The sequence below is a fragment of the Triticum aestivum genome, chromosome 7B (assembly GCF_018294505.1).
Source record: "Triticum aestivum cultivar Chinese Spring chromosome 7B, IWGSC CS RefSeq v2.1, whole genome shotgun sequence".
Lineage (NCBI taxonomy): Eukaryota > Viridiplantae > Streptophyta > Magnoliopsida > Poales > Poaceae > Triticum > Triticum aestivum.
The window spans coordinates 717,652,965-717,725,053 of NC_057813.1; the positions used below are offsets into that span (position 1 = coordinate 717,652,965).

Consider the following 72,089-nt stretch of genomic DNA (forward strand, 5'->3'; position numbering starts at 1 on the left):
AAATCGCTAGCCTTTGCACAAAGGAACAACAGCCAAGAAGTAAAATTACAATCAAGACCGAAGAAACCTTTGAACTTGACACCAACGCCCGTCACCTGCCTTTGGAACCACCATAGCAGCCACCAAAGGAAAAAAATGACGAATCACCTTCACACCCGAGCTCGAAGCGGCTCCATCGCTGATATGCAGTTTTGCGGACCTCCAAGGTGGCTCACCAAAAGCGAAACCATTACCGTTGAACGAATCAGACCGGGGCAACACCCCGGACACGCCATCGAACTCTAGATCTGGCACCCCCACACGACTAAGACGCCGGAGGAGAAAACCACACCTGCCATCCACGAACCACGAACCCATCACACGATCCACCATCTTCCAGATGCCGCCGATGCAGACCACAAATCTGCAGCCGCTCCTGGACTACCTCCCAAGCTCCGCGCCGGCGCTGGAGCAAACGCCGTCGCAACGGTGGAGCCCGAGGGCACAAGTCCACCACGAGGATGTCGCCGCCGCCACGCCATCCTTGCTTGAACAGACTGATTTCCAAATCCATCCCCAATCATACGACTGATTGCCTCGTCGGAGTAGGATCTGAAGAAACTTTATTCAGCACCGCCATCGCCACCGCCGAAGCAAAGACGATGAACAACCTAAAAATCTAAACTACTAGAGTAAAAACCGATCCACACGCGTGGATCCGGCGACCTCCCTCACCACCGACGACCAAGGCCGCCGGCGGAGGGGATCCGCCGGAGGGCGGCGGCGTGGGGAACTCCTGGCGACAAGGTCGCCTTTTCTTTCTTCGAGCGGAGGAAAGAAAAGCGATCTGCACAGATTATTCGCGCGCGTCTGTCTGGCTCTGGTGCTTTTTATGCTTAACTAGTAAAGTGGCCCACTCTTCGCACGGGCTAGTACTCAATACAGTTAGATTCAAATTAGTTCATATTTGCCGGTTCTTTGGCTTGGCCGTGAAGTGGTGATTTTAAGCATATAACCTTTAATGCTTCGGGGAAATATCTAAAGGCTGTGGTATTGCTGGTCTTTTTAGTGCTATGTGCTCTCAACCACTGTTTTACCTAATGCGGCTGCAGCTGATTTTTGTAGTGCTACGTGCTCTTAACCATTTGTTTAACTAATGCGGCTGCAGTGATGTATACATGGTGTGCGGCTGGCTTGACAATACCGTTGAGGTGTATTAAATTTTCTTATTTTTAGTATATAGTGTTTTTCCAAGAAGTATCATATGCAACAAATTTGCATCAATATGGGTGATTTTGTAATGATTATATATTTTTGTTCATATTCCCATCCATTATATGTTGGCATTGATTTATTTTTAGAGAAAGTCTACATCACCAAAAGTTACACAATTTACGCTAAATGTACGTATATGCACTATACTGTTTTCCTTAGATGTGTAGACTAATCATAGGTGTTTTTTTAATAATTCATAGCTGATTTCTTAGAACAATTCATAGCTGATTATTTCTGTTGTTTGTTGTAAAATATTTTTCCATACTTGAATGATTAGTTGAGCTTTTAGCCCAATAGACTCACGCGGATACACACAACGTTCAGCCATCTCTCACACCTTCACACAGACGCTGGTCTTGCCGGATCCCCATTGCCACATTTCTCCTTTCCATACTTTCTCGGTTGATTCCTGGGTTGCTGCCGTTGACTGATGTCCAGCTACTCATAGAGCAAGGACACCCTCCTTTTATCCGTTGACTCCCAGATGGATACCACCGGCTAATATCTAGCTACACAAAGAGCAACTTTGGTGATGTTGCTGATTCGTTGTGCATGGATGTCATCTCCCGTAGCCAGCTTAGATCCGGATTGAGTTCATCCTGAAGAAGCAGATCTGGAATTGATCCCTTGAGCATAGGTTTTTCTTTCTACAAAAATAGATTGGGAATTGATAGTTTTTGTTTGTAGCTAGGCGGCAGCGAAGAGAACTTGGATCTCTAAGCAATACTGGGACTCATTATGACGGCCACTTCGTGAGGTCGAGGACATTGGGGACGGCAGTTGCGTGTGTTTTTTATTTTCTGAGGGGGCGGCAACTACCATCTGTACTCTAGGATTGAGTCACACATATGGTTGGACAGCTTTAGTTTTTTTTCTTATAAAGGAAGGTTTTCACGTAATCCTTTTCTTTAAGTGCAGGTAATCTTTATTTTGGGATTGACCCACACGTACAGGCTAAGGATAGCTGCAATTATTTTTCTTTTTGAGATCGAGCCATCTAAGATCTAATCCATTAATTATGTCCTTTAAGAACTTTATTAATTTTTTTTCTTTTTTGAGAATCCTCCTTCTATTTATCAATGGACATGGCTTTGTATGTGTCTTTTATTTCAAAAAGTATGGAGCATTGAGCCACACGTACATGATGGATGTGTACGTGACTTTTGTTTCAAAAAATCAGGCAGGGTACATGACTTTTGTTCCAAAAAATTTGGCAGGATTTTGGACTACGCGTATAGGCTAAGGATAGCTCCCGGTTTTTTTCTTTTCTGTTTTTTTCTTGTTGAGATGGAGCTGTCTTAGATCTGATATATTAATTATGTCTTTTAAGTTATGGGTCCACCAAATCAACGACCAATTGCTTCTAATTATTGTGGTATTTTTTTACATGTACATGAAGCTAACTTCTTTTTATGGGTGCACGTGAAGCTAATTTGATTACCGTTGGGCCCGATGGGCCTTTGTTTTTACGTTGAGGCTGATAGCTCTTTTTTTATGGAATGGCTAGGCGGCTGATCAACTTTCTATTTGATGTGATCAATCTTTTTTTTTTGAAGGGAGTGGGGACCGATTGATCTAGGACAATTCTTAAAATCGTGAAGCATCTTTTTAAGGAGTATAAACGTTTCAAGGTTCCATGTAGAAAAAATTGAGCTACAGTTATTTCTTTTCTCTTTGAGGTGAAGCTCTCTTGGGTCTAATAATCCATTAATTATATACGTATAGGCTATGGACAGCTGCAGTTTTTTTCTCTTTTGATCTAACGCACAGGCTAAGGATAGCTAAAGGGTTTATCTGCAGGCTTTTTCGTTTTGAGATGGAGTGCTCTTTACATCTAAAGAGCCCGTGCGTTGCAACGGGAGAGAAAACATAACACACTCCTAACTCAACAACCATCACTCAAGACTACAATAGGTCCATCTTCTTTATTTTTGCGAGGATCATATTTGTGTTGCCGCTTATCCTCCTTCTCACCCTCGCCGGGGATGGCCTCAGTGTTCACACAAAACAACAAAAAGTGTGTTGAATATGGTTAATCCTAAGGCCTCTCTCTCTCTCTCTCTCTCTCTCTCTCTCTCTCTCTCTCTCTCTCTCTCTCTCTCCCTCCCTCCCTCTCCCTCTCTCTCCCTCCCTCCCTCTCCCCCTCCCTCCCTCCCTCTCTCTCGCTTTCTCTCACTCTCGCGATGAGAAATCTGTTGTTTTCCTCTGCGACATTTTTCAGAGGTATGCATGTGTAGTTATCGATGTTTTCTTTTCCCTATATTGTTATAGTGGGGTGTTTATTTGCAATCCGGGTCGCCGCCGGTACGAAAGGAAAATGGATCTTACGCTATAAATTATAAGTTTGCTCCCAAAACGATATTTTAAAAATATTTAACAGGTAAAATTAACATCATATTTAGATTCCACATATTTTTCTAATAAAATTTCATATATAACATGTTTAAATCGAAGTTACGGTTTAAAAGATACGGATAATTTAGAAAATCATTTATTTAATTTAAATATATTCTGAAATAATATTTAAAAATACTTAATAGGTGAAAATAATCTCATATTCATATTCTACATATTTTTCTAATCAAATTTCATATATAACATGTTCAAATCGGAGTTACGGTTTAAAAGATATGGATGATTTTAAAAAACATTGTTTGACTTAAATATGATCCGCGGATGAATTACCTAAAACATCAGGGGGGTTTTGAAAAATGTAAAATAACGGTTCGGGTGTGACTTAAATCCGGACTACAGGTTGATTTCAACAAAACACAAGGACTTTTGTGTAAAATATGAAAAAACGATTCGTTTTAACTTAAAACAGGACTGCGGGTTGAATTCTCTAAAATAGAAGGACATTTCTGAAAAATGCCATGATGGACGAAAGAAATCCAATTTGCTTTATTATTAGGTAAATATAAACCATCAATAATGTGTTCAAAAAACCCCATTAATTAAGTACGTACAAGCTTACGGTGGATATCGTTTTTTTTCCTTTTGAGATGGGGAGTTTAGTACGTACAAGCTTACGATAGGTGTAGTTTTTTTTCCTTTTGTGACAGGAGCTGTTAGATCTAATCCATTAATTACGGCTTTTAAGTTATGGGTCCACCAAATCAACGATCAGATGTTTCTAATTATTATGGTAATTTTTAGCTTTTTTATTTTTTTTCTGATTAACCCGTCAAGCACTTTTTATATATAATAATAATAGATGGCAATCAAATGCATGCCAGCTGCATTGCTGTTTCACTTGTACGCTAGCACTACGTACACGTAAACAGATATAGAGTGCTCCATAGGCGGTGGTTGATTTCTACACCAGCAATCTAATATCTGACAAATGTGTTGCTTTTCCACTTGTGCTTGTCGCTAAGTAGATATATGGGACTATAAATTAATACTTCCTCCGTTTCAAAATAGATGACTCAACTTTGTGCGAGTCATCTATTTTGAAACGGAGGGAGTACATCCCGAGGTGAGCCCACACCACAACGGACTACACAAACAGAAGCATAAAGATATCCATAGATTATGCTAAAGAGGGCGGCCGACTAGTAGTCCATGTTCTCTCGACAAAGATGGCCATCACTATCACCATGGTGCTAGCTATGGCGTTGTATGTTCAAGGCCCCCTTGACACTGGATACCCACTACAAGAAATATGTCAACTAGTGACCTTCTGTCAGTGACTCTGTAAGAATTGATCATAGATCTATGACCATTTGAGACCAATTGGTCAAAAGCTGTTCGGGGGCCTCCAAACCCTAAACCATTGCGACCATTTTAGTCAGAAATGTCGTAATTTCCTTACACGAAATGGTCATAAAGCAAACAGTGTTGGTCCGCTACCTTATTTCTAGTTGTTAATGACGGTCATAGCCTTGTAGATTGTGGTGGGTTGTGATGACTAGGCGCCATCTCATCAGTTTTGCCTATGTGTCATGTCCATGTGTCAATTTTTGCCCTAGGTTGTGAAGCAACCTATATTTTTGTTATTCCAAAAATTCCCAAAAAATTCTCATAAATTGTTTGGATCATATCTTCATCAAATATATCAAAAACCTTCCTTGCCTAGTTCAAAAATAATTCAACAATATTCATTTTCCTATTCTGTTCAGAGCAGCACTTTGTGAAGGAAGTACCACTTTGGCATGTCCAAATAGTATCCATTTTGTACAGTGCTTTCCTATGCCCAAATAACCATCCTACACCAAATGCCAGCTCAATCCAATCATTATTTTGAACCCAGCTTCAACATTCGTATTTATGTCCAGTGTTGTACTTTGCAAAGCAAGTACCACCTAGGCTCCTCCTTTTGAGCTGAAAATTTGCGAACAAATTCTTCTTAGTAACCGATCATCCTCAGCCAAAACTCACACCCATTATCCATGTACATTTCCCGTACCGCCAATCAAACACTTGGCTGCTAATTCATATTTGAGCATCGATCGGTCTCCTCGTGAGAATCTTTTATTGTAATTTTCTTCCTAACACCTACCTGGGGAGTGCCCAACCCACTAGACATGCCTAGGCCTCCCATAACGCATGTCAACGCCAAGGTCACGTGGTGACCACGCACCAGGCATGCGAGTTCACGCGCTCTAGAGTTGGGGCCCTCTGCCACCGCCCAAACCTCAATGTATCCCCACCAAACCATGTATTTATGATTATGTAGGTACTTATGTAACTAGAAATGATTTTTGAAAAAAACAAATAGCAAACTATGAGGCATCTGCAGTTCAAATTTGACCCGCTTCCAACTGAATCGGCGGAAATTTGTCTTTTTCACGAGAGGTGGATCAAAACTTTTTACACCCAACCATTTTGTCAATTGTGCATTAAATATGGCCTAGTATTTTAGAAAATTGATTCGGTCCAATTTTGCAATAATTATTTGGGAGGTACTTCACAAAAAAACCTCCTTTTAGGCACTCGAAAAATGGAAAATGTTTTTTCGTCCAAAGAAAATGAAAACTTCCTCAGGAAACATTGTTTGCCATTCCAATATGCACCCTTGTGCACAATATGAGATCATTTGAACAAACTATGCCATGAATGTGGCCATAAGATTGATCATTTGGCTTGAAAGCCATTGATCTCCATACGTGATAGCTCATTTCTGAGAACACTTTTTTAAAATAATTGCCGTATTAAAAGTTTGTTATTTTTCCTAGAAACTTGGTCACATATAATGACACAATGCGGAGGTTTTCCAATTTTTTCATTTTTTTGAATTTTTTTTGCCCGTTTCAAAATGCGGTCAAAACAGCGGGCTTGACCGTTCCTAGCTAGTGGTTGAATCTTGGAATTTTTTTGATGTTTCTATGATTAATTGATACTTATGCACCTAGAAATGATTTTTGGAAAAAATAAATAGGAAACTATGAGCCAGCTGCAGTTCAAATTTGACCCGCTTCCAACTGAATCGACGGAAATTTGTCTTTTTCACCAGAGGTGGATCAAAACTTTTTGCACCCAACCATTTTGTAAATTGTGCATTAAATATGTCCTAGTATTTTATAAAATTGATTTGGTCCAATTTTGCAACAATTATTTGGGAGGTCCTTCACAAAAAAACCTCCTTTTGGGCACTCAAAAAATGGAAAATGGTTTTTTCATCCAAAGAAAATGAAAACTTCCTTAGGCAACATTGTTTGCCATTCCAATATGCATCCTTGTGCACAATATGAGATAATTCAAACAAACTATGCCATGAATGTGGCCATAAGATTGATCATTTGGCTTGAAAGCCATTGATCTCCACACGTGATAGCTCGTTTCTGAGAACACTTTTTTAAAATAATTGCCGTATTACAAGTTTGTCATTTTTCCTGGTAACTTGGCCACATGTAATGACACAATGTGAAGGTTTCCCAATTTTTTGATTTTTTTGAAATTTTATGCCTGTTTCAAAATACTGTGAAAACGACGGGAATGACCGTTCCTAGCTAGTGGTTGAATATTGGAATTTTTTTGGCGTTTCTCCGATTAAATAGATACTTATTTACCTATAAATGATTTTTGGAAAAAAATAAATAGCAAACTATGAGGCAGCTACAGTTCAAATTTGACCCACTTCCAGCTGAATCGGCGGAAATTTGTCTTTTTCACCAGAGGTGGATCAAAACTTTTTACACCAAACCATTTTGTCAATTGTGCATTAAATATGTCCTAGTATTTTATAAAATTGATTTGGTCCAATTTTGCAATAATTATTTGGGAGTTCCTTCACAAAAAAACCTCCTTTGGGGCACTCGAGAAATGGAAAATTGTTTTTTCATCCAAAGAAAATGAAAACTTCCTTAGGAAAAATTGTTTGCCATTCCAATATGCACCCTTGTGCATAATATGAGATCATTTGAACAAACTATGCCATGAATGTGGCCATAAGATTGATCATTTGACTTAAAAGCCATGAATCTTCACACATCATAGCTCATTTCTGAGAACACTTTTTTAAAATAATTGCCATATTACAAGTTTATTATTTTCCCTGGTAACTTGGTCACATATAATGACACAATGTGAAGGTTTTCTATTTTTTTGATTTTTTTAAATTTTTATGCCCGTTTCAAAATGCGGTCAAAACGGCGGGAATGACCGTTCCTAGCTAGTAGTTGAATCTTCGAATTTTTTTGATGTTTCTCTGATTAAATAGATACTTATGTACCAAAAATGATTTTTGAAAAAAATAAATAACAAACTGTAAGGTAGCCACAGTTCAAATTTGACCCGTTTCCAGCTGGATCGGCGGAAATTTGTCTCTTTCATGAGAGGTGAATCAAAACTTTTGACACCCAAGTATTCGGTCAATCATGCATTAAGTATGTTCTAATATTTTATAAAATTGATTTGGTCTAATTTTGCAACAAATATATTGTAGGTCCTTCACAAAAAAAATCATTTTCGGCACTTGAAAAATGGAAAATGAATTTTTAATCAACCATGACCAATTTAAATGGTCATGACATCGTACCCATGTGCTGCATTTTGATTGGTCTGTGGGCGTTTCACGCGGATCGTGGATCGAACACCGTCCGATGCTCGCGGATCCAACGACAGTCCTCACCCCAAGCCCACCTAAGCCGAAACCCTAGTCCTCGTGGACATTTTCCATCCACCCCCCGCCTCCTTTCTTTCTCCCTCCCTCCCGCGACCCCAACCCCTCCCTCCCGCGACCTCCTCTCCCCCGATCCTCCGGTCGGCCGGCGCGACCTCCGCTCCACATCCTCTGGCCCCGCCCGCGACCTCCTACCCCAACGCCGGTGTGCGGCATATCCAACCCAGCAGCCGTCCCTTCTCCCCCGTCTCCTCCTCCCATCAGATCCATCACCGCCACCACCTCCTCATCTCATCCTCCCTTCAGATCCAACCACCCGCTGCCGCCCCTTCTCCCCCGTCTCCTCCTCCCATCACATCCATCGCCGCCGCCACCTCCTCTTCTCCTCCTCCCTTCAGATCCATCCACCCGCTGCCGCCCCTTCTCCCCCAGACCAAGCAACCTCCTCTCCTCACGGAACGGAGACAACAGCGCCGCCGCCCAGCGATGACAGCGTCGCGGCTGGCTTGCTCGCCGGCGTGCGCGTGCGTGCTTTGATGCGTGGCACTCCGTCGAGCTGGCCGGACCATGGCGCGCGCGTGGCTTGCCTAGGGTTTGCGGTGGCAGCGCTGCACGCCGTGTCTCCGGCCACCAGGACGGTGACGACGCGAATCTCGAAGACCTCTCGGCCTCTCCTGGCCTCAAACGCTCACCCGTAGCCCTCTCCCGCTGGTGAATCGCGCGATGGGTTTTCTTGCTCCCTGCTGTTTTTTGCGCGATTTGGTGGCTTCCTTCCACATTTGATGTTTTTTGCTGGTCGCCTTTTCCTTTGGGCGCTGCTCCATGCAGGTCTACTCCGAGGAGGCTCACATCATCATCCTGTGGTTCGAGAGTCCGATCATCTACGACGTCCGCGCACGACCCAACCTTGAGGAGAGCACCTCTGCGAGCTGGGATCTCCAGATGGTAATGTTCTCTGGTCTCAATCCCTCCTTACCTAGCACAGATTCTTGATTTACTGCTAGCTGTGATGGTGTACCTGGCATCTATGGAGTCAATTTTTGATGATTCATTTGGATGATACTGCCGATCTGTTGTCTGTCTACTTGTACTGGACTACTGGTAGAGAAAAATGTGCATAAAGGCCCTCTTCATGTGATTGACCAAATTTCCCACAAGTTTTAATGCTCACAGATTTTAGTTGGCTCTGTTCATTCTTTTCAAAATGTGCATACATGCCCTGCTCACATGTCCTTTTCCCTGCTACCTCGATTAGGATGATTACCTTAGTTTTTTTATGCTATTTTATATAGCATCAGAACAACCTAGTATTCTAAGGATGCCTCACTTTGAAAGGTATTCCATCATCTGGAGGACTCTGCATCATATATGATATTGATTTGTTAGATGGACTATGCATCATCCTAGAACACCACGGTCTCTGTTAGTGGTATGTATGCATTAGAAACACAATCTGTCTGTATGTAATCTAACTTGTAGTGTGTGTGTGGCATGCAGGGAGGTGGTGATCAGGTGAACAACATATGCCTGGAAGACCTCTGGCCCAGCTCAACTCCATCTCCATGCACCTCGGCGAGATCGTCGGTAATGGACGCCGCCTGCCTCGTATCATTCTTTCTGGATAACATTCTAGTGTGGCAACATTTAGTAATTTCCAGCTGCCTGTTCATGGTGCTATGCAAACTCTGAAAATTGGTACTTCAGTCAAATGTGCTTTCCTTTCTAAACAACTGTGCACCTCGCTGAGATCGTCTTACCTGGCATCATTCCATACTAGTATAGATAGCATCCAAATACGGTGTGTTGTTCACTGGTTTTATTTTCATACGATGACAAGAGTTGATGAATATTCAGGCATACTAGAACATATTTCGTGGCAATTCTAGAACTGCAGAAGTTGACCTGTTTGTTGTAGAATTCAATAGGCAGTATCCTTTATGTAGGCTCAAAAAAAGCATTGCCAGTGGTTTTATTGTAACGTCAAGTTTTCATCACAAACACTAGTTGTTTATTATGTAACATTCATTCTACTGTACACTATTCAGTTATTATCTAAAAAAAGCACAATTTAGTTAACTTATACTTTATCTTTTAGATTTGTAGCTTCAAACCTGGAAAAATGGACATGTAGCTTCTACTTTTGAACAAAGTAAAATGCAATGCACATAGATAGACATGCATCATAGGCAGTACTTGTTTCTAAGTTAGCTAAGCATAATATGTTGTTTAATCCAAATTGTGTTATCAAAAGTTGCGCAGAATGTGTTCTGGTCTTGCTTCATGGATCAGTTTTCTCATAAAACTAATGTGCCTGGACAACAGTTTGATCCACTAATGTTATATCTCTCTCATTGTATGATGGCAAGTTGTGGCAGCTGGAGCATGTCGCATAAGAGAGAGCAATGAAATCCATTGTGCTGTTCCGTTAAAAAAAGTACATTGTGCTGTTATGATAGTAGCAGATGTGCCATCATTTTGAAATATTTCACAAGGCCTGCTCTGCTTTGAGTTGGTTCGAATTTGAATGGTTTGCCGTGTGTAGGTGTGATCTGAATTTTGAATGGGTCTTTTGGCAGGTACGCAAAGGCCGCGAGCGCCAAGGCGCACCTCACGCGCGGGGCTGCCGGCAAGAAGGACGTGGGCGAGGCCTTCTTTGTCTTCATGTACGTCCCGTCCTTCCCCTCCCCTTGCTTCCTTTGTCAGATTCTATTTTTCCTTTGCTGTTTCCCCGTGGTTCCCGGGCGGCCCTTGTTCTGAACCTGCTTTTTGTTGATTGGTTGCCATCGGGGGCGAGTTCCGCAAGGAGTTCAAGCAGAAGAACCCCAAGAACAAGTCTGTCGCTGCTGTAAGTTTCTTACAAAGACTAATTCCCACTCCCGATTTGCTTTCTATACCAGCATGTACACAGTAGAAATTAATCTGCCAGGTGCTGTATATTGGGTCATGATGGTGGAGCTGATTAGTTGCTTCCGCTGTAAATTTTTTATCCAGGTAGGCAAAGCAGCCGGTGGGAGGTGGAAGAGCTTGAGCGAGTCGGTAAGTTATTGTGAGTTCGTTTGTCGTTCGTTTTCTAGATCTTGCACGCGAGGTGTTTGTTTGAATGTGCCAACGGCGTTTGATTGACTGATTCGTTGTTGGTGAACTTGCTGGTGTTGTTGGTGAACTTGCTGATAAATCTTATGTTGCACCCTGTCATTTGTTCTCAATAGGCCAAGTGGTTTTCTGCAAACAGCATATAGAAGTATTGTAAATTCACAGGAAATAACAAAAAAATTTAAAGTTTATTTGGGTTGGATCTGTATATACACTATTTTCTGAAAACAAAAACTTGTACATTCACAGCTGAATAGATGATACATTTGTATGGATCTGTACATGCAATTTTTTGCACTGGATTGGTGGTTAGTTTTATGTACCTTTCGAATTATAACAGAATAGCATTAGTAGTTCTCTGATTTAGTTCTCATCAAAATCAACAGCCCTCTCTTGTGTTCCTGTTATGAGAATGGTTCCTTCAAGGATATGCCAGAATGACATATGTGTTCAATCTTCAATGTGAACAATTGGTGTTTTCCTCTAGTTTTGAGCCCTAAATATTTTTCTTGAAGCTCCACTGCCGCATCCTGTTCCTGGTATAACAAGTACCAGTTCTTGAGCGTTTGCATAGTTTTCCTCCAAAGTATTCTGCATAGAGCTCTAACTAAAATGGCATGTTCTTAGTTCTCACCTTTGAGTAGTTCTTAGTTCATCATGCTATCTTGTTCCTTTCAGTATGTGCCCACGTATATTTAAGCTGCACCTGATTATATATAGGCATAGCACGGGCTCGGGCTTTTAAGCATGCCACATTTCGTTCTGTTTATGTAGCCACCATGTTACATGTTCTGTACTTACAGTTCCTGGCGATGTATTCAAGCCTGTGAACACATATATTTACACGTACCCCTGTTTATATCAAGGCCTCCCTGGTAGGTTATCTAACGAGTGGCAAACAGTTAGATCTCATACTGATGAAATGAACTAGTTCTTTTTATATGCTGCATTCAGATTCGTCATGTGATTATTAGTTATTTTTAACCAATGCTAGACCTAGCATGTGTACACTCTAATCTCTAATGATGTTTGTCTTTGTGTTCAGGAGCTCCAGGTCTACAAAATTTGAAGTTCGAAACCATATAGCTCTACTCAGCAAAGAGTCATCTCTTCTATTTGATTGTAATAGAATGTAAATATTGTAATATTGTAATAGTAGGCATATGTGGGTTGTAATAACTATGTACAGATTGTAGTAGACATAGTTAGTTTTATTTGACATACTACATGTGTACTGTTCCATTTGAAATATTGATTATGTATGTGATTTGAAAATGTGTGGAATGGAAACCTGACTTATGGGATCCACTTATGAAAATAATCTGAGGATTTTTGAATTTTCTGTCAAGTGGGCCCAATGTGTGAGAAGATGACAAGTGGGACCAGCTCCAAAATATAATGGCCCAAACAATGTTAAATGGCCCTATGTGTGAGAAGATGACAAATGGGACCAGCCCCAAAATATAATGGCCCAAACAATGTTAAAAGGCCCCGGCCCAGAAATAAATAAAAGGCTGAAATGAAAAAAAAACAATAAATGGGCTGAATTAATGGGCCCGGCCCATATAAACACCGAATTGAACCGGGCTGATTCTTGTGCCACATCAGATTGCCACGTCAGATGCCTACGTGGCCTGGGGAGGCTGCTAGTGACCAAAACAAAATAGTAGGCATATTTTGGTCGTAAACGTCTACGACCTTCTCACGAAGAAGGTCGTTAATTTCAGTTTACGACTGCCAGCTTTTGACCTTCTGTTTTTGGTCACAAAAAGGTCACAAATGAAAAACTGTGACCTTTCAGTGACCAATAGTCAAGGTCACAAGTTGACATATTTCTTGTAGTGACCTCTTGCCCAACTACTCGAGTGGTTGTCCAGATGGCTATGGAATTTCATGGTTGCCGATGGATATTGCGTGTGCAAACCCAAAGGCCAGCTTCAGCTTGGGGATCGCCCAACCATGGCAGCGATGCCAGAGAAGAACATCCATGGGACATGCCCAGGAGACGAGGTGGTGTGCATTAAAGATGGCGTTTGCTTATGTCATGTATATTAGCTATATGCTAGCAATAAGACTCATGCAGCATCAGTTAAAGCGAATAGATTTAGGGTTTTGCGTGGATGATACATCCACCTCACGTCTCACTACATATAGATGATCAGATTACATACGTATACACATACAAATACAATATATGCAAACTAGACCCTATTTTACATGCCCCTCAATCTGAACTACATATAAGATTCAGATTGGTTCTGAAGCGGTCTAGCATCTACGGGTAGCAGGTTTAGTAAATACACCCGCTAGCTGATCATCTGTTGAAATGAACCCGACCTCAAATGCACCGGCAGCTACTCGTTCCCTCACAAAGTGGAAGTCAATATCAATGTGTTTGGTCCGAGCATGAAACACCGGGTTTGTCGTCAGGTAAGTTGCCCCTAAATTATCACACCGCAATATAGGTGTGCGCTGCTATGTAACTCCAAGTCCTGTGAGAACTGAGTCTATCCAAATGGCTTCAACTGCGCCATTGGATAATGCCTTATACTCTGCCTCGGTGCTAGATCTCGAGACCGTGGGCTGCTTCTTTGAACTCCAAGATATAAGATTGGGTCCAACAAACACAGCAAAGCCACCGGTGGAACGCCTGTCATCAACACAGTCTGCCCAGTCTGCATCGGTGAATATACTGACTCCAGTAAATCAGGACTAACAAATGCGTAGTCATGTGTCTAGTGTACCTTTGACATACCTCAAAATACGCTTGACTGCCTCCCAATGAATTTCCGTAGGCTGAGACAGAAACTGACATACTTTGTTCACAACAAAGGAGATATCAGAACGAGTGAATGTCAAATACTGGAGTGCTCCAACTACGCTGTGATACCTGAAAGAATCATTAGTACCCAGCAGTGCACTGATACGTCTCCAACGTATCTATAATTTTTTATCGTTCCATGCTATTATATTACCCCTTTTGGATGTTTATGAGCTTTATTTTACGCATTTATATCATTTTTGGGACTAACCTACTAACCGGAGGCCAGCCCGTATTGCTGTTTTTTTGCCTATTTCAGTATTTCGAAGAAAAGGAATATCAAACGGAGTCAAAACGGAATGAAACCTTCGGGAGCGTGATTTTTGGAACGAACCTGTTCCGGAGAACTTGGAGTGCAAGTCAAGAAGCGAACGAGGCGGCCAGGAGATAGTAGGGCACGCCCACCCCTATAGGGCGCGCCCCTGTCTCCTGGGCCCCTCAGGTGGCCACCGACGTACTCCTTCCTCCTATATATACCTACGTACCCCGAAAACATCCAGGGAGCCAACGAAAAACAATTTCCACCGCCGTAACCTTCTGTATCCGCGAGATCCCATCTTGGAGCCTTCGCCGGCGCTCCGCCGGAGGGGGAATCGACCACGGAGGGCTTCTACATCAACACCATAGCCCCTCCGATGAGTTGTGAGTAGTTTACCATAGACCTTCGGGTCCATAGTTATTAGCTAAATGGCTTCTTCTCTCTTTTTGGATCTCAATACAATGTTCTCCCCCTCTCTTGTGGAGATCTATAAGATGTAAACTCTTTTTGCGGTGTGTTTGTCGAGATCCAATGAATTGTGGGTTTATGATCAAGTTTATCTATGAGAAATATTTGAATCTTCTCTGAATTCTTTTATGCATGATTGAGTTATCTTTGCAAGTCGCTTCGAATTATCAGTTTGGTTTGGCCTACTAGATTGATCTTTCTTGCCATGGGAGAAGTGCTTAGCTTTGGGTTCAATCTTTGTGTCCTTACCCAGTGACATAAAGGGTTGCAAGGCATGTATTGTATTGTTGCCATCGAGGATAAAAAGATGGGGTTTATATCATATTGCATGAATTTTTCCCTCTACATCATGTCATCTTTCTTAATGCGTTACTCTGTTCTTATGAACTTAATACTCTAGATGCATGCTGGATAGCGGTCGATGTGTGGAGTAATAGTAGTAGATGCAGGCAGGAGTCGGTCTACTTGTCGCGGACATGATGCCTATATACATGATCATGACTAGATAATCTCATAATTATTCGCTTTTCTATCAATTGCTCGAAAGTAATTTGTTCACCCACCGTAATACTTATGCTATCTTGAGAGAAGCCACTAGTGAAACCTATGGCCCCTGGGTCTATCTTTTATCATATAAGCTTTCAATCTACTTTTATTTGCATCTTTACTTTTTGCATCTTTATTATAAATACCAAAAATATATTTATCTTATCATACTATCTCTATCACATCTCACTTTCGCAAGTGGCCGTGAAGGGATTGACAACCCCTTTATTGCGTTGGTTGCGAGTTCTTTGTTTGTTTGTGTAGGTGCGTGGGACTTTTGAGGAGCCTCCTACTGGATTGATACCTTGATTCTCAAAAACTGAGGGAAATACTTACGCTACTTTGCTTCATCACCCTTTCCTCTTCAAGGAAAACCAACGCAAGCTCAAGACGTAGCAAGAAGGATTTCTGGCGCCGTTGTCGGGGAGGTCTTCGCTCAAGTCAAGACATACCAAGTACCGTTCACAAACTCATCTCCCTCGCATTTACATTATTTGCCATTTGCCTCTCGTTTTCCTCTCCCCCACTTCACCCTTGCCGTTTTATTCACCCTCTCTTTCCCAATCTTCTCCTCTCTTTTTCTCTTGCCTTTTTCTGTTTGCTCATGTGTTAGATCGTTTGCCTTGTCATTATGGCTAGCCCTCCTATCCTAGTTATTACTCCCGAACATGAAATTCTCAATTTTAAACAAAGGGAGGGAGAAAATTTAAAAGATGCTTGGCATAGAATTTGCAATGCTCAAAATAGATCTACTAGGAAGCTTTCTACTTCCGTTCTTCTTCGCAATTTTTATGTAGGCATTACTCCTTGGAATAGATGCATTCTTGATACCGTTACCGGAGGGTATTTCTTGAGTATCCATACGTTTGATGCTTATAATGCTATGTTAGATTTGTTTGGCCCACAACCTCTTTTGGTTAATGGAATTGTTTTAACTTTAGAACATGTGATGCAATGGCTTGAAATCATTGAAAATAAAGGTGCCACTGTTGAGTTGATTGAAAATTTGGATAAAAGGATTCATAATCACATTACCCAATATGGATCTAGGGTTGGAGTTACTTTGAAAAATCTTAAAGAGAAAGAACCTATAGTTAATAAAAAATAGATCTAGATTCTGCAAGAATCGGTAAAATTGAGGATATCATTACCAACTTAGGTTCCGCATTTTCTTCCACGAAAAACACTCCAAAACCCCCTATCAAAACTACCAAGTTTATTTATGTTCCTAAAAATAAAGGTGAATCTTCTAGTAAGGGAGATGCGGATCTTAAACCCATAAGTGTTCATCCCAATTGTCTCTCTATCGTTAAGGAACCTTCTGCTACAAACGAATTTCTTGAATTTTTGCCTAAAGGTTTAATCATTGCTAATAATGGAGAAACCCCTAAAGATTATAAGTTATCTATTGAGGAATTGAGTGCCAAAGATGGCACTACTTAGATCTATCTTCGTTTTTATGCCAAGCTAGGGGCGTTAAACGATAGCGCTAGTTGGGAGGCAACCCAATTTTTTTTGTTTATGTTTAGTAATAAATTTTGCATCTACCTTCTGTTTAGATGTGTTCTTATGTTTTAATTAGTGTTTGTGCCAAGTATAACCTATAGGATAACCTATGATGATAGTTAATTTGATTCTGCTGAAAAACAGAAACTTTGAGCGCACGAAATTAGTTTTGTTAAATCGCAGAAACGTGCTTTTGTGTTGATTCTTTTTTCTTCTGATCAATAGACAAATTTACCAGGACTTCCTATTTTGGTAGGATTTTTAGAGTTCCAGAAGTTTGCGTTAGTTACATATTGCTACAGACTGTTCTGTTTTTTTACAGATTCTGTTTTTCGTGTGTTGTTTGCTTATTTTGATGCATCTATGGCTAGTATTAAGTGGTATGAACCATAGAGAACTTGGAATACAGTAGGTTTAACACCAATATAAATAAAAAATGAGTTCATTACAATACCTTATGTGGTGGTTTTGTTTTCTTTCACTAACGGAGCTTATAAGATTTCCTGTTGAGTTTTGTGTTGTGAAGTTTTCAAGTTTTGGGTAAAGCTTTGATGGACTATGGAATAAGGAGTGGCAAGAGCCTAAGCTTGGGGATGCCCATGGAACCCCAAGATATTCAAGAATAGACAAAAGCCTAAGCTTGGCGATGCCCCGGGAAGGCATCCCCTCTTTCGTCTTCGTTCATTGATAACTTTACTTGGAGCTATATTTTTATTCGCCACATGATATGTGTTTTGCTTGGAGCTTCGTGTATTATATTAGTCTTTGCTTTTTAGATTACCACAATCATCCTTGCTGTACACACCTTTTGGGAGCAGCCTACTTGATTAGAATTTGCTAGAATACTCTATGTGCTTCACTTATATCTTTTGAGCTTGATAGTTTTTGCTCTAGTGCTTCACTTATATTTTTTAGAGCACGGCGGTGGCTTAATTTTGTAGAAATTGCTAGTCTCTCATGCTTCACTTATACTCCCTCTGTCCCATAATATAAGAACGTTTTTCGCACTACACTAGTGTCAAAAACGTTCTTATATTATGGGACGGAGGGAATATTATTTTGAGAGTCTTTTAGAACAGCATGGTATTTGCTATGGTTATAAAATTGGTCCTAGAATGGTAGGCATCAAAGTTGGGTATAATAAAAACTATCATAGGAAGTGAATTGGATGTTATGATCAGTTTGATACTTGATAATTGTTTTGAGATATGGAGGTAGTGATATTAAAGTCATGCTAGTTGGGTGATTATGAATTTAAAGAATGCTTGTGTTGAAGTTAGCAAGTCCCGTTGCATGCACATATGGTTAAAGTTGTGTAACAAATTTGAAACATGAAGTCTACCTGGCTTGTGCATCCTTATGAGTGGCGGTCGGGGATGACCGATGGTCTTTTCCTACCAATCTATCCCTCTAGGAGCATGCGCGTAGTGCTTGATTTTTGATGACTTCTAATTTTTTTTAATAAGTATATGAGTTCTTTTGACTAATGTTGAGTCCATGGATTATACGCACTTTTACCTTTCCATCATTGCTAGCCTCTTCGGTACCGTGCATTGCCCTTTCTCACCTTGAGAGTTGGTGCAAACTTCGCGGGTGCATCCAAACCTCGTGATACGATACGCTCTATCACACATAAACCTCCTTATATCTTCCTCAAAACAGCCACCATACCTACCTATTATGACATTTCCATAGTCATTCCGAGATATATTGCCATGCAACTTTCCACCGTTCCGTTCATCATCATGACATACATTACTTTTGTCATATTGCCATTGCATGATCATGTAGTTGACATCGTATTTGTGGCAAAGCCACCATGAATAATTTTTCATACATGTAACTCTTGATTCATTGCACCATCCCGGTACACCGCCGGAGGCATTCATATAGATTCATATCTTGTTCTAGTTTCGAGTTGTAATTCATATGTTGTAATCAATAAAAGTGTGATGATCATCATTATTAGAGCATTGCCCAAAAAGAAAAAAAGAAAAAAAGGCCAAAAGAAAAAAAAAGGGGCCAAAGAAAAAAAAAGGAAAATAAATAAAAGGGGCAATGTTACTATCTATTTTTCCACACTTGTGCTTCAAAGTAGCACCTTGTTCTTCATGTAGTAAGTCTCATATAGTGTGCTTCAAAGTAGCACCATGTTTTTCATATAGTGAGTCTCATATGTTGTCACTTTCATATACTAGTGGGAATTTTTCATTATAGAACTTGGCTTGCATATTCCTACGATGGGCTTCCTTAAATGCCCTAGGTCTTCGTGAGCAACCAAGTTGGATGCACACCCACTAGTTTTCTTTTGTTGAGCATTCATTTATAGCTCTAGTGCATTCGTTGCATGGCAATCCCTACTCCTCATGTTGACATCAATTGATGGGCATCTCCATAGCCCGTTGATTATCCTCGTCAATGTGAGACTTTCTCCTTTTTTGTCTTCTCCACACAATCCCCATCATCATATTCTATTCCACCCATAGTGCTATATCCATGGCTCACGCTCATGTATTGCGTGAAGGTTGAAAAAGTTTGAGATTATTTAAGTACGAAACAATTGCTTGGCTTGTCATCAGGGGTGTAGAATTTGGGAACATCTTTGTGTGACGAAAATGAAGCATAGCCTAACTATATGATTTTGTAGGGATGAACTTTCTTTAGCCATGTTATTTTGAGAAGACATGATTGTTTTGATTAGTATGCTTGAAGTGTTACTATTTATTTTATCAATATGAACTTTTATTTTGAATCATTTGGATATGAACATTCATGCCACAATAAAGAAAATTACATTGAGAATTATGCTAGGTAGCATTCCACATCAAAAATTCTGTTTTTATCATTTACCTACTCGAGGACGAGCAGGAATTAAGCTTGGGGATGCTTGATACGTCTCCAATGTATCTATAATTTTTGATTGTTCCATGCTATTATATTACCCCTTTTGGATGTTTATGGGCTTTATTTTACACATTTATATCATTTTTGGGACTAACCTACTAACCGGAGGCCCAGCCCGTATTGCTGTTTTTTTTGCCTATTTTAGTATTTCGAAGAAAAGGAATATCAAACGGAGTCCAAACGGAATGAAACCTTTGGGAGCGTGATTTTTGGAACGAACGTGATCCGGAGAACTTGGAGTGCAAGTCAAGAAGCGAACGAGGCGACCAGGAGATAGCAGGGCGTGCCCACCCCTATAGGGCGCGCCCCCTGTCTCCTGGGCCCCTCGGGTGGCCACCGACATACTCCTTCCTCCTATATATACCTACGTACCCTGAAAACATCCAGGGAGCCAACAAAAAACAATTTCCACCGCCGTAACCTTCTGTATCCGCGAGATCCCATCTTGGAGCCTTCGCCGGCACTCCGCCGGAGGGGAAATCGACCATGGAGGGCTTCTACATCAACACCATAGCCCCTCCGATGAGTTGCGTGTAGTTTACTACAAACCTTCGGTTCATAGTTATTAGATAGATGGCTTCTTCTCTCTTTTTGGATCTCAATACAATGTTCTCCCCCTCTCTTGTGGAGATCTATTCGATGTAAACCCTTTTTGCGGTGTGTTTTGATGACCCACAAGTATAGGGGATCTATCGTAGTCCTTTCGATAAGTAAGAGTGTCGAACCCAGCAAGGAGCAGAAGGAAATGATAAGCGGTTTTCAGCAAGGTATTCTCTGCAAGTACTGAAATAAGTGGTAACAGATAGTTTTGTGATAAGATAAATTGTAACGAGCAACAAGTAACAAAAGTAAATAAGGTGCAGCAAGGTGGCCCAATCCTTTTTGTAGCAAAGGACAAGCCTGGACAAACTCTTATAATAGGAAAAGCGCTCCCGAGGACACATGGGAATATCGTCAAGCTAGTTTTCATCACGCTCATATGATTCGCGTTCGGTACTTTGATAATTTGATATGTGGGTGGACCGGTGCTTGGGTGCTGTTCTTACTTGAACAAGCATCCCACTTATGATTAACCTCTATTGCAAGCATCCGCAATTACAACAAAAGTATTAAGGTAAACCTAACCATAGCATGAAACATATGGATCCAAATCAGCCCCTTACGAAGCAACGCATAAACTAGGGTTTAAGCTTCTGTCACTCTAGCAACCCATCATCTACTTATTACTTCCCAATGCCTTCCTCTAGGCCCAAATAATGGTGAAGTGTTATGTAGTCGATGTTCACATAACACCACTAGAGGCTAGACAACATACATCTCATCAAAATATCAAACGAATACCAAATTCACATGACTACTAATAGCAAGACTTCTCCCATATCCTCAGGAACAAACGTATCTACTCACAAAGCATATTCATGTTCATAATCAGAGGGGTAATAATATGCATAAAGGATCTGAACATATAATCTTCCACCAAATAAACCAACTAGCATCAACTACAAGGAGTAATCAACACTACTAGCAACCTACTAGCACCAATCCCGGACTTGGAGACAAGAATTGGATACAAGAGATGAACTAGGGTTTGGAGATGAGATGGTGATGGTGAAGATGTTGATGGAGATTGCCCGCTCCCGATGAGAGGAGCGTTGGTGATGATGATGGCGATGATTTCCCCCTCCCGGAGGGAAGTGTCCCCGGCAGAACAGCTCTGCCGGAGCCCTAGATTGGTTCCGCCAAGGTTCCGCCTCGTGGCGGCGGAGTCTCGTCCTGAAAGGTTGCTTATGATTTTTTTCTCATCGAAAGACTTCATATAGGAGAAGATGGGCGTCGGAGAGCCACCAGGGGACCCACGAGGTAGGGGGGCGCACCCAGGGGGAGGGGCACGCCCCCCACCCTCGCGAGAAGGGTGTGGGCCCCCTGGCCTTCATCTTTCGCGACGATTTTTCTTTATTTATTTTAAGATATTCCGTGGAGTTTCAGGACTTTTGGAGTTGCGCAGAATAGGTCTCCAATATTTGCTCCTTTTCCAGCCAGAATTCCAGCTGCCGGCATTCCCCCTCTTCATGGTAAACCTTGTAAAATAAGATAGAATAGCCATAAGTAACATAACGTGAAATAACAGCCCATAATGCGATAAATATCGATATAAAAGCATGATGCAAAATGGACGTATCATGTTTGTCAAGATCCGATGAATTGTGGGTTTATGATCAAGTTTATCTATGAGAAATATTTGAATCTTCTCTGAATTCTTTTATGTATGATTGAGTTATCTTTGCAAGTCTCTTCGAATTATAAGTTTGGTTTGGCCTACTAAATTGATCTTTCTTGTCATGGGAGAAGTGCTTAGCTTTGGGTTCAATCTTGCGATGTCCTTACCCAATGACAGAAAGGGTTGCAAGGCGCGTATTGTATTGTTGACATCGAGGATAAAAAGATGGGGTTTATATCATATTGCATGAGTTTTTCCCTCTACATCATGTCATCTTTCTTAATGCGTTACGATGTTCTTATGAACTTAATACTCTAGATGCATGCTGGATAGCGGTCGATGTGTGGAGTAATAGTAGTAGATGCAGGCAGGAGTCGATCTACTTGTCGCGGACGTGATGCCTATATACATGATCATGCCTAGATAATCTCATAATTATTCACTTTTCTATCAATTGCTCGACAGTAATTTGTTCACCCACCGTAATACTTATGCTATCTTGAGAGCAGCCACTAGTGAAACCTATGGCCCCCGGGTCTAACTTTTATCATATAAGCTTTCAATCTACTTTTATTTGCATATTTACTTTTTGCATCTATATTATAAATACCAAAAATATATTTATCTTATCATACTATCTCTATCAGATCTCACTTTCGCAAGTGGCCGTGAAGGGATTGACAACCCCTTTATTGTGTTGGTTGCGAGTTCTTTCTTTGTTTGTGTAGGTGCGTGGGACTTTTGAGGAGCCTCCTACTGGATTGATACCTTGGTTCTCAAAAACTAAGGGAAATACTTACGCTACTTTGCTGCATCACCCTTTCCTCTTCAAGGAAAACCAGCGCAAGCTCAAGACATAGCATGCACCACTGTGACGTGAGAGGCTCTCGGATGTAGCAAGTGGAGCGGAAGTGGACTTGCAGTTCTCCATGTTGACGCGATGAAGAAGATCAAGCGCATACTTATTTTGCGTCAATGTCATGCCCCCTGAATGAAAGGATGCTTCCAATCCAAGAAAGTACTCCAGCCGACCCAAGTCTTTGATGGGAAAACTAGCAGACAAGGACTGCACAAGGCGATCAACTACAGCAGGTGTAGAGCCAGCAATCACAATATCATCAACGTACACCAGCATGTATATCTGAATAGCACCATGTGAAAAGATGAACAAGGACGTGTCTGCTTTGGAGGCAACAAAACCAAGCTGTGAGAGGCGCTTACTCAACCGAGCATACCGGGCACGAGGCGACTGCTTGAGCCCGTAGATGGACCTCTGAAGTTTGCAAATCCGGGGGGCTGCTGCATGTAGACATCTTCGGCCAAGTAACTGTGAAGAAAGGCATTCTCACATCAATCTGTCGAAGGCTCCATCCACGAGACACAACAAGAGAGAGAATCAGGCGAACCGTGGCAAGATTCACCACTGGCTGAAAGTATCTCCGTAGTCTATCCCTTGCTGTTGAGTGAAATCGCGAGCAACAAGGCGAGCTTTGTGCTTGTCGACATAACCATCCAGACGATGCTTGGTCTTGAAAATCCACTTGCAACCCACAACATTAACACAGGGAGGCTGAGGCACCAACACCCATGTGTTCGTATGATGAAGAGCAGCAAACTCCTCAGACATGGCGGCACGCCAAGCAGGTTCACCAAGAGCGTCACGGTGAGAAACCGGCGCGGCGAAGAAAGCTCGCCGATGAGAGTCATACCGAACCGTGCCATCGGTGTAAGTCTTGTCCTTGCGCGTATGATCACAGTGATGAGTGACCATGGCATGCCCTTGAGCTGCATCGCCGGTAGAGGGTGGCAGCGATGACGAAGACCCGGCCAATGGTGTCGTGGCTGAAGTCTCTTTAGCGACAGGCGACACATGCCGGGGCGACGCGGTGGGCGAGGTCGGGCGAGGCAACGTGGGAGAGCCGGGCGTCGCGGCAGGTGACCCAGCCAAGACCGACGCGTTGGGCTGGGCCGGTCCAAGCGATGCTGGGGAACCGGGCAAGGCAGCAACAGAAGGCAGCAACTACATATACAAGCGAACGGGCTGCAAACGACTCGGCTAGGAATTGGACGTCTTCGGCCTCCTCTGCTTCTGTATCTTCTTCCTCTCGTGTTCCTCTCCTCCTCTGTACTAGCTAAACCTTGCCAGTGACTTTAGTCCCACCTCGGATATGGGAGGGGGCTAGGACCACCTTATAAGGAGGAGTGCCACACTCCCTTCAGGCTAGTCTTTTGGGATGTGATGGGCTCTTTGCTTGTGTGGTGTGTCCGATGCGCACCGGAAACGTCCGAACATATGCCGGAGGTTGGGAGCTGGGCCTGGGACGCTAACAATTGGTATCAGAGCTGGGCCCCAGTCCGCCCTATTTAGGGGGATGGGGTGTCAGAGACGCTGGCCATTGGGTGTTGCCAGTGACTTTAGTCCCACCTCGGATATGGGAGGGGGCTAGGACCACCTTATAAGGAGGAGTGACACACTTCCTTCAGGCTAGTCTTTTGGGATGTGATGGGCTCTTTGCTTGTGTAGTGTGTCCGATGCGCACCGAAAACGTCCAAACATATGCGGGAGGTTGGGAGCTGGGCCTGGGACGCTAACAGCAAAACAGGGCACGAACTCTTCTATGAAAAAAAAAATTTACACGGTCTCACCAAACACAAAAAACGTTGCACCGCTGGGTTGCAAGGACCATGGCGGCACTGCGACCAGGTTATTGATACATGAACTGATTTTTTTTTCTTGCAATTAATACACGTACTGATTAGACTTGCTATATTCTAAATAAATGCATGATCGATTAGCATGGCCATTGCACACACGTGGCAGTAGACCTTCAGCTTGCAATCTAAACTTTAATCTTTTGCTCAGCGGAATTGTGATTTACTTTTTTTTGCAGGTGAGCGGAAGTATGATATGACCAAACAAAAGTCCAACTGCAATATGATTAATGGTGAGGTGGTGAAATAGATTCTAGAACATAACGTTAACGTGTGCGCCATTAATTTTGATATATAATCCTGCATGAAAATTTCTGTTTCGTGATGGATGTGAGAAGGAATATTATAGGACGGAACATGAAATCTTAATCATCAAATTCGAAAACATATATACACACGTGCATGCATCGCGATCAGGCGTGTACAGAGAGAACACATGGTTAAGGTTCGGATTACAACAGTTGAAATTATGGACGTGAAAGATAAATCACAAGGAAAAGAGTCAAGCAAAACACCCATTGAAACAAGAACGACAATGAAAGGCATCCCATGAGATAGTTAAATTATATGCAAAAATGTCCCGTGTACATACAAATTTTACTAGATGGATAAAATGTACCACTCCTTTTTAGTTCATCAGGAATATTACTTTATTTATATAAGAAAAAATGGATTACCCTGCAAAAAAGAGATAAAAGAAAATTTGGAGTAAAAAGTTAGCAATAGTTAATTGTACATGACAAGCTAACTTGTATGGTCGTCTGTGATTAAATTTGTTTTGTTTTGTAAAATCTCTCTACGATGCTGATGAATAAATATATTGTTTAACTGAAGTGTATATTGAGAATTCTCATTTGGTAGACAAAGCAAAAAAAAAAATCTACGCATACATGAAATTTTGCATAAGACTTATTAGGAAATATAATTTTGTTTTTTATCCACTGTATAAACAGAATATCTCTATTTATATTCACAATTTTAAAATTTTCACAAAATGCAATTTAAATTATATGTTCATAATCCCCGGGAAAGACGCAGCCTACATGCAGACCAAGATGTTCATTCAGTGTTGTTTAATTACACATTGATAGTCAACTGTAGAAGTTAGACACGATCTCAAGAGAACTACCACGTGGCATATGTGCTGAGAAATCAAAATTTGATAAACAATAAAATTTCGTAAGAATAAGCCGCATGAAAGAAATGTGTTCCATTTGAAATAACGACTATCAAGGCCTATTTTAAGCTTTCTAAAATCAATAAGAAATTTTTATAATGCAATGACAATATTTGTGTACAATTAATCTATATTTAGATTTAAATCTTATCGATAAACATTTAAAAACAAGGTAAGGATCGATAGAATGGGATGAAAAGGTGTGAAAGAGAAGGAAAACTAGACCTTATGTTAAAAGACTATAGTTTTGCATTGTGAGACCCATACCAATTTGCGTTTTAGGGACCAAATCCACCTACAATGTCATCTGTACATTCGTTTACCATCTTTTAGTAGTTGAAGATACCGGTCGTCACTCCAACAACAAAACTCAGAAATAGTGAAACTTTTTTTGAGAGTAAATACGGAAACTTTTCAACCATCTATATGAGGGAATTCATAAATAAATTGGATTTTAAATTTACAGAAATCACAGGATTATTTACGAAAGGACAAACATTGACCCTAAAATCAAGCACAACTAATGTAGCTACTAAAAGCTCATGCATATATGAAGTGCGAAAATATTAATTTTACACTCAATAAATGTAAAATATAATGTGACAAATATAAAAACATGAAATTATTCTAGCCGCACAAATGCGTGGGTCACCCTGCTAGTTTATTATATATACGAGCAGGAAGGAAAGTCACATATTGTTGCAACTTTCTCCCACAGCCGCACTCCTCATAAATATGTTTGCGTTCAACTATTTAGGAAAATGTTGTTGCTTTGACTAGGGAGATTACACACCTATTCCTCTATGGTTCACCACCTATATTTTAGCAAGGTTTGGAAATGTCATATGGGGGTATTTTGAGGGGGTGGGGGGCAATCCCCCCCCCCCCCCCCCCCCCGCGCGCGATGGGTATCATTGCCAAGATACCATAGATAAGAAAAAAGGTAGACCATTGGGACAGTCCAAGTTATCATTTGAAAGTTGGTGCAAGAATTTATTGGGGAAGATGGATCATCCAAACCATTACGAGGAGAGGCAGGGGCAGCTCTCGCAATGCTGACAATTGATTGCCCTGACACCTGTTGTGCTATACTCGAGAATGCAAATTACAAGCTTATAGGTGATCTCACCAGCAAGATTCGGTGTGGTCACTATCTATACCCAACAGCAAGTCTATCTCAAAGTCTCTGCAAAAACTCTAGCCAATTAATGTTGAGCTATCAAGGTTCAAAAGATTGCCTGTCGTCTACCTTGACAGTGGTGAGTAATTTTTGTGTACATGTCTTGCCTCTTAGTTTTGTTATGTTTTTCCATTTTGGCATGTCATTCCGAATTTCTTATGATCGTTATTTCTTACAAATAATGATTTCCAATTTAATAGCCAGTATACCTCTGGATGGTTAGAACGAGAGCGATGAAGTGCTAGTTCTACTAATAAAGCGAGGTGTGTTTCTCTGATTTTTACATCTGTTCACCCCAGAAAAGATTATTTTTACTATCCGAGGTGGTACTATTTTTTGTGCATCCATCATCTAGAAAAGAAAAAACGGCTTGTCCGGAATTTCAAACATGGGCCACCGTGTCCAGTGAATCCAGGCCACTTAATTTCCTGCCTACGGACTTGGGAAACCCTTATTTGTTGCACAACACAGTAAATAGTCGAGTCTTCGCACATGCCTCCCAAAACTGGCCGGCCCGATTTGGTTTTTTCTGTTGTTTTTTTATTTTCTTATTATTTTCCTTTCTCTTTTTCTTTTCTATTTGTTTTTCCTTTTGTCCCTTCGAAAATTATCTTTACTTTTCCCTTTTCTTCATAAGTTCAAATTTCCAAAAAATGTTCAGAATTTTCATTTTGTTAATTTTTAAAAGATGTTCAGAATTCCAAATTGTGTTCTCATTTAAAAAACATATTTTCAACATATTTTCAACATATTTTCAACATTAAAGTTTTGTTCTCATTCCAAACGCAATTCAGAATTCAAAAAATGTTCCACTTTTCGAAAAATATTTGTGCTTTTCAAAAAATGCATTTTCAACAATATTCCAAATTCGAAATAAATTCATTTTTAGTGAAATATTCATAAATTCAAAATAATGTTCGCGTTTCAACAAAAACACATTTTCTAAAATTGATTTGGTTCAAAAAATGTTCCTGTTTTCAATAATTATTCATAAATTCAAAAAAATCGTGGTTTTATAAAAGGTTCATGTTTTCAAAAAATATTGTTGTTTCAAATTTTGTTCTTGTTTTACCAAAAAAATGTACTGAATTTTAAAAACTATTTCCTAATTTCGAAAATTGTTAACGTTTGCAAGAATATTCGGCAATTCATAATCATAATAATTATTTGACAAGTTCAACAAAATCAAAAAAATGATTCGAATCTAACATTGTACTATGTTCTTAATTATTCGCGCTGGCCGTTGGTTGGCGCGAGTTGCTAGCGACACTCGAACATGAAAAAGCAAAAGTAATTGCTTTGTCGCCCAGGTTGTATTAGGCCTCAGCCGCACTCCCCTACGGGGCCTGCCCTGCATCCAACCCATCAATCCTCACCAAGGGAGACAAAAATAGTTTGTGGCTGTGTAAGGAATCAACTTTGCAACGTCTCATCCATTTCCTCACGAGGATGCCAACTGATCTTGATCGGCTTTATTACATAAAAACGGCTTGTTCTCCTATTAAATATACATAAAGATTTTGTTTCGTTAGTTTCAGATCTAGTTTTCGAAAAAAAAAACTCATTTGTCCCCCGGCTGGGCCGAACTTGGCCTACCACATATTTCTTTTTCTGTCGGACGTACAGGCAGCAAAAATATGTCCCTAGGTTTCTTGGAAATAAGGATGTTGTTTGGAAATAAGGAAGTTATCTCGAGAATCATGAGCAGAATGAGGGACTCCATAATTTTTTGCCGGTGGTAGCTTGCACGTACCAATAAAAGAGAATATGGTGGTTGGCTATAATTGAAAGAAATTGTTAGCACATGCCAATAAAAAAGAATATGCTGGTTTGGCTCTAACTAAGAAAAACTATGGGCACGCGAGCTCTAAAATAAAGAACATAAATACTGATGAAGAAGGGACATTCATGTCTGGTTGCGCTGATTATGCTAATGAAATGGGATTTATGCGCTGCAAATTGTAATCCATCCGATTACGCCGTCGTAGGAGGGAGTGGTCGAAATCGCGCCCCGAAGGTTGTCGCACAACCACCAAATGCGGAGGCAGCTGCAACCCAAAGACGGAGGTAGGCCCGGGGAAGAAAGGGCACGAGTTGGGTGGTCGCTGCCACATTGACCAACCCCACCACTCTCAAGATCTCACGGGCCAAACATGACCCAAGAGAAGACCGCAGCTCTTCGCTATGTCGCCCACCACTGTGGAGGCTATTTTTGATGGACACATAAATTATCTCTCTTGTTGCTTCTCATAAAAATATATGTCCCGTTGCAACGCATGGGCATACGTGCTAGTACCTATACGGGCATACATTCACACATATTATATATATTCTTAAAAAACTTATCCGAGGAGATGCTACTTTTTTTCTGCTACAAAAACAAAAAAGATTTCGAGGGAGGCATCTAGGCTGAGCTGGGCCTCTTGTGCACATTGCCGAGGCACAAAAAATTATGTGAAAGAAAAAGGACGGAAATCCTATTTGGCACTCTCTGCATCAAATGATCGACCAATCGCACATACGCGTGATCAATTGGGCCGGCCCAGCTCCGTTGTACCTATACTGGGCAGTTCGGTTCCCAGCCAGTTTTGAGAGCCTTCTAGAAAGTCCATGAACATGTTTTTTAATTTACTTATTTTCCTGTTTCAGTTTTTTCTTTTTCTTTTTTTGTCTATATGTTTCTATTTTATTTTATTTTATATTTATGCTTTATGTTATAAGTTTCTATTTTATATGTTTCTATTTTATTTTATATTTTATGTTTTATATGTTTCTATTCTATTTTATTTTATTTTATGCTTGTCAATCACAAATATTATTTTAAATTCAATAAAATTCCTGTTTTTAAAACTATTTACACATTCCAAAAATTGTTCGTGTTTTCAGTTTTTTTTTGCAGAATATCAAAAATCATATATTTGAATACCTTATTCACAAATTCAAAAGCTTTCACATTTAGAGAATGTTATCAATAATTTTAGAAATGTTCCTGTTTACAAAAAAAATCATATATTTTAAAATATTTCAGCTTTTGAAATTTTTTTACAAAATTTAAAAAATGTTCTCGTTTTCCTGAAATTTGTTTGTTTTTAAAAAGAAATCATATAATCAGAAAATGTTTCTATTGTGAAATTTTATTCACATATCCAATAATTTCTCACGATTTTAATGAAAAATCATAGTTTGGAAAAACTTTCGCCTTTTCAATATGGTTCACAATTTCTAAAATTATTCCCATTTTTCAAAAATTGTTCACATATTCAGAAAATTTTCAAATTTCTAGAAAAACGAAAATGTTAAATTTCTTCTATAAAATATTAACTTCTCCCAAAAAAAGTCCCGTTTGAATTTTCAGCAAATGTATGATTGAATACTTCTGATAGTTATTAAAACCCTGCACTACATATTAATCTGCAAGTCTGTTTAGCTCTGCTGATTAGCTCACTTGTTTTATGTGTGCCTGTGGGCGAACCCAAGAGAGCGCATGCTTTTTTTTCAAATTTTGCACTGTGTGTTTTCGCTGTTGGGCCAGCCCAATTCGCTGTCTCTGTGTGCATCATGCGGCTACTTTGTGTGCGAAATTCCACTTGATCCTTCGATTAAATAATACCACCTCGCCCTTTTCCAACCCCTAAAAAAAACTCGCCCTTTTCCGGCCAACCCCACCAATTTATATACGTCTTCTGTTACTTGGGTACCATCAACTCAATAAGCTGACTTGGAATGCAATGAACACAGGCTAACGAAGGAAAAGCATGTGCAAATAAGGACACATAAGTGTGGGCGCGCCCACGGGCGTTTGAGGGGTCGGATTTGCCAAGTCCGGCCGTAGATGTTCTTAGATAGATATAGAGCGATCCATAGCCAGTGGTTTGCACTTTAACACCCCGATCCACCAAATGCATAGCTTTTCCCTTTGTGTTGGTGTCCATCTGTCATTGGCGCCAAGTAGACGAATTGGACTACAAATTAATAGGGCCCGAGGTGAGCACACACCACAACCAACTACGCAAGCAAAAATATATCCATACACTAAACTAAAGAGTTCGACCGCTAGCCAATCATGTCATGCACAAAGATGTGCATTGCTACCATCATGGCACCGGCGATGTTGTTGGCGCTTCAAGGAACTGTTGACATCGGCCAAGTGGCGGAGCTAGCGGTTACGCACAATGGGTTGTTGCCCCACCAGAATGTTGAGATTTTTTTTTACTATGTACTAATTAGCAATTTGGCGCAAAAGGAATGTCCAAGGCCTACCGGCTCAGTCGAGTAGGTCTCTTCCTCCCAGTCTGTGCCGCGTGAGAATCGGAAAAGAGAGCGAGCGGCCCACGCGCGGTTGTGCCACTGTGCTGCCACGCCGCCTCTCCCCTCCAATGACTAGTTCTGGCCCTCCCACACCATCGGTACAAAGCTAGAATAACTTATTCACGTATATGCTTGAGGTTTCTTTTGAGCCAAGGATTGACATTTCGTGGACATGACGAGAGTGAACAATCTAGAAATAGGGGAAACTTTCTTGAACTTCTAAAATGGCTTTGAGAAAATGATGAAGAAGTTAATAATGTTGTTTTGAACAATTCTCTAAAAATTGCATCTTGACTAATCCAACAATACAAAATTATTGAATGTTGTGCGATGCAAACTACAAAACAAATTATTGAAGATCTTGGTAATGACCACTACAATCCTAGCTGATGAGTCTAGTGACGTATCTCACACAGAGCAACTTGCTTTTTGCATATGTTATGTTGATAAAGTTGGAAAGAGATGTGAGAGGTTCCTTGGAGTTGTTCATGTTGCCAACACAACTTTATTGTCACTTATGGCTGCAATTGAATCTTTGATAATCGTTCATCATTTGACTCTTACTCAAATCCGTGGACAAGGATATGACAGGGCTAGCAAAGATGAATGGGGAGATTAAAGGGTTGAAAACATTGATCATGAAAGATTAGGCCCCAACTTATTACATTTAATGTTTTGCACATGAACTTTGGTTGGTTCTTGTCGCTATGGCAAACACAAATGAACCGCATGGGTATTTTTTAATCATGTTTCTTACTTTCTCCATATTATTGGAGTTTCTTGTCAGCAACATGACATGCTTTGAGATGTTAGAGCTCAAAAGTTTTGGGAAGCACTTGAAATGGGTGAAATTGAAAGTTGAAGTTCATTAAATCAAGATATGGGATCAGCTAGACTCGGTGATACTCGATGGGGTTCTCATATTAGGACCATTTTGTGCTTTATTAGCATGTATACCACAATCCTTGAAGTACTCGATACTATTGAGAAAGATCCTTCACAAAAAAGTGAGTGGGCAATAATACATGGATGGCTTTTGCCTTGGAGTCATTTGACTTTGTTTTCATTCTTCACTTGATGCTTGTTATTCTTGGCTACACAATTGAGTTGTCTCAATCACATCAAAAGTGAGATCAAGATATTATTAATGCAATATGACTTGTTATGTTAGCAAAGAGTAGAATGCGACACATGCATCTCATGGATGGGAAGAATTTCTTGCAAAGGTGACATTGCTTTGCAATGAACATGGCATTCAAGTTCCTCCATCAGAGGATATGTGCCTCATGGAAGATCATGTTGATATATTATGAAGTACAAACAAATGATGATAGTTATAGAAGAGAAGTATGTCTTGGTATCATTGATCAAATCATTCAAAAGCTTCACAATAGGTTTGATGAAGGTAATATGGAGTTGCATATTTGCATGTGTGCTTTGAATCCCATCAATTCATTTACTTAAGATGCACTCAAGGTAATGAAACTTATTCAATTCTACCCCAAGGACATATTTAGCATCGATTTGGTAAAGCTTGAATTCCAACTTGCTACTTTTATTGATGATATGAGACAAGATTGTAGGTTCAAATCCATGTGTAGTATTGGCGATCTCTCTATTATGCTTGATTGAAGAAAAAAACATGTTCTCTATAATTTGGTCCACTTGCTTATGAAATTGGTATTGATCTTACCGGTGGTCACCACAAGTGTTAAAAGAGTCTTTTCGGCAATGAATTTAGTGAAAAACAAGTTGAGAAATAGTATGGGTGATGATCTTGTGAACTATTGCTTACTGGCACTCATTGAGTGATATGTGTTGAGGATGACATAGTTGAAGCTTTCATGGCAAAGGAACATTGTAGAGTTACTTAGTGTTGCATTTTCTATGTTGTAAATTTGAAATATTTTGTGAACTATAATGTTGTGTGATTTGATTCAGCTATTTGTGTTTTTCCCCCAAATATTGTATGACACTTGGACTAGGTAGAATTTTTTTTATGTGTGCACACCCTCGGCTTATTTCCGGGCTCCACCACCAATTTCGATTCTTATACTCCCTCCGTCCCAAAATAAGTGTCTCAACCTTAATACTACTTTGCACTAAAGTTAGTACAAAGTTGAGATACTTATTTTGGGACGGAGGGAGTATATCCGTAGTTGGGAAGAACAACAGCCGCCTCTTCCCCATCACCTGGTGGGACGGTTGTGAAGATGACTATTCAACCAAATGCATTTTTTGGGGCATGCACACACTCGCAACTTTGCGAGCCTCCTGGCACGTACATTCTTCTACAAACGATTATATATAAAAGTAGAGGTATAAATGATGCAACCACTTCCTCATCTGAAGACATATTTAAATGGAGAAAATTATTCTTCATCATCTGATGTCATATGCAGTCTCTAGGTAGAGCACTCGTACATTCTCCTACAAACATTTGTTAATGATAACAACTACTACATAATATGTAGCCATAATTGGTGTTTTTATTATTATATGATGGCATGGCGTCTTTATAAGTGTTGTTTGAGATAACAAAAGAGAGACATTTCTACGAAGGTGAAGATAGCGAGCTAGCACATATCTTGATGCAAATTAGACGGCCCACATAGGCAGGGCTTGCATGGGAGCTCAGAAAATCTACTATTTATTCCACTTGTACAAAACTACCCAAACAAGATTACAAATAAGATATGTCAGGGCAGCTCATATAACAGTTGGAGCAAAGTTCCAATTTCAGTGCACATCAGAATCACAACACTGTATTTGCCGCTCCAAGCATTGACCACTCATATCCCACTGAGTGTAATCACAATTGTGCGAGGAGTAGCGTAATCACGGTGTTCACAGAGCCATATACCCTGGAAATAATAAATAAAGAATGATCAAGATTAGGTATTAAATATAATGTCAAGGTTGGGCCCTGAGTAATATCAGGTGATACCCAAACTTCCCACATGAGAGGCAGGTGTTGGAAATAGAATTGGATCAGATACCTGATTTGGTAAAATAAAATCATGGCAAATGTCACTCGGATATGGATATAGGTGTCATAGTACGACTTGGGTTCAGGTATTCGACTCGACAACAAAATTAAGAACGCAGATGCCTGAATAACGTTTGGTTTCTGCTAATATTGATAGTATGTCTTTGGCTCGTTGACACCCAAAAGAAAACATGCTGCAGTACTTAAGAGTGAACTTCAAACTTATATATGGCATAGATGGGATATTGGGTCTTATGCACTAAATATACCCAGGTGTTGGTAACAAAATTGGATTCAGGTACCCGATTGGCAAAATTAAAACCATGACAAATGTTACCCGGATATGGAATAGGTGACGTAGTACAAGTCGGGTTTAGGTGTTCGACTCAGACGATAAAATTCAGAATGCAGATGCCTGAATAACATTTGGTTGCTACTAATACTGACATTATGTCTTGGGTGGTTGACACCCAAATAAACCATGTTGCACAGACTTAAGAGTCAAGCTTAAACTCATATATGGCATAGATGGATACTGCTCTTATGCACTGAATAGACCACTTCCTATAGTTCTGTAACTTCTGTTACAAGTATATCATTTATCTAAAAATCAAATATCCTACTGTATGTTCAGTTGAGCCTATCAAGAAAATAGAACCTAAATACTGAGAGTAGATGCATAAGATGATTATACTACAGTATTAGTAATCGTGTAGCAAAAGATGGCCCCTTTTTGTGAGTAAAATGTCTTTACGTACCTGCCAAGTTCCCATGTTGAGACGCCCGTCAGTGATAGGAATTCTGAAGACAAAGGAAAAATGTAACTAATTTGTTTTGGACAAAGTCACTCATATTTTGTAAAAGAGAAACATTAGGGAGGGAGGGCATACGTCAAGGCACAGCCAAACATTGATGATTTGATATGTGCTGGCATGTCATCAGATCCTGCAATCAGAATCTGAGTATTAGTGGGTGATTTAATCATGTAAATTATGGTTCCTGCTTGTCAAGTTAAGAAACAGCTCAGGCAGTCTTGTGATTCATTTGCAAGATCTGAATAATTTTGAAAATACAGAATGGAAAGTAAAGACTAGACTTCAGTCTTAGAGAACTAATGGAGCATTGCGGAAGGTGCAGCAGTATACATGACGATATAATTTAAATAAGAACACTGTAACAAGGAAGACCAACGGCCAGCCATATCAGGGTTCAGACCCTAACCTTCAATGGTGTGCCTCCATGGAGCAGATGGACCCTAATTACAATCAGACAGAGATCAGGAGACCAATCTAATGAGATATCCTTGAACAGAAAAAAAAAGAGGAAATATCACATCGTTCACCTCTGGGACAATTCGACTAAGGAATGTTTCAGTGTCAGTTTGGACATCGGGGTCGTAGTTCTCATTAAGAGTGAGTGAAGCGCTCGTGTGGTGCACTGCAGAGCATACATAAACCTTTCACTATTTTGAAAAACAATGGAAACTGCATTTTGATAACATACCATCATCAGATACTCTCACTTCACTCAAAAACTAAACCAATGGCACCATAAGTTCTACGGATACGTTCTAACATCAGGAATTCCAAGTTCTGGTGTTTATCAACTGTACATCTTGTGCACTCAGTTTATTTTTTCATTCCTGCAGTTCAGAAACCACTTGAAACCTTCAATATCTAGCTCCTAATTTGACCTACGCACAGAAGAACCCTTACAGCGGAGCAAACTGCTCCATACAGTCGCAAATTGCTCCAAGTGTCACTACTCCCTAACATGTGGTCTGAGGTCCACTTGTAAACCCAAATGTGATGATTTCCCAATTCTACTTGGAGCAATTCTTATAGTTCCAAGATAATTTACTCATCGTTAAAAGCTTTGAAATCTGGTTTCAGAGCAGAGCTTCCAATGCAAGACAACATTTACCCAGCCGGACGGCTCTGACACTGAGTGAGCAGCGCCATAAAACTTGCTGATAATTTTAAGAAACGACACAAGATTGTGCCTCCCTGATTGTCTACAACAAGTCAACAACAAAACACATAAAACTGCATCACGTACAGAAGAGATGCGCCAGGCCGCACTTGAACTCGGAGAGGTCGCTCCTGATCGCGTGCATGATCTGAAAAATATCCAAGAAGCCATCACCATGACCAATTTACTATCATACCGAAAATACAGAGGCATGATAGTGGCAAAGCTGTAGGAGGGGAGGTCGGGCGCACCTTGTGGGTGATGATGTGGCAGCCGCGGCGCTGCGGCGGGATGACGACCGTCCTCTGGGCCCAGCGGGGGCCAGCCACGGACCCGGGAGCGGCCGCGGGTGCCGCGGAGGAGGCGGCGGCGAGCTCGCACCGGACGGCGGCGCGGCGCGGCCGGGCGGAGGAGCCGGCGCCGGTGGGTGGGCCGAGGGGGAGGAGGATGGGCGGCGCGAGCGCCGGGGCGGTCGCTGCCGCGTGCATGGTCGGACTTGGCGGCGGCGGCGGCCGGGGAATCGGGAGGCGGGGAGCGGCGCGAGAGAGCGTGTGGTGGCCTGCAGCGGTTGATTTTCTTTTCTTGTCCCCTTGGTTTGTGTGGGTCTGAATTTTATCGCTGGGTGAATTTGTTCCTATTTCTTTCATGATGAAAAGCATCCACTGTAAAATCTATTTTGGCCACTCAAAAATAATAATCTGTTTTACAATGTCCAGTGGAAAATGATATTTGCGGTGGTGGTGTGCGAAAAATGCGTCCGGTTTTTGTATCATGATGTATTTTCATCAATCGTTATGTCATTTCTTTTGCTGAGTAAATCAGCCAGCCTATTTTTAAATGTCAAATGAATATTTTTTTTCTTTCCTATTGTAACATGCCATATTATGGGACGGAGGGAGTATAATATGTGCCTATGTCTAGCAAACTTCTCCGAGAACCGAAAAATACCTTGAATATAAAAGCCATACGATAATAACAAAAAGGCGCAGCCAAAAGCATCACTTTAGATAGTGCCTAATTCCTTGTGGCGGGGCAACTCGACTACCCCCTCACCGAGATAATACATCGATCTAATTCTAATCGTGGCACACCAAAAATCATGCTCACAAACACAATTAAGGTTAAAATGGCTAGGATTAGGATATCTCTAACCGAACTCAAAAAGATTTCCTTTCAATTTTCTCTGCAAACCTTAACTCCTCATAAATTGTGTGAAGCTAGCCAATTCTCAAATTTAACTCCTCAAATCCAGATTGTGCACAAACACCTCATTCAAAACTCAAAATTGAAAGTATACTAAGACCACATGGTGCATGATTATATAGTATTCATAACACAACATCACGGTTCATAATTAAAGTAGATAAGCTTACTTTAGAGCTAAATTGAAGTTAAAACGAGCTACATTTACGCTAAAACAAGCACTAATCAGAGTTATAGCCGAGTTTTATCATTGTCGACCTGTCGGAGCCTGATGCATCGCCATTGTGGGCATCCCTGGGCATCTTCAGCACCCGCTTATTGTCTGTGTTAAGATTCACGACAATCGGTGGCAGTAGTGATGCCCGACGCTCGACAGCAAGCCACGCTTCGATGGTGCGGTCCTCCACCACCGCCCGCAGGTCAGTGAGAAGGGCGTTGACGTGCATGAGGCGAGCTGCACCTTGGTGGCTTGGTGCTCGTCCCCCTCCCAAGGTTGGAGGGGCACCCGGACATCGTGTTATTCACCTGTGTGCCCGTGTAGGATTGATTCCCCTCATCTTCCTCCTCTTCCCCTTTATCCTTCTCCTTCGAAGATTTGACGCCGGAGTGGGGCTGTTCCTCCTCCGCCTCCTTCATTGCGTCGCCGGCATCCCTCACGACGACCAGTGGGAGGTGTTGGCATGAGTAGACATAGCGATGGGTGGTGAGCAGCCTCACCATGACGAAAACGGGCGGCGACAGCGACAGATCGAGTAGTGGTGGTGATTCGAGCGACGCCGGTGGCGAATCAAAGCGGCAACAGTTTTGGGCGACAGTGATTTCAGTCCAGATTCTGACAACGTTTGGCGGAAATGGGTGGCAATGAGGAAGACCTAGGGTAATTTGATCCAAATAGAAATATCTTGAGACTTAAATCCTCAAAAAAATTAGACGTTGTAGGGTTAAGTATTCGGTTAGGTTTGATTAGATCCTCAAAATATGCCAATTTGGGGAGTTAAATGGAATTTGAGAGTTTGGTTAGAGATGCTCTTAGAGAGCTTAAATGGCATTCCGAGGCATGTGGTGATGGGCCGACATTACAAAGTTGGGTGTAAATAATTAAGATCTTTCCATACAAATTGGGTATACTTTGACGACTGATTGAAACCCTCTCGTTCGGCTGATTGAAACCCTCTTGTTCCATACAAATTGGGTATACAAATTAAGCTTGTTCGGTTAAGCTTTTGTTCGGTTAAGCTTCTCTCAAAAAGAATTCGAGGAGATTGAGGGGAGGTATAACTTTTATCCCTCTTACTACTATTCAAAATGGAAGGAGTTAGTACTGAAAAAAAGACAAATCATCTCCACCGGCAACATCTCAGACAACTTCCAATCCACAAAGCACACATCACACCACTCTTTTCACGATGCGTCCATAAGCTCCATGACCTTCTTAACGCTCGGTCGATCCATCATGCCATGAACCCAGGCTTTCACACGCGGATACGCATCGAGCACGGACGCGCAGGGGCTCGCCAGCAGGTAGTGAGCCATGGCGCAATGGCTGAGGTCCGCCAGGCTGATGAAATCTCGGGCCAGGTATTGAGACCTGGTCAGACGCTCCTTGTAGACTCCGAGGGCCACCTTAAGCTTCTCCAGGTTCTCCTCGACGACCCTCTGGTCGGTCGTCCCGCCCATGAACATGGGCACGACGAAGCACTGGAAGGTGATCGCCGACATGGCCCTGTCGAAGTTGTGGGCCTCTGCTTCGAGCCACGCGTCTCGGCGAGGCTGCTCTCACCGAAAAGGATGAGATCGCCATCCTGGAAAGCCGGGACCTGGCCAAAGGGCTGCAAGGCAAATACAGAGCTGACACCTGAGCAATTGGACATCTTAAGCATGGCTAGCTAGACTACTTTCTGAATCTGAACCTGTACGCGGCCTAGCAACCATCACCCAAAATCTTAGCAAGGCAAGGTGTTATTATCACTTGCTACCTACTAGTACCTAGTAGTGTAGTGTCAAAAAACGTCTTACGTTATGGGACGGAGGGAGTACTAAGTAGTTTGTTAATCGGAGGGTACTCGTTGCTGGAATTTAGTCTATTTTGGGACAGCCCAATAACTATTTCAGAAATTCCTAAATAAATCCTAGAAGCCCACTTATCCCATTTGTGCAAGGCAAGGGATACTACTAATGTTTAGTCCCACATTGCTAGTTGAGTGGGAGTTAGACCTCCTTATAAGGGAGGCTCTTTCCCCACTTGTATGAGCATGAGAACAAGGGGGACATCCACGCGTCTGTACTGGACACTGATTCCGAACGGCGCGCCTCTTCGGCTGCTGCCTGTTCGTTTCGTCTCCCGCGTTCCCTTTAGCTCCCGACGCGGCCTCTCACCTCCTTCTCTTACGCCTATAAAAGGGAGGTCGCTTTTTGAGTCCTGTACGGGAGAAGGGTGATAAGGTTTTTGGGGAGCGCTCAGCGCGACTACTGGCTGCTTCATCACGGACGATCCGGTCGCCGACGACTTCTTCCCCGACGTCTACGACCTCCTCGACGACATGGCAGGCGAGGACACCGACCACAAGTCCAGCGCTGCTGCTGCTGCTGTGCCGTACGTGTTCTTCTCCTTTCTATTAGAAGTCCTGCTACAGTTCCTGGCTCTAGTTTCTGCCCTACGTATGTTAGGTTCTATGTCGTATAAGCAACTTCATCTAGTGTCTGTTCTACATGTGTTTACCTCAAGTTCATATATGCAGACGATGTTTACCTTCTCTCTGTCAGATTGCATGACTTTCTTTATATTTCTTTTTTTAGTCATGCTTTATCTAGTATTTCCGTTAGCAAAATTATTTGGTAAATTACTCACATTTCCAACAATCCAAAAATCCTATAATAGGCAATTTACCCCAAGTGGTTTTGCTGCTTCCATGAGACCTTCTATGTTTGAGGGTATCCACTATAAGAGGTGGCGCGTGAGAGCAGTCTTATGTTTTAGATCATTGATGGCGCGCGTTGCCGCGCCCGTCCATTTTGACGATATAATGATAAGAATTTTCATAAATATATTTAGGCATTTGGCCATAACTTTACTCATAAGCTCATAAATGAAGCCATGATGACATGTGTTGGAACATCCATCAGTTTCGAATGATATTAATTTCTGTAAATATATCAAGCACCAAAAATCCAAAGTGAAAGGGTAATACCAAATAGTGATTTTACCTATCGAAATAAGAACATTAACTTCATTTTCTGACCAACAATAATGGCAAAGCACCTCTATTGATGAGTTAAGCACAAAAATATAATTCACTATCAAACAGAAAATGTTTTTCACCAATATTTGGAGTTGGTTGCTTTCATTGACCCCGAACAAAATTTTCCCCAAATGTGGTTTCTTTATTTGTGGAGATACCTGGAAGTACATCGAGCTAAACTCCAAAAGCATACAAAATAAAAGCAATAATAGGCATGTGATCCTCTCTCATAGATTGCTCAGATTAAGAAAACGTACGAACACACTCCCAACAGCCAGAGATATCCGTTGTAAACTAAATGTGTGTTTAAGATGGATTTCTCTAGAAGAAAAAAGTTAGACATTTGTTTTAGAAAAGGAGGATCACCGCCGGCCTCTGCATCTGGGCGATGCATGTGGCCACTTTATATTTTTTGAAAAAAGTTAGATATGTACGTGACAAACATCAAAATGGTTGGTATTTATCTAATCGCTATAACTATGAACAGATTGATCCCCATGGATCATTCAACTATACCCGCATTATAGAAATTGAACAAAAACAACAGTAATTTAGTAATTCACAAGTAGTCTCAGATAGATCGGAATTATTATAAAGATAAAAGGGAGTAATGATTTTCCCTTGTTAGCTTGTTGCCACATTTTTTACCAATAAAAACAAAAAGTAGTTCACATTTCGTCATTAGCTGGTATGACACCATAATGTTCAACTATGTAAATTTCACATCAAAATACAACACACGAAAATGCGTCATATTTCCTATATTGGGATTTCTAATCGCATCAAAACCATATTGGATTGTTGGCCCTGTCTATTCCAAATATCTGCATTGACATGCATACAAAACAGACTCTAAAGCATCATATCCTAAAAATAACAGACCTTGCAGACATATTGGATGAAGAAGATAAGTAAAGGCTTCAGCTGCTGAAGGGGCATGGAAGGGAGGGAAAAAAGAAGCGGAGGTGAAAAATATATGGAGAATTCTAGGGGAAAATGAGAGAAACATATGAGTAACATACCTACACTCATGGGTGATGATTGCAGGAGGGTGCTAGCTAGAAGGCCTTCGGATGCTTATATAGTATGCAGACCTATGAAAGATAGGAATATCCCATCCATTCTCATTTTGATAGAGTATTACATATATGTCGGTAGATATGTATGCAATATTTTAGTAACATATAAACAAGCAGAACTGGTATGCATAGCGCAGTTGCGCAATCCAAAACTTATACTCCCTCCGTTTGGAATTACTCGTCGCAGAAATGAATGTATCTAGACGTATTTTAGTTCTAGATACATCCATTTTCGCGACAAGTAATTCCGAACGGAGGGAGTACATGCAAGAAATAATTTTAAGTGGATGTGCTTTTAACAGATGGCTAACTATTCAGATTATGGCATCTTCTAATAGCAGTTTCCAGGATAATAATTAAGCTAGCTTATCCTTACTTGAATGATTCACATCATAGGTAACCTGAAGGGAAGAATTTACCTGATGGCTGAGGTTATTTACTGGTGTATATATAGATAGACTGAATGTATATGGTCCTGAGCTCCTTAATTTCCTGAAGTTGACCAAAAAATAAATTGAGGAACAACTTAAAGCATGCGCATGCGATTCTATGTCACCATAGGGAAATGCAAATTAATTATACAGAGAAGAGAATCGAAACACTATTTTGGTGTCAGCCTACCATGTGAGGGTCAGTGGCACTTTCCTTCATGAATATGAGCCTATTTTTTTACCATGTGCTTACTTCCAAGAAATACATATATCTATCTAAAGTCTAGAAGGAACATCTACATTTGACAAATTGCCATAACGGTTGCTTTGTGGTATCTATAATTCTAATAGGCAAAGGAGTTGTGTGGTATTTCAACGGAAGGTACATGACTGCATAAGAATTACCCCCACATACAGAATTAGCTACCAATCATACACACATCTACTTGACACCTCAAGAACCCATAAAGTGTACAGAACTCCAGTAGTTTTGAAAGCCCGCCACTCTAGCTTGAAAAAGGTTACTACATATGTAGAATCTCCAAACACTAACACTCCGACTTGAGCTGAACTGACATGTTTTTAATGGAAAAAAGGTGACGGATTCTCTGTCCGCACTGTCAATAATAGTACAATTTACATGTTCTCACAACCTGTCTTGGCAAATAGTTTTCTTTTCTGAATTGGAAATTAGCTAATCTGCAGATAGAGGGATTAGGCCACATACCGGTACACATCAAAGCCAAAGTTTCTGCAATATGTCCACATCTTCGTACACCTCAAACTACCTCTATCGAGCATCAGAATAAACAATGAACAAAGCCAACCTGCATATTCCATTAATTAATCTGTCAACTCAACGCTTAAACAACGTGAATGACAAAATAATAAAGGAGACGTAGGCAGAAATGATAAATCTTCCTTCTCTCTAAAAAAATGATAAATCTTCCATGCTATGTAAATCCGGTGCAAGGTTCCTGCTTCCAAAAGCTGTAGAGAATATCCGGAGATCCCACGAACTGAGAGGTAACATGTAGACTGCAGAAGAGCAAACAGATCAAAAATGAAAAGTTGATACAAACTACAGAGTGATTAGTTTTTCGGACCTGGCGAACGAGCGAGAAGATGGGCAGGGTCAGGCTGACGAACTGGCGGATGGGTGTGGAGGAAATTCTCATAGCCGGACAGCGGTCCTGGTTCGCGGCACCAACGACTGGGAGGCAGCTGGTGTCGCGGCGGCGCATGGAATAGTCGCCGCAAAGTGGAGACGAGCCGCAGGAGGCGAGCTCGGGGAGGGAAGCCTGATCTCCTAGGTACACAAGGATCGGGATGAGGATGGGTGGCAGAGATGGCGGAGGCAGCGACAAGCGTGTTCACCTGCCGCGAGGTAGAGAATGAAGGGTCGGGGAGGGGAATGACCATGCGATGGTTTCCTCTTCGTCCATCCAGAAACAGGCAGCTTCCTTCCTCCTTTGGGTCACGTCGCCTCGCCGCCATCGCCATTAGTCACCCTCTCTCTGCGGCGGCGCATAGGTTTCACTCTAGGTCGAGAGATCTGAAGGGACAGGTGCGGTGGATACTTGGCCTCATCAGGACCGTTAGTCTGGGATCAAACAAGAGGCCTTTAAATTTGTTTTTGGAGTAGCGGCCCATGCGGGAGGAGGAGGTGCATCGGACGACCAAAAATGACTCGGAGGCGCGATCTGACGACCCAAATTGTTGATGGCGTGAGAGGCTTCCTAGCATGCTTAGTTTTAATGTTTCTAAATGACGCTACTCTTGGCAAACCTGAAGGAGAGCAAGATGCCCAACACGCACAAGCTTTTCAGAAAATGGATACCTTGTTTAAGGCTGCTCTCTTGAGTGTTCTTGGTGAGAACATAGTTGATGCTTATGCGTCAATTGACAATGGAAAAGATATGTGGGACGCATTCGAGGCTAAGTTTGGGGTCTCGGATGCCGGCACTGAGCTGTACATCATGGAGCAATTCTATGATTACAGGATGACTGAAGAGCGCTCCGTGGTTGAGCAGACTCATGAGATACAATCATTTGCTAGAGAACTTGAGCACTTCAATTGTATCCTACGGGACAAGTTTGTTGCCGGGGGTATCATCACTAAGCTTCCTCCTTCATGGAGGAACTTTACTACCTTACTGAAGCATAAGAGACAGGAGTTTTCCGTCCCGGATCTCATTGGTACTCTTGATGTGGAAGAAAAGGCGAGAGCAAAGGAAAGACGTGCTCGAGGTATTGAGGGAGGATCTAGTGCCAATCTGGTATAGAAGAAAAACTTCCAGTCCCACAAGTTCAAGAACAAGGGCAAGCTTGATGGTAAAGCAAAATTTGATGGGAAGAACAAGGCTGTACAACACACGAACTTCAAGAAGAAGAGTGACAAGAAGAAAGGTGCTTGTCATGTGTGTGGAGATCCTGATCATTGGGCTCCTAGTTGCCCCAATCGCTATGACAAGCGTCATCCTGGGAAAGGCGGCAAGACCGCTAATGTTGTCATCGGAGACATTGACATGAAGGATGCTGGGTATGGTATATTTCCCACTATTCTTTCAGTATGTCATTCTCCTGATTGGTTAATTGACACGGGTGCTAATGTGCATGTATGCGGTGATATTTCCATGTTTTCGTCTTATCAGACCGCAGGGACTTCAACCGTGCTGATGGGCAACGGTTCAAGTGCTTCTGTTCGTGGTGTTGGCACGGTCTATCTGAAGTTTACTTCGGGGAAGATCGTGCAGCTGAAGAACGTGCATTATGTCCCCTCCGTCAATAAAAATCTTGTTAGCGGATCTCTTCTGTGTAGAGATGGCTACAAGCTTGTCTTTGAGTCAAATAAATTTGTAATATCCAAGTATGGAACCTTTGTTGGTAAAGGCCATGAGTCAGGAGGCCTGTTTCTTTTATCCTTATCAGACATTTGCAATAAAGTTGTTAATCATATTTGCAATAATAGTGAATCAAATGTGTGGCATTCATGTCTTTGTCATGTTAACTTTGGTTGCATGTCGCGACTAGCAACGTTGAACTTAATCCCTAGTTTCACCACTGTCAAGGGATCTAAGTGTCAAGTGTGTGTGCAAGCTAAGCAACCTCGTAAGTCTCACGTGACTGCGGAGATGAGAAATCTTGCACCACTAGAACTTATACATTCAGATCTATGTGAAATGAATGGTGTTTTGACAAAAGGTGGAAAGAAATATTTCATGACATTAATTGACGACTCCACTAGATACTGCCGTGTGTATCTTCTGAAATCTAAGGATGAGGCTTTGACCTTTTTCAAGATCTATAAAGCTGAAGTGGAAAACCAACCTGATCGGAAAATCAAGAGGCTTAGGTCCGGCCGTGGTGGAGAGTATTTTTCCAATGAATTTGATGCTTTTTGTGCGGAACATGGTATAATCCATGAGAGGACGCCTCCCTACTCACCTCAGTCAAATGGGATGGCCGAAAGAAAGAACCGTACTCTAATTAATTTGGTTAACACCATGTTAGACACATCGGGTCTCTCCAAGGCATGGTGGGGGGAGGTGATATTGACAGCATGTCATGTCCTAAATCAAGTTCCCACAAAGAACAAAGAGATAACTCCATTTGAGAAATGGGAGAAGAAAAGGTTAAAACTCTCTTATCTGCGAACATGGGGTTGTTTGGCGAAAGTCAATGTTCCAATTCCAAAGAAGGGGAAACTTGGACCAAAGACTGTGGATTGTGTTTTCCTAGGATATGCTTTTCATAGCATTGGCTATAGATTCTTGGTTGTAAAATCTGAAGTACCTGACATGCATGTCGGTATGATCATGGAGTCGAATGATGCGACTTTCTTTGAAGATATCTTTCCCATGAAGGATATGGATACCTCATCTAATCAGGAGATGCCTAGTTCATCGAATCAGGAACCAGTTACAATTACCGAACCTGCCATTTCGATGGAACACTTTGAAAGTCCTGTGGAGGAGAACAATGAAGTTCCTATTAGGAGCAAGAGACAGAGGACTGCAAAGTCCTTTGGTGATGATTTTCTTGTGTATCTCATAGATGACACTCCCAGTTCTATTTCAGAGGCCTATGCATCTGAAGATGCTGACTACTAGAAGGAAGCAGTTCGTAGCGAGATGGATTCCATCTTGGCGAATGAAACTTGGGAGATAACTGATCGTCCTTATGGGTGCAAACCTATAGGATGCAAATGGGTATTCAAGAAGAAGCTTAGGCCTGATGGTACTATCGAAAAATACAAGGCTCGGCTCGTGGCTAAGTGTTATACCCAAAAGGAAGGTGAAGATTTCTTTGATACTTACTCACATGTGGCTCGACTGACCACTATTCGAGTTCTACTTTCACTAGCGGCCTCACATGGTGTTCTCGTTCATCAAATGGATGTTAAGACTGCTTTCCTAAATGGAGAGTTGGATGAGGAAATTTATATGAAACAACCAGATGGGTTTGTAATAGATGGTCAGGAAGGGAAAGTGTGCAAGTTGCTGAAGTCTTTGTATGGACTCAAGCAAGCACCCAAACAGTGGCATGAGAAGTTCGAAAGAACTTTAACAGCTGCAGGCTTTGTTGTGAACGAAGCTGACAAATGTGTGTACTATCGCAATGGTGGGGGCGAGGGAGTTATGCTTTGCTTGTATGTTGATGACATACTGATTTTCGGAACAAATCTGAATGTTATTAAGGAGGTCAAGGATTTCCTATCTCGTTGTTTTGAGATGAAGGATTGAGGAGTGGCTGATGTCATTCTGAACATCAAGTTGTTGAGAGATTATGATGGTGGGATTACATTGCTTCAATCCCACTATGTGGAAAAGATCTTGAGTCGCTTTGGCTACAGTGACTGCAAGCCATCTCCAACACCATATGATGCTAGTGTGTTGCTTCGAAAGAATAGGAGAATTGCTAAAGACCAATTGAAATATTCTTAGATCATTGGCTCGCTTATGTACTTAGCCAGTGCTACAAGACCCGACATCTCTTTTGCTGTTAGCAAGCTGAGCCGGTTTGTCTCAAAACCAGGAGATGTGCATTGGAAAGCTCTAGAGAGAGTTTTGCGTTATTTGAAAGGCACTGCAAATTATGGAATTCACTACAACAGGCACCCAAAGGTGCTTGAAGGGTATAGTGACTCAAACTGGATCTCAGATGCTGATAAGATAAAGGCCACGAGCGGATATGTATTCACTCATGGAGGTGGCGCTGTTTCTTGGAAGTCTTGCAAGCAGACCATCTTAACGAGGTCAACAATGGAAGCAGAACTCACATCACTAGATACAGCTACGGTCGAAGCAGATTGGCTTCGTCGGCTCTTGAATGACTTGCCGGTAGTTGAGAAACCTATACTGGGTATCCTTATGAACTGTGACAATCAAACTGTGATCACTAAAGTGAGAAACTCAAATGATAACATGAAGTCATCAAGACACATTCAGAGAAGGTTAAAGTCTGTCAAAAAAATGAAAAACTCTGGAGTTATTGCATTGGATTATATCCAAACGTCTAAAAATCTGGCAGATCCTTTTACTAAGGGTCTATCACGTAATGTGATAGATAATGCATCGAGGGAGATGGGTATGAGACCCACAATATGAGTTGTTCACAGTGCTAACCTATTCTTTGTGATCGGAGATCCCGTGAATTAGATGTGGAAGACAAGTTGTTGGTCAACTGGGAGGAGAGTATCCTTACTGTTAAAAATACCACTCCATGAAGATGCAATACTCTCCTAATTTGCATGGCAGGTTGATGTATATCTTAATGTGTTCTAAGTGGCTCTTTGAAGCAGAGATGTTTGATACGTCTCCAACGTATCTATATTTTTTGATTGCTCCATGCTACTTTATCTACTGTTTTAGGCAATATTGGGCTTTATTATCCACTTTTATATTATTTTTGGGACTAACCTATTAACTGGAGGCCCAGCCCAGATTTGTTGTTTTATGCCTATTTCAGTGTTTCGAGGAAAAGGAATATCAGATGGAGTCAAAACGGAACGAAATCAACTAGAGAAGTTATTTTTGGAAGGAAACCCACATGATGGACTTGGACCCCACGTCAGAATATCCGGGAGGTGCTCACGAGGGTGGGGGGCGCCCCCCCCCTCGGGCGGGCCCCCCTACCTCGTGGGGCCCCCGTAGCTCCACCGACATACCCCTTTCACCCATATATACCTACGTACCCTAAAACTTCTAGAATAGAAGATAGATCGGGAGTTCCGCCGCCGCAAGCCTCTGTAGCCACCAAAAACCTCTCGGGAGCCTGTTCCGGCACCCTGCCGGAGGGGGAACCCATCACCGGTGGCCATCTTCGTCATCCCGGCACTATCCATGACGAGGAGGGAGTAGTTCACCCTCGGGGCTGAGGGTATGTACCAGTAGCTATGTGTTTGATCTCTCTCTCTCTCTCGTGTTCTCTCTCGTGTTCCCTCGATGGCACGATCTTGATGTATCACGAGCTTTGCTATTGTAGTTGGATCTTATGATGTTTCTCCCCCTCTACTCTCTTGTGATGAATTGAGTTTCCCCTTTGAAGTTATCTTATCGAATTGAGTCTTTTATGAGAACACTTGATGTATGTCTTGCCGTGATTATCTGTGGTGACAATGGGATATCATGTGCCACTTGATGTATGTTTTGGTGATCAACTTGTGGGTTTCGTGACATTGGGAACCTATGCATAGGGGTTGGCACACGTTCTTGACTCTCCGGTAGAAACTCTGGGGCACTCTTTGAAGTACTTTGTGTTGGTTGGATGAATCTGAGATTGTGTGATGCATATCGTATAACCATGCCCACGGATACTTGAGGTGACAATGGAGTATCTAGGTGACATTAGGGTTTTGGTTGATTTGTATCTTAAGGTGTTATTCTAGTACGAACTCTTTTATAGATCGATCCGAAAGAATAACTTTGAGGTGGTTTCGTACCCTACCATAATCTCTACGTTTGTTCTCCGCTATTAGTGTCTTCGGAGTGACTCTTTGTTGCATGTTGAGGGCTTGTTATATGATCTATCTATGTTATTATTGTTGAGAGAACTTGCACTAGCTAAAGTATGAACCCTAGGCCTTGTTTCCTATCATTGCAATACCGTTTACGCTCACTTTTATCATTAGTTACCTTGCTATTTTTATTATTTCAGATTACAAAAACCTATATCTACTATCTATTTTGCACTTGTATCACCATCTCTTCGCCGAACTAGTGCACCTATACAATTTGCCATTGTATTGGGTGTGTTGGGGACACAAGAGACTTTTTGTTATTTGGTTGAAGGGTTGTTTGAGAGAGACCATCTTCATCCTACGCCTCCCATGGATTGATAAACCTTAGGTCATCCACTTGAGGGAAATTTGCTACTGTCCTACAAATCTGTGCACTTGCAAGCCCAACAACGTCTACAAGAAGAAGGTTGTGTAGTAGACATCAAGCTCTTTTCTGGCGCCGTTGCTGGGGAGGCTAGGTAAGTGAAGGTATATCTTTAGATCTTGCAATCGAATCTTTTTGCTTCTTGTTTTAGCACTAGTTAGTCTATAAAAGAAAACTACAAAAAAAATGGAGTTGAGTTTGTCTCATACGCTTCACCTTTTTTATATCTTTCGTGAGTATGATGGAAAGGATAATTGTGCTCAAGTGCTAGAGGAAGAAATCTCTAAATTGTTTGGCACTAAATCTTTGAATGATGAGCATGATTGCAATGTTGTTAGTATGAATTCCTTGAATATCCATGATGCTAATGATATGCAAAGCCACAAGCTTGGGGATGCTATGTTTGATGAAGATGATATTTTTTGTCCCCCAAGCTTTGATGAGCAAATTTACTATGATGAAACAATGCCTCCTATCTATGATGATTATTGTGATGATATGTATGCTATAAAGAAGAAGTTTGCTTATGTGGAGAGTAGTAAATTTTCTATGCTTGTAAATCATGAAAAGAATGCTTTAGGTGCTGGTTATATTGTTCAATTCATTCATGATGCTACTGAAAATTATTATGAGGGAGGAACATATGCTTGTAGGAGTTGCAATAATGTCAAATTTCCTCTCTATGTGCTTAAAATCTTGAAGTTATGCTTGTTTTACCATCGTATGCAAGTTGATTATTGTTCCCATAAGTTGTTTGCTCACAAAATCCCTATGCATAGGAAGTGGGTTAGGCTTAAATGTGCTAGTCATATGCTTCATGATGCTCCCGTTCTGTTTCAATTCTTATCTTTTATGTGAGCATCATTGTAATCATCATGCCTAGCTTAGAAAGGCATTAAAGAAAAGAGCTTGTTGGGAGACAACCCAATACTTATCCTTACTGTTTTTGTGTGTTCACATGATTATGCTACTGTAGTAATCATGTTTTATAGCTTTTGTTTCAATAAAGTGCCAAGTAAGACCTTTAGGATGGCTTACGGTGATAGTTGTGTTGATCCTGCTGAAAATCAGAATGTTGCACCCAGTAAATTAGTTTTGTTAATTCACAGAAACGTGCTTCTGATCTGATTCTTTTTGCTCTGGATTGGTACACGAATTTCTTAGTGAAGGAAATATGCCCTAGAGGCAATAATAAAGTTATTATTTATTTCCTTATATCATGATAAATGTTTATTATTCATGCTAGAATTGTATTAACCGGAAACATAATACATGTGTGAATACATAGACAAACATAGTGTCACTAGTATGCCTCTACTTGACTAGCTCGTTAATCAAAGATGGTTAAGTTTCCTAAACCATAGACATGAGTTGTCATTTAATTAACGGGATCACATCATTAGAAGAATGATGTGATTGACTTGACCCATTCCGTTAGCCTAGTACTTGACCGTTTAGTATGTTGCTATTGCTTTCTTCATGACTTATACAATGTTCCTACAACTATGAGATTATGCAACTCCCGTTTACCGAGGAACACTTTGTGTGCTACCAAACGTCACAACGTAACTGGGTGATTATAAAGGTTCTCTACAAGTGTCTCCGAAGGTACATGTTGGGTTGGCGTATTTCGAGATTAGGTTTTGTCACTCCGATTGTCGGAGAGGTATCTCTGGGCCCTCTCGGTAATACACATCACTTAAGCCTTGCAAGCATTGTAACTAATGAGTTAGTTACGGGATGAAGTATTACGGAACGAGTAAAGAGACTTGCCGGTAACGAGATTGAACTAGGTATTGGATACCAACGATCGAATCTCGGGCAAGTAACATACCGATGACAAAGGGAACAACGTATGTTGTTATGCGGTTTGACCGATAAAGATCTTCGTAGAATATGTAGGAGCCAATATGGACATCCAGGTTCCGCTATTGGTTATTGACCATGAATAATTCTAGGTCATGTCTACATAGTTCTCGAACCCGTAGGGTCCGCACGCTTAAGGTTTCGATGACAGTTAAATTATGAGTTTATGAGTTTTGATGTACCGGAGGAGTTCGGAGTCCCGGATGAGACCGGGGACATGACGAGGAGTCTCGAAATGGTCGAGACGTAAAGATCGATATATTGGACGACTATATTCGGAGTTCGGAAAGGTTCCGAGTGATTCGGGTATTTTCGGGGGTACCGGGGAGTTACGGGAATACAAGGAAGAAGCATTGGGCCTCATGGGCCAAGTGGTGGAAGAGAGCAGGAAGGGCGCGCGGCCTCTCTAGCCCAAACCGAATTGGACTAGGGGGCCGGCCCCCCTTTCCTTCTTCTCCTCCCTCTCCTTCCTTCTCCTTCTCCTCCCCTTCCTTCCCTTCTCCTAGTAGGACTTGGAAAGAGGGGGGGAATCCTACTGGGAGTAGGATTGCCCCCCTAGGGCGCGCCTCCTCCCCTTGGCCGGCCCCCTCCCCCTTGATCCTTTATATACGGGGGTAGGGGGGCACCCCATGACATACAAGTTGATCTACGGATCGTTCCTTAGCCGTGTGCGGTGCCCCCCTCCACCATATTCCACCTCGGTCATATCGTCGCGGAGTTTAGACGAAGCCCTACGCCGGTAGAACATCATCATCGTCACCACGCCGTCGTGCTGACGGAACTCATCCCCGACGCTTTGCTGGATCGGAGCCCGGGGATCGTCATCGAGCTGAACGTGTGCTGAACTCGGAGGTGCCGTACGTTCGGTACTTGGATCGGTCGGATCGTGAAGACGTACGACTACATCAACCGCGTTGTCATAACGCTTCCGCTTACGGTCTACGAGGGTACGTGGACAACACTCTCCCCTCTCGTTGCTATGCCATCACCATGATCTTGCGTGTGCGTAGGAATTCTTTTGAAATTACTACGTTCCCCAACAGTGGCATCCGAGCCTAGGTTTTATGCGTAGATGTCATATGCACGAGTAGAACACAAGTGACTTGTGGGCGATACAAGTCATACTGCTTACCAGCATGTCATACTTTGGTTCGGCGGTATTGTGAGATGAAGCGGCCCGGACCGACATTACGCGTACGCTTAAGCGAGACTGGTTTCACTGTTACGAGTACTCCTGCTTAAAGGTGGCTGGCGGGTGTCTGTCTCTCTCACTTTAGTTGAACCGAGTGTGGCTACGCCCGGTCCTTGCGAAGGTTAAAACAGCACTAACTTGACGAACTATCGTTGTGGTTTTCATGCGTAGGTAAGAACGGTTCTTGCTCAGCCCGTAGAAGCCACGTAAAACTTGCAACAACAAAGTAGAGGACGTCTAACTTGTTTTTGCAGGGCATGTTGTGATGTGATATGGTCAAGACGTGATGCTATATTTTACTAGAAGAACGCCCGTGCGTTGCAACGGGGCCACGTTAACTTAAAGAGTTCAATATTACGACATTGGCGACCTTTTTTACCATCAAATCCTCACACACACACACTCCCTCCCTCTTCCTCACTCTCTCTCCCCCTCTCCCTCTCTCTAACACACACACACATATCCATCTTATTGGGTACAGGACCATAATCCATCTATTTCACACGCACACGCTAGTGCATAACAATGTGGATTATGTGTATTATATTTGCCACCAGAACCGAGGGAATTAATTTCATGTAAATCGGCCAGCCACAACTCCAAGAATACGCGGAGGAGGTGGCCCGGGTCAGCGTCGGCGCCGTCCGGCGCGTGCCACGGGCCCGCTTCCAAGTGCACGTGCAATGCACATCTTCACAAATATTACAACCAGATGTGAGAAATCACATACTAACACGATGTTGCAATCAATTTGTAATTAAAGAAGCCAAAAGTCTTTTTTCTTAAACCAGAATTCCTTATGCTGGAGTTTAAACAAACCCCACAATAGCCCTACTTATCACCTAATTAAGCAGATGCATGACTTATAAAGCGGATAAGAAATCATGTTAACTTGGAACTAAAATTCCAACAAAAGAGTGAGGAATAAACCTTTTTATCATTGCTCTGAAGTCTGAACCTTCCCCTATTTGTTAGTGAAATGTGAGTATGCTTGGAAGATAATAATTTCTTATGCAACATATGCTTTTACATCCGAAAGAGCTACAAAATATGTTGACCTACCTATGTGCACTTCCTAAATCAAGCGGATAAAATTATTTCTATCGGCAATATAAAATATTAAACATTAGAAAGAAAGGGACAATGTCCACTAACCATGCAAATATTCTGACCATGGGATATTTAGGCTGGCGTATATGGGAAATCAAAGCTAAAAATGACTCGATGAGTTAGGGATACATCAATAAATATTGTAAAAAGTGATAAAAACAAATCTGCAGCAACTCGCGACCCCACGAACTCGTATTCGCAATGAGCAAGTTAGTGAGGCCACCACGGTAGGCTAGCACCAAGGGACAAGGGCAACAACCGCCTTCCCATCCAACCTACTGATTCTGCTGGCGCTACTTTCATCCTAAGCCCATGAGTACCGTTAGTGTGTTGCCACGTACGGAGAAACTATGAACTGAAATTTTCATCCAAATCATGAAAAATGTTAATGTTCCTCTCCTCTCCCATCCCTCGTGTGAACATACCCAATTCGTGGTTGGCTCGCTACATTCAGCGTAGCTCTGATGTGCACTGCCCTCGCTCTTGATTAGTTGCCACAGTGCCACGCATCTACGCCAACAAGCTGGGTAAACAAATGCAAATGTTACACCGAGTCAAAATCAACCATCCCACAATCGTAACAATAGAAAAGATAATAACCAAAATTTAACAGAAGAACTACTGCTTGGCTCCCAGATCCATCTCGATAGCCCTTGATCTGGCTGCTGAGCTTCTCCTAGCCGCCTCAACATCACGTCATTACCAAACATGTAGTGGATGCCTAGTGGGACAAGGATTAAGAAATAACATGAGGTGAAAAATGTGATGGTTGTCAATTCCATAAGACGATCCAAGTAATTTGACAAAACAGATCGGGAGCATCTTGTATAATCTCAAAAAAGCAACTAAAAATATGAGAAATAAAGTGATGAAAATCAGCCCCTGCTCTCATTTATGCCCACTTTTGTAATGGGAGGCAAGGAATGGGGATACCGGGAGAAGAAAGGATCACATGGACGGCAAGCCTCCACCACCGGCAAGTGGGGTTGCTTCACATCCAATCTCCACGGCCGCCACCTCCATGGGGACGAACTCCCATGTTGACAACCGGGCTCCCAATCGGCCGCTGCCTCGCCGACCTTGACGACGAAGTAGTCCCTCCCTTCGATCCCATTCGCAACGGAGGCCACACCCATCCCAGCGGACGGGTCCGCGGTGAGATCCCTACTGGATTGTGGTCGCGCCTCCCCAAACCTCACCGCGGGACACATGAGAGGGCGTCGTTGCCATGGTCAGGCTTGGATGGGGAAAGGAGGCGACATAGCAGCAACGGCGCCTTCGCCGGGATTGGTGGCGACGGCGGCGGCGAGCGAGCGAGAGGACGGCGGCGGCGAGAGAGTAGGAGGGTGGTGGCGGCAGTCCATCGGCCGCCGTGACGTGAGGGGAGGATGGGGATGGGGCCGCGATCTGGACGTATGGAGCGGTCGAGAGGAGGGGAAGCAGGCGGCTGGGTTTTTTCATCATGCGGGGTTTGGGGGAGGTCAAACGAGAGGGTTTTTTTCGTGCGGGAGGCAGAGCAACGAGGGCGGATGTAGGGAGACGGGACGCGGTCGGTTGGCAGGAAAAGGAAAGCTACGCAAAATCACATCAATATAAGAAAATATCCCATCAATACTTGATTGATTGCGATTTATTTTTTATATGGTAACTAATCTGATCATCAATACTTGATTGATTGCGATTTATTTTTTATATGGTAACTAATCTGATGGGTTTATGTGGGTGATGAAGCGAAAAGGAAAGCTACGCATTTTTTTAGGCAGTAGAGATGATTGATGATAAGAAAGGGAAAATCACATCAATATAAGGAAATATCCCATCAATACTTGATTGATTGCGATTTATTTTTTATACAGTAACTAATCTGATCATCAATACTTGATTGATTGCGATTTATTTTTTATATGGTAACTAATCTGATGGGTTTATGTGGGTGGTGAAGCGAAAAGAAAAGCTACATATTTTTAGGCAGTAGAGACGATTGATGATAAAAAAGGGGAAATCACATCAATATAAGGAAATATCCCATCAATACTTGATTGATTGTGATTTATTTTTTATATGGTAACTAATCTGATCATCAATACTTGATTGATTGCGATTTTTTTATGGTAACTAATCTGATGGGTTTATGTGGGTGGTGAAGCGAAAAGACAGGTGGGAGGGAGGGAGACGCAATAAAGCCAGCGAAATAAAACCAACGAAAGTGGTGAGGCGAAATAAAATCCAGCGAAAAATAACTGGCGGACTATTCGTAGATTTTTTTGGTTCGTCTGTCTTAGTGCGACGGGATGTTAGGGCCTGGAGTGCGTGGGGGCGGAAGGGGGACTCGGCTTGAGGTTTTTTTTGGTTCTATGCGGCTTAGCGTGAGACGGGAGGTTGGGCGTGTGCCGGACTCGATCGCGGGGTTTTCCTTGGTTTTTCGCGGCTGAGAGGGAGGTGGGAGGAAGTACCAAAGAAGTACCAAAAAAGACCGGGTGAGGTGGGACGAAAATAAAACCCGGAAAGCGACCTACCAACTAAGACATTAGGAGTAGAGATTGTATGAGATGATCATGTTTTGTAACCAAAGTTATCGACAACTGGCAGGAGCTATATGGTTGTCGCTTTATTGTATGAAATGCAAACGCCCTGTAATTGCTTTACTTTATCACTAAGCGGTAGCGGTAGTCGTAGAAGCAATAGATGGCGTAAAGGACAACGATGCTATGATGGAGATCAAGGTGTCGTGCCGGTGACGATGGTGATCACGACGGTGCTTCGGAGATGGAGATCACAAGCACAAGATGATGATGGCCATATCATATCACTTATATTGATTGCATGTGATGTTTATCCTTTATGCATCTTATTTTGCTTTGATTGACGGGAGCATTTTAAGATGATCTCTCACTAAAAATTATCAAGAAGTGTTCTCCCTGAGTATGCACCGTTGCCAAAGTTCGTCATGCCCAGACACCATGTGATGATCGGGTGTGATAAGCTCTATGTCCATCTACAACGGGTGCAAGCCAGTTTTGCACACGCGGAATACTCAGGTTAAACTTGACGAGCCTAGCATATGCAGATATGGCCTCGGAACACGGAGACCGAAAGGTCGAGCGTGAATCATATAGTAGATATGATCAACATAGTGATGTTCACCATTGAAAACTACTCCATCTCACGTGATGATTGGTTATGGTTTAGTTGATTTGGATCACGTGATCACTTAGATGACTAGAGAGATGTCTGTCTAAGTGGGAGTTCTTAAGTAATATGATTAATTGAACTTAAATTTATCATGAACTTAGTCCTGGTAGTATTTTGCAAATTATGTTGTAGATCAATAGCTTGCGTTGTTGCCTTCATATGTTTATTTTGATATGTTCCTAGAGAAAATTGTGTTGAAAAATGTTAGTAGCAATGATGCGGATTCGATTCGTGATCTGAGGTTTATCCTCATTGTTGCACAGAAGAATTATGTCCTTAATGCACCGCTAGGTGACAGACCTATTGCAGGAGCAGATGCAGAAGTTATGAACGTCTGGCTAGCTCAAAATGATGACTACTTGATAGTTTAGTGCACCATGCTTAACGGCTTAGAATCAGGACTTCAAAGACGTTTTGAACGTCATGGACCATATGAGATGTTCCAAGAGTTGAAGTTAATATTTCAAGCAAATACCCGAGTTGAGAGATATGAAGTCTCCAACAAGTTCTATGGCTAAAAGATGGAGGAGAATCGCTCAACTAGTGAGCATGTGCTCAGATTGTCTGGGTACTACAATCGCTTGAATCAAGTGGGAGTTAATCTTCCAGATAAGATAGTGATTGACAGAATTCTCTAGTCACCATCACTAAGTTACTAGAACTTCGTGATGAACTATAGTATGCAAGGGATGACGAAAACGATTCCCGAGCTCTTCGTGATGTTGAAATCGACGAAGGTAGAAATCAAGAAAGAGCATCAAATGTTGATGATTGACAAGACCACTAGTTTCAAGAGAAGGGCAAAGGGAAAGAAAGGGAACTTCAAATGGAAAGACAAGCAAGTTTTCACTCCTGCGAAGAAGCCCAAAGCTGAACCATAGCCTGAAACTGAGTGTTTACACTGCAAAGGAAATGGTCACTGGAAGCGGAAATGCCCTGAATATTTGGTGGATAAGAAGGATGGCAAAGTGAACAAGGGTATATTTGATATACAGGTATTGATGTGTGCCTTACTAGTGTTTATAGTAGCCCCTGAGTATTTGATACTTGTTCGGTTGCTAAGATTAGTAACTCGAAACAGGAGTTACAGAATAAACAGAGACTAGTTGAAGGGAAAGTAACGATGAGTGTTGGAAGTAGTTCCAAGATTGATATGATCATCATCGCACACTCCCTATACTTTCGGGATTAGTGTTAAACCTAAATAAATGTTATTTGGCGTTTGCGTTGAGCATGAATATGATTTGATCATGTTTATTGCAATACGGTTATTCATTTAAAATCAGAGAATAATTGTTGTTCTGTTTACATGAATAAAACCTTCAATGGTCATACACCCAATGAAAATAGTTTGTTGGATCTCGATCGTAGTGATACACATATTCATAATATTGATGCCAAAAGATGCAAAGTTAATAATGATAATGCAACTTATTTGTGGCACTGCCGTTTGGGTCATATCGGTGTAAAGCGCATGAAGAAACTCCATAAAGATGGATTTTCGGAATCACTTGGTTATGAATCATTTGATGCTTGCGAACCGTGCCTTTGGGCAAGATGACTAAAACTCCGTTCTCCGGAACAATGGAACAAGCTACTGACTTATTGGAAATAATACATACCGATGTATGCGATCCAATGAGTGTTGATGCTCGTGGCAAGTATCGTTATTTTCTGACCTTCACAAATGATTTGAGCAGATATGGGTATATCTACTTGATGAAACATAAGTCTGAAATAGTTGAAAGGTTCAAAGAATTTCAGAGTGAAGTGGAAAAATCATCGTAACAAGAAAATAAAGTTTCTGTGATCTGATCGCGGAGACGAATATTTGAGTTACAAGTTTGGTCTTCAATTAAAACAATGTGGAATAGTTTCACAGCTCACGCCACCTGGAACACCACAACGTTATGGTGTGTCCGAACATCGTAACCGCACTTTATTGGATATGGTGCGATCAATGATGTCTCTTACCGATTTACCAATATCATTTTGGGGTTATGCATTAGAGACAGCTGCATTCACGTTAAAAAGGGCACCATCTAAATCCGTTGAGATGACAACGTATGAACTATGGTTTAGCAGTAAACCTAAGCTGTCGTTTCTTGAAGTTTGGGGCTACGATGCTTATGTGAAAAAGTTTCATCCTGATAAGCTCAAACCCAAATCGGAGAAGTGCGTCTTCATAAAATACTCAAAGGAAACTATTGGGTACACCTTCTATCACAGATCCGAAGGCAAAACATTCGTTGCTAAGAATGGATCCTTTCTTGAGAAGGAGTTTCTCTCGAAAGAAGTGAGTGGGAGGAAAGTAGAGCTTGATGAGGTAATTGTACCTTCTCCCGAATTGGAAAATAGTTCATCATTGAAATCAGTTCCAGTGATTCCTACACCAATTAGTGAGGAAGCTAATGATGATGATCATGAAACTTCAGATCAAGTTACTACAGAACCTCGTATGTCTTCCAGAGTACAGTCCGCACCAGAGTGGTACGGTAATCCTGAAAGTCATGTTACTAGACCATGATAAACCTACAAACTATGAGGAAGCGATGATGAACCCAGATTCCGCAAAATGGCTGGAGGCCATAAAATCTGAGATATGATCCATGTATGAGAACAAAGTATGGACTTTGATTGACTTGCTCGATGATCAGCAAGCCATGTTAAATAAATTGATCTTCAAGAGGAAGATGGACACTGATAGTAGTGTTACTATCCACTAAGCTCGACTTGTTGCAAAAGGTTTTCAACAAGTTCAAGGGGTTGAAAACGATGAGATTTTCTCACTCGTATCGATGCTTAAGTCTGTCTGAATCATGTTAGCAATTGCCGCATTTTATGAAATCTGGCAAATGGATAGACAAAACTGCATCCCTTAATGGATTTATTAAAGAAGAGTTGTATATGATGCAACCAGAAGGTTTTGTCGATCCTAAAGGTGTTAACAAAATGTGCAAGCTCCAGCGATCCATCTATGGACTGGTGCAAGCATCTCAGAGTTGGAATATACGCTTTGATAAGTTGATCAAAGCATATAGTTTTATAAAGACTTGCGGTGAAGCCTGTATTTACAAGAAAGTGAGTGGGAGCACTACAACATTTCTGATAAGTATATGTGAATGACATATTGTTGATCGGAAATAATGTAGAATTATTCTGCAAAGCATAAAGGAGTGTTTTGAAAGGAGTTCTTTAAAAGAAAGACTTCAGTAAAGCTACTTACATATTGAGCATCAAGATCTATTGAGATAGATCAAGACGCTTGATAAGATTTTCAATGAGTACATACCTTGACAAGATTTTGAAGTAGTTCAAAATGGAACAGTCAAAGAAAGAGTTCTTGCATGTGTTGCAAAGGTATGAAATTGAGTAAGACTCAAATCCCGACCACAGCAGAAAATAGAAAGAGAATGAAAGTCATTCCCTATGCATCAGTCATAGGTTCTATAAATGTATGCTATGCTATGGACCAGGCCTATTTTATACTCTGCCCTGATTTGGCAAGGGAGTACAATAGTGATCTAGGAGTAGATCACTGGACATTGGTCAAAATTATCCTTAGTGGAATAAGGAAATATTTCTCGATTATGGAGGTGATAAAGAGCCCGTCGTAAAGAGTTACATCGGTGCTAGCTTTTACACCAATCCAGATGACTCTAAAAGTCTCAATCTGGATACATATTGAAAGTGGGAGCAATTAGCTAGAGTAGCTCCGCGCAGAGCATTGTAGACATAGAATATTTGCAAAGTACATACGACTCTGAATGTGACAGACCCGTTGACTAAGCTTCTCTCACGAGCAAAACATGATCACACCTTAGTACTCTTTGGGTGTTAATCACATAGCAATGTGAACTAGATTATTGACTCTAGTAAACTCTTTGGGTGTTGGTCACATAATGATGTGAACAATGGGTGTTAATCATATACAGATATGAATATTAATGTTAAATCACATGGCGATGTGAACTAGATTATTGACTCTAGTGCAAGTGGGAGACTGAAGGAAATATGCCCTAGAGGCAATAATAAAGTTATTATTTATTTCCTTATATCATGATAAATGTTTATTATTCATGCTAGAATTGTATTAACCGGAAACATAATACATGTGTGAATACATAGACAAACATAGTGTCACTAGTATGCCTCTACTTGACTAGCTCGTTAATCAAAGATGGTTAAGTTTCCTAAACCATAGACATGAGTTGTCATTTAATTAACGGGATCACATCATTAGAAGAATGATGTGATTGACTTGACCTATTCCGTTAGCCTAGCACTTGATCGTTTAGTATGTTGCTATTGCTTTCTTCAGGACTTATACAATGTTCCTACAACTATGAGATTATGCAACTCCCGTTTACCGGAGGAACACTTTGTGTGCTACCAAACGTCACAACGTAACTGGGTGATTATAAAGGTGCTCTACAGGTGTCTCCGAAGGTACATGTTGGGTTGGCGTATTTCGAGATTAGGTTTTGTCACTCCGATTATCGGAGAGGTATCTCTAGGCCCTCTCGGTAATACACATCACTTAAGCCTTGCAAGCATTGTAACTAATGAGTTAGTTACGGGATGAAGTATTACGGAACGAGTAAAGAGACTTGCCGGTAACGAGATTTAACTAGGTATTGGATACCAACGATCGAATCTCGGGCAAGTAACATACCGATGACAAAGGGAACAACGTATGTTGTTATGCGGTTTGACCGATAAAGATCTTCGTAGAATATGTAGGAGCCAATATGGACATCCAGGTTCCGCTATTGGTTATTGACCACGAATAGTTCTAGGTCATGTCTACATAGTTCTCGAACCCGTAGGGTCCGCACGCTTAAGGTTTCGATGACAGTTATATTATGAGTTTATGGGTTTTGATGTACCGAAGGAGTTCAGAGTCCCGGATGAGATCGGGGACATGACGAGGAGTCTCGAAATGGTCGAGACGTAAATATCGATATATTGGACGACTATATTCGGAGTTCGGAAAGGTTCCGAGTGATTCGGGTATTTTCGGGGGTACCGGGGAGTTACGGGAATACGAGGAAGAAGCATTGGGCCTCATGGGCCAAGTGGTGGAAGAGAGGAGGAAGGGCGCTCGGCCCCCCTAGCCCAAACCGAATTGGACTAGGGGGCCGGCCCCCCTTTCCTTCTTCTCCTCCCTCTCCTTCCTTCTCCTTCTCCTCCCCTTCCTTTCCTTCTCCTAGTAGGACTTGGAAAGAGGGGGGAATCCTACTTGGAGTAGGATTGCCCCCCTAGGGCGCGCCTCCTCCCCTTGGCCGCCCCCCTCCCCCTTGCTCATTTATATACGGGGGCAGGGGGGCACCCCATGACACACAAGTTGATCTACGGATCGTTCCTTAGCCGTGTGCGGTGCCCCCCTCCACCATATTCCACCTTGGTCATATCGTCGCGGAGTTTAGACGAAGCCCTGCGCCGGTAGAACATCATCATCGTCACCACGCCGTCGTGCTGACGGAACTCATCCCCGACGCTTTGCTGGATCAGAGCCCGGGGATCGTCATCGAGCTGAACGTGTGCTGAACTCGGAGGTGCCATACGTTCGGTACTTGGATCGGTCGGATCGTGAAGACGTACGACTACATCAACCGCGTTGTCATAACGCTTCCGCTTACGGTCTACGAGGGTACGTGGACGACACTCTCCCCTCTCATTGCTATGCCATCACCATGATCTTGCGTGTGCGTAGGAATTTTTTTGAAATTACTACGTTCCCCAACACTTAGGACTTCTAATTTGGTAGGATTTTTGGAGTTCCAGAAGTATACGTTTGATATAGATTACTACAGGCTGTTCTGTTTTTGACAGATTCTGTTTTCTATGTGTTGTTTGCTTATTTTGATGAATCTATGAGTAGTATAGGAGGGTATGAACCATAGATAAGTTGAAGTACAGTAGATATTACACCAATATAAATAAAAAATGAGTTAATTACAGTACCCTGAAGTGGTGTTTTGTTTTCTTTCGCTAACGGAGCTTACGAGTTTTCTGTTAAGTTTTGTGTTGTGAAGTTTTCAAGTTTTGGGTAAAGATTCGATGGACTATGGAATAAGGAGTGGCAAGAGCCTAATCTTGGGGATGCCCAAGGCACCCCAAGGTAATATTCAAGGACAACCAAGAGCCTAAGCTTGGGGATGCCCCTGAAGTCATCCCCTCTTTCGTCTTCGTTCATTGGTAACTTTACTTGGAGCTATATTTTTATTCACCACATGATATGTGTTTTGCTTGGAGCGTAATTTTCTTTTGTTAGTATTAACTTGCTGTTATTTATAATAATGTTTTGCATCTTTAGTTTCAATAAAGAAGTCAAGGATAGCCTTTGCCATGCTTATTTTGCTAGTATACATGTTGCTGTTTGAAAACAGAAAGTTTACCACTGTTGCAAAAATTCCCTAGAAAAGTCAGAGGGTGGCATAATGTTGAATCTTTTTGCATACTGAGCTATGATAAATTTGTTACAGTGGGAATTTTAGTTCATAATTTTTGGAGTTAGGTAAGTATTGTTACTCTTGCATTCTTTACATATTGTACTGTTTTGGCAGATTGCTGTTATGTTTGCATTGTTTGCATATGTTTGCTTGTTTAATGATTCTATTTGAAGATAGGAGTATTAAATATGCAGAGGCATTTAGTATTCAATGTTGAATAATAATTTTAGTGATTTGTTACAGTACAAAATGATAAGGTTTTGCATTGGTTTATACTAACCTATCTCACGAGTTCTTGTTGAGTTTGTTGTGAATGAAGCTTTTGATAAAAAGAGAAACCATGATATGAGAGGAATTAAGGAGACACAAAAGTTCAAACTTGGGGATGCCCAAGGCACCCCAAGATAATATTTCAAGAGGTCTCAAGCATCTAAGCTTGGGGATGCCCCCGGTAGGCATCCCACCATTCTTCTTCAACAACTATCGGTTAGTATCGGTTGAGCCTAAGTTTTTGCTTCTTCACATGAGTTGTGCTATCCTTGAAATGTATTCTTTAGCTTTGCTTGCTGTTTGAATAAAGTATCAAGATCTGAAATTATTAAATGAGAGAGAGTCTTCGCATAGTTGCATAATTATTTAGCTACTCATTGATCTTCACTTATATCTTTCGGAGTAGTTTGTTGTGTGCTCTAGTTCTTCACTTATATCTTTTAGAGCATGGTGGTAGTTTTATTTTGAAGAAATAGATGAACTCCCATACTTCACTTAGATTATTTTGAGAGTCGTTAATAGCATGGTGATTTGCTTAATATTAATACACTTGCTATTCAAGATATGTGAAACTTTCTTATGAGTGTGTTGAATACTAAGAAAAGTTTGATGCTTGATAATTGTTTTGAGATATGGAGGTGATAATATTAAAGTCATGCTAGTTAAGTAGTTGTAAATTCAAAGAATACTTGTGTTGAAGTTTGTGATTCCCGTAGCATGCACGTATGGTGAACCGTTATGTGATGAAGTCGGAGCATGATTTATTTATTGATTGTCTTCCTTATGAGTGGCAGTCGGGGACGAGCGATGGTCTTTTCCTTCCAATCTATCCCCCTAGGAGCATGCGCGTAATACTTTGCTTTGATAACTTCTAGATTTTTGCAATAAGTATATGAATTCTTTATGACTAATGTTGAGTCCATGGATTATACGCACTCTCACCCTTCCACCATTGCTAGCCTCTCCAATACCGCGCACTTTTTGCCGGTATCATACACCCACCATATACCTTCCTCAAAACAGCCACCATACCTACCTATCATGGCATTTCCATAGCCATTCCGAGATATATTGGCATGCAACTTTTCACCATTCCATTTATTATGACATGCTCCATCATTCTCATATTGCTTTGCATGATCATGTAGTTGACATCGTATTTGTGGCAAAGCCACCGTTCATAATTCTTTCATACATGTCACTCATGATTCATTGCATATCCCGGTACATCGCCGGAGGCATTCATATAAAGTCATACTTTGTTCTAAGTATCGAGTTGTAATTGTTGAGTTGTAAGAAAAATAAAAGTGTGATGATCATCATTATTAGAGCATTGTCCCAAGTGAGGAAAGGATGATGGAGACTATAATTCCCCCATAAGTCGGGATGAGACTCCGGACGAAAAAATATATAAAAGAGGCCAAAGAAGCCCAAATAAAAAAAGAGAAAGAAAAGAGGCCATAAAAAAGAGAAAGGCCCAAATAATAATAATAAAATGAAAAAAGAGAGAAGGGACAATGCTACTATCCTTTTACCACACTTGTGCTTCAAAGTAGCACCAAGATCTTCATGATAGAGAGTCTCTCATTTTGTCACCTTCATATACTAGTGGAAATTTTTCATTATAGAACTTGGCTTGTATATTCCAATGATGTGCTTCCTCAAAATGCCCTAAGTCTTCGTGAGCAAGCGAGTTGGATGCACACCCACTTAGTTTCTTTTGTAGAGCTTTCATATACTTATGGCTCTAGTGCATCCGTTGCATGGCAATCCCTAGTCATTCACATTGACATCTATTGATGGGCATCTAGCCCGTTGATACGCCTAGTTGATGTGAGACTATCTTCCCTCTTTTTGTCTTCTCCACAACTACCATTCTATTCCACATATAGTGCTATATCCATGGCTCACGCTCATGTATTGCGTGAAGATTGAAAAAGTTTTGAGAATGTTAAAGTATGAAACAATTTCTTGGCTTGTCATCGGGGTTGTGCATGATTTAAATATTTTGTGTGGGGAAGATGGAGCATAGCCAGATTATATGGTTTTGTAGGGATAACTTTCTTTTGCCATGATATTTTGAGAAGACATGATTGCTTTGGTTAGTACGCTTGAAGTATTATTATTTTTGTGTCAATATGAACTTTTGTCTTGAATCTTTCGGATCTGAATATTCATATCACACTTAAGAAGATTTACACTGAAATTATGCCAAAGTGTCACTCTGCATCAAAAATTCTTTCTTATCATTTACCTACTCGAGGACGAGCCGGAATTAAGCTTAGGGATGCTTGATACGTCTCCAACGTATCTATAATTTTTGATTGCTCCATGCTACTTTATCTACTGTTTTAGGCAATATTGGGCTTTATTATCCACTTTTATATTATTTTTGGGACTAACCTATTAAACGGAGGCCCAGCCCAGATTTGCTGTTTTATGCCTATTTCAGTGTTTCGAGGAAAAGGAATATCAGACAGAGTCAAAACGGAACGAAATCAACTGGAGAAGTTATTTTTGGAAGGAAACCCACCTGATGGACTTGGACCCCACGTCAGAAGATATGGGAGGTACTCACGAGGGTGGGGGGCGCGCCCACCCCACCCCCGGGCGCGCCCCTCTACCTCGTGGGGCCCCCGTAGCTCCACCGACGTACCCCTTTCACCCATATATACCTACGTACCCTAAAACTTCCAGAACAGAAGATAGATCGGGAGTTCCGCCGCCGCAAGCCTCTGTAGCCACCAAAAACCTCTTGGGAGCCTGTTCCGGCACCCTGCCGGAGGGGGAACCCATCACCGGTGGCCATCTTCATCATCCCAGCGCTATCCATGACGAGGAGGGAGTAGTTCACCCTCGGGGCTGAGGGTATGTACCAGTAGCTATGTGTTTGATCTCTCTCTCTCTCGTGTTCTCTCTCGTGTTCCCTCGATGGCACGATCTTGATGTATCCCGAGCTTTGCTATTGTAGTTGGATCTTATGATGTTTCTCCCCCTCTACTCTCTTGTGATGAATTGAGTTTCCCCTTTGAAGTTATCTTATCGGATTGAGTCTTTTATGAGAACACTTGATGTATGTCTTGCCGTGATTATCTGTGGTGACAATGGGATATCATGTGCCACTTGATGTATGTTTTGGTGATCAACTTGCGGGTTTCGTGACATTGGGAACCTATGCATAGGGGTTGGCACACGTTCTTGACTCTCCGGTAGAAACTTTGGGGCACTCTTTGAAGTACTTTGTGTTGGTTGGATGAATCTGAAATTGTGTGATGCATATCGTATAACCATGCCCATGGATACTTGAGGTGACAATGGAGTATCAAGGTGACATTAGGGTTTTGGTTGATTTGTATCTTAAGGTGTTATTCTAGTACGAACTCTTTTATAGATCGATTCGAAAGAATAACTTTGAGGTGGTTTCGTATCCTACCATAATCTCTACGTTTGTTCTCCGCTATTAGTGGCTTCGGAGTGACTCTTTGTTGCATGTTGAGGGCTTGTTATATGATCTATCTATGTTATTATTGTTGAGAGAACTTGCACTAGCGAAAGTATGAACCCTAGGCCTTGTTTCCTATCATTGCAATACCGTTTACGCTCACTTTTATCATTAGTTACCTTGTTGTTTTTATTATTTCAGATTACAAAAACCTATATCTACTATCTATTTTGCACTTGTATCACCATCTCTTCGCCGAACTAGTGCACCTATACAATTTGCCATTGTATTGGGTGTGTTGGGGACACAAGAGACTTTTTGTTATTTGGTTGCAGGGTTGTTTGAGAGAGACCATCTTCATCCTACGCCTCCCACGGATTGATAAACCTTAGGTCATCCACTTGAGGAAAATTTGCTACTGTCCTACAAACCTGTGCACTTGCAAGCCCAACAACGTCTACAAGAAGAAGGTTGTGTAGCAGACATCAAGCTCTTTTCTGGCGCCGTTGCCGGGGAGGCTAGGTAAGTGAAGGTATATCTTTAGATCTTGCAATCGAATCTTTTTGTTTCTTGTTTTAGCACTAGTTAGTCTATAAAAGAAAACTAAAAAAAATGGAGTTGAGTTTGTCTCATACGCTTCACCTTTTTTATATCTTTCGTGAGTATGATGGAAAGGATAATTGTGCTCAAGTGCTAGAGGAAAAAATCTCTAAATTGTTTGGCACTAAATCTTTGAATGATGAGCATGATTGCAATATTATTAGTATGAACATCTGAACCTGTACCTGGCCAAAGGGCTGCAAGGCAAATACAGAGCTGACAGCTGAGCAATTGGACATCTTAAGCATGGCTAGCTAGACTACTTTCTGAATCTGAACCTGTACGTGGCCTAGCAACCATCACCCAAAATCTTAGCAAGGCAAGGTGTTATTATCACTTGCTACCTATTAGTTCCTACTAGTGTAGTGTCAAAAAACGTCTTACGTTATGGGACGGAGGGAGTACTAAGTAGTTTGTTAATCGGAGGGTACTCGTTGCTGGAATTTAGTCTATTTTGGGACAGAACAATAACTATTTCATAAATTCCTAAATAAATCCTAGAGGCCCACTTAGCCCATTTGTGCAAGGCAAGGGATACTACTAATGTTTAGTCCCACATTGCTAGTTCAGTGGGAGTTGGACCTCCTTATAAGGGAGGCTCTTTCCCCACTTGTATGAGCATGAAAACAAGGGGGACATCCACGCGTCTGTACTGGACACTGAATCCGAACGGCACGCCTCTTCGGCTGCTGCCTGTTCGTTTCGTCTCCCGCGTTCCCTTTAGCTCCCGGCGCAGCCTCTCACCTCCTCTTGCGCCTATAAAAGGGAGGTCGCTTTTTGAGTCATGTACGGGAGAAGGGTGATAAGGTTTTTGGGGAGCGCTCAGCGCGACTACTGGCTGCTTCATCACGGATGATCCGGTCGCCGACGACTTCTTCCCCGACATTCATGACCTCCTCGACGACATGGCAGGCGAGGACACCGACCACAAGTCCAGCGCTTCTGCTCCTGTTGTGCCGTACGTGTTCTTCTCCTTTCTATTAGAAGTCCTGGTACAGTTCCTGGCTCTAGTTTCTGCCCTACGTATGTTAGGTTCTATGTCGTATAAGCAACTTCATCTAGTGTCTGTTCAACATGTGTTTACCTCAAGTTCATATATGCAGACGATGTTTACCTTCTCTCTGTCAGATTGCATGACTTGCTTTATATTTCTTTTTTTAGTCATGCTTTATCTAGTATTTCCGTTAGCAAAATTATTTGGTAAATTGCTCACATTCCTCAGCTTTAAATTCCGTTCATAACTACAAAAATTATATTGTTAGATTAAAAAATTGTCAAAGCACGAAAATCTTTATCATCCATTCAAAAAATTATTCGTTATTGTGAAATTTGGTCACCAAAAAAAATCATTCATTGAAAACTTGTTCATATGTTAAAGAAATTTCTTGAAATTTTGAATTTGTTTGTAGTTTCAATAAAGTAAAATTGACAAATGTTCTCAGAATTCGAAATTTGTTCATTGATTCAAATATTTCATATTTTCAATAGTTATTCGTTTTTTCAAAAATTGTTCATCGAATTAGAAATTTGTGCAATTAGTTCAGAGATTCAAAATTAGTTCATAGATCCAAAACATTGTTCGTTGATTCAGAAATTGTTCTTTGATCAATATTAGTTCATGCACTAAAAAAACTCATACATTCAAAATTGGTTCATCAAATTTGACATTCGTTCCTTCATTAAATTTGTTCTTACATTCAACAATTATTCACTATTTCAATAAACATGTTCACCATTTAAAAAAATTCTGTGTAATTCAAAATATGTTTATCAAATAAAGAATTGTTCTTAAATTAATAATAAATCTTGAAGTTCAAAATTTGTTCATCCATTCAAAAATTATTCATTATTTTGAAAAATTCTTCAATCAATTTATGAAAATCCATAGATTCAAAAAATATTCAATCCTTTAAGAAAAATTCTTGGATTGAAAAATTGTTCTTGAAAAGAGAAATTTGTTCGTAACTGCAAAGAATATCCAAAAATCATTAGTACCTCCGATCCATATTATTTGTTGCTGATTTAGTACAAAGTTGTAGTAAATTTCTAGAGATTCATTTTGAGGCTTTAAAAAAAATGTCCACCTTTAACACACCATTATTTTTATCAGAATCATCAGAACTTATAGTTGCATGATATATATCTATATTTGATGTTGTAGATGTTAGCAAAGTTTCTATAAAGTTGGTCAAACTTATAGAAGTTTGATTTTGGAAGAACCTAGAACTTCATGTATTTCGGAATGGATGTAGTATTTATTTTTTTTCTTGGTGAATCACATGTGTTGAACACTTAAGGATTTATAGCCCAAAATTGAGTATTTGTGTCTGTAACCCTAAAACATATGGATTATTGTTAATCCTATGCTAAAACATAGGTTTGTTAGGCTAAAATGGAGTATCCTTTGCCTCGAAAAAGTATCCTTTCCCTTATTATTTGCCTCCTTCTCCGAACTGGACTTATTTGGGTTGAAATTTGCACATAGGTTGTCTTTGCTGTGACGAGAAAGCTAAGAATCACATGAGCCACCGGATGGAGAATGGATGTCATCCAAGCAAGCAGGGTAGTGAACTAGTGAATGTGATGCATGCGCATCCAAACAAACGCGTTGTCGGTGGGCCGCCGGCAGGAACTGTTATCATAAGAGCTTACTTGGGCGAAAGCGAAAGAGCGGTAGAGAGGAGACTACTGCTCAGTATTGTCGAAAGACATATAGTACTATAACTGTACGTGGGGCTAGATAGGGGATTGTGCTATAGATGAATGATCTGAAGAAGGGTTTACCCCGGAGACCCGTAGAGTTAGCTCAGCAGTGAATAGCTCAGCCGACAAGGGGCAAAGCGGGAGGAGGATGAGGCCTAAGAAATGGCTCACTGTCTTTGTTCGCTTCATTGCCTTGCTTGAGAGGATGGGCAAAACCCTCAACATGCTAGAGTTCATCTGGACGGCGATGGTCGTTCTCGACGGCTTCTTGCAGTAACTTGGATATGATATATGATGTGACACTACCATAGTCTTCCTCGAGGGTTTCAGGTATGTACCCCTTAATCTTTACTATTTCCTTGCTAATATTTTAATTTGCAATGAAATACAGGATTCTTGGTCCTAACCTGAAATAGTAGTTCTTCCCTTACCATCTACACCCAAAAATTAGTGCATCCATTCTTAGGGATTCGGATTTTGAGGGATTACGCGCGGTTGAGCATGAACAAGCAAAATGTAAGAGGTTAATTAATGGGGATAGATTGGGAGAAGGTGATTGGTGATAAAGGAAAAAATGGCAGGATGTGAGATCGAAAGGACGACATGGAGGTATGTATACGTTTTTCGATAACAGTTGTTTTGAATATTTGAGCAATTTGCCATTAAGTTTAGTCCAGAAAATGATAGATAAAACATGATAATTATAGTAGAGATGATAATCGAATCAACAAACGAATTGTTGAAACTAGTCATGCAATTAGGAACAGATGGGACAAGCATCATATCCACATGGATTGCTAGAAATGGCGGAGAACGAAAAAACTCAAGGTGGGGCGTGATGAGGATACAGACCTGGGGTAGGGTCATAGGCCTGACCTATACGTCCTACCCAAGGCCACTACCCTGGAAGATAAGAAGTCCAAGGAGCAACAAGGGACGCCCAGCCAAAGATGTCGAATGCAATTCACTCGACAGTCATATCACTCGGGCGACCCTTACCTATTGCCACTCAACCACTCAAGGAGTCACTCGACCTACCAAAGATCGGGCGACAGCATTGCAACGGTCAGGCGTTCACTCCGTAGTCTTTAAGGTCATAAAATAACACTTAAGGCTGGTGTTACCAGTAACGCCCCTACTTTATGTACATTAAGCCCCTTGTAATGGAGGACAGCTGGGGTCCTGGCGCACTCTATATAAGCCACCCCCTCCTCTGGGACAAGGGTTCGCACCACCTATAATATCACACACATATAATCCAGTCGACCGCCTTCGGGCACCGAGACGTAGGGCTATTACTTCCATCGAGAAGGGCCGGAACTCGTAAATCTTGTGTGTAACCTTCACCATAGCTGGGATCTTGCCTCTCCATACCTACCCCCTTTCTACTGTCAGTCTTAGAACCACGACAGTTGGCGCCCACCGTGGGGTGGGTGTCTTAGCGACTTGTTGG

The 72,089-nt window shown here is 41.4% G+C and overlaps 2 protein-coding genes across 2 annotated transcripts; both read right to left on the bottom strand.

Moving 5' to 3' along the window:
- Positions 1 to 34,078: 34,078 nt before the first annotated feature.
- On the bottom strand, positions 34,079 to 37,048 carry LOC123161779 (UPF0047 protein YjbQ). Its single transcript, XM_044579591.1, has 7 exons — positions 36,721 to 37,048; positions 36,557 to 36,617; positions 35,841 to 35,935; positions 35,720 to 35,753; positions 35,389 to 35,443; positions 35,257 to 35,299; positions 34,079 to 34,373 (listed from the first exon to the last, which is right to left on the bottom strand). Exons 1-7 carry the CDS (start codon positions 36,955 to 36,957, stop codon positions 34,302 to 34,304), a joined length of 597 nt encoding a protein of 198 aa, XP_044435526.1. The 5' UTR covers positions 36,958 to 37,048; the 3' UTR covers positions 34,079 to 34,301.
- Positions 37,049 to 39,073: 2,025 nt separating this feature from the next.
- LOC123158601 (glutathione S-transferase 1-like) lies at positions 39,074 to 41,850 on the bottom strand. Its single transcript, XM_044576513.1, has 2 exons — positions 41,794 to 41,850; positions 39,074 to 39,442 (listed from the first exon to the last, which is right to left on the bottom strand). Exons 1-2 carry the CDS (start codon positions 41,848 to 41,850, stop codon positions 39,074 to 39,076), a joined length of 426 nt encoding a protein of 141 aa, XP_044432448.1.
- Positions 41,851 to 72,089: the final 30,239 nt, after the last annotated feature.

What these genes read in the sequence shown, in the direction of transcription:
- LOC123158601 (XM_044576513.1), bottom strand. Translation starts at nt 41,850, where the DNA reads ATGCCCCTTCAGCAGCTGAAGCCTTTACTTATCTTCTTCATCCAATAT. An exon ending in TCATCCAATATGTCTGCAAG is followed by an intron (nt 39,443 to 41,793) that starts GTCTGTTATTTT and finishes CGGTGAGAGCAG; the next exon opens with CCTCGCCGAGACGCGTGGCT.
- LOC123161779 (XM_044579591.1), bottom strand. Translation starts at nt 36,957, where the DNA reads ATGCACGCGGCAGCGACCGCCCCGGCGCTCGCGCCGCCCATCCTCCTC. An exon ending in GCCACATCATCACCCACAAG is followed by an intron (nt 36,618 to 36,720) that starts GTGCGCCCGACC and finishes GATATTTTTCAG; the next exon opens with ATCATGCACGCGATCAGGAG. An exon ending in CGGCCTGGCGCATCTCTTCT is followed by an intron (nt 35,936 to 36,556) that starts GTACGTGATGCA and finishes TATGCTCTGCAG; the next exon opens with TGCACCACACGAGCGCTTCA.